General features: G+C 35.0%; 1 pseudogene; it reads right to left on the reverse strand.

Moving 5' to 3' along the window:
- Positions 1-17426: 17426 nt before the first annotated feature.
- LOC103556612 (ubiquitin-like modifier-activating enzyme 5) lies at positions 17427-50919 on the reverse strand (annotated as a pseudogene).
- Between the last annotated feature and the right edge of the window lie 21170 nt (positions 50920-72089).

Consider the following 72089-nt stretch of genomic DNA (forward strand, 5'->3'; position numbering starts at 1 on the left):
GTGGAGACAGGACAAGAGGTGTCAGTTTTGCTTCCTTGCTAGTGAGCTTGAATATACAACATCATCAAGCAGAATGTTAAAAGAGAACCAAATAGAATGCCATTTAGTTTACTGTATAATATAGTCACAGGCAAACTCAACTGAAAAATACTCTTACTCACTAGCTTCTGGGGTCAATGTCCAAGACATAATTTATAAAGCTCATGGATCAAAGATAATTCATGAAGTTCACGTATCCAAGGCAATGTCGAGGAAAGGAAAAATGGCCCCACAAAAGATAGGCAAGAACATTTATTAGGTCACAGGGATATGGACAGGAGCTTTCAGTGTGGCAAAGAGAGGATTTAGAAGCTCTGATTTCTGTGGGGATGGCATCAGTATTTGAATTAGTCACTTGGAAATTGTGATCCCTGATCCTTTGGGCTGTAATAACAAAACAGAGAGCTTCTCACTTAAGAAGGATGGCAATGGGCAGATGAGACCAACTCTGACCTGTGTCTTGGAGGGAAACCCTTATTTCTTCTACTTTTTCTTTATCCTTTTTTTTGAGAAAGATTAGCCCTGAGCTAACATCTGCTACCAATCCTCCTCTTTTTGCTGAGGAAGACTGGCCCTGAGCTAACATCCATGCCCATCTTCCTCTGCTTTATATGTGGGATGCTGCCACAGCATGGCTTACAAGCAGTGCGTAGGTCTGTACCTGGGATCCGAACCAGCGAACCTTGGGTCACCAAAGCAGAACATGCAGACTTCAAAGCTGAGCCACCGGGCTGGCCCTCTTCTACTTCTTCTTGAGTTTGACCTCCCTCAATGTCTGACACCAGGCTGACGTTACCTCAAGATATGAACCCATCAAACTTTATAATCTCTTAAGTCAGGTTCAGAGTTCCATGCTGCAGACACCAGACTAAAGCTTTCTGCCCAGAGCTGCCTAAAATCATGTGAATTGAGAAGAGCAGTTCTTACTAATGCATATGCCTTTCCGAATTCCAAATCATGAGAAAAACCAGTCACAAAATTGGGAAAACAAAAAAAAAAATGTTTTCAGGCTGAAAACAAGAGCAGGAAATGCTGGTATGTTGAGTTAAAGGTTTAGATTGTCATTTTGGGAACAGGGATGGGAGGATGTCCAAGAGAAGCTATCAGGATCTAATCAGTAATTACTTCTTATAGCTGTTTCTGTGTAATATACGTGTGTTTGTGATTGTTTGCTAGTACTGATGAGTCATTCTTGTGAATAAAATTAATATTAATATGTCAGATTAATAGGCATGCATACATTATATAAATCCTATGAATTTTGTTCCAAGAAATAGGAAAGTTTAAAAATCAAATAAGTTCAGAATTTTGACGTGTGTTTCTGTAAAGTACTATAAACCTTGCTAGGAGATCTTAATTGCTATTTGACTACCCAATAATGTTCCCTAGCATTTTCCAGTGTTTGAATTATTCACTATAGGTTACAGTTGTTTGTAAAAACTGCTAAAATTAATAATTCTTCTTTATTAAACAATTTTCAGATATATCTAATAATTAGTAAAAAGTATAAAGAATGTTGGAAATATTTTTAAGGAAGATAAAGGAAATCCATTAGTTTATTGCAAGTTGTGTTGTAAATCACTGCAATGTGAAGCATCATCGACTAGTGCACTTCATAGGCATCTTGATCATAATCATAGGACACTAAGGACAAAACTCTGATAATAACCCTTTGAGCCAATGCCTACTGCTTCTTAGAAACCATGCACAATTTTGCAGTATATCAAGGGATATTGTTTAGAAACAGGCACTAAGATACTTTCTGTAGTAGATGATTATGTATCAATACCACCTCAAAGATGAGTGAGTTCCTGAGAATTCTCAGGAATTCTGATTTCTTGTTTCTAAATCCCAAAAATTAGTATCTTTTGGAACTTTGGAAAACACTAGCTAAAATCAAGCCGGTACTGCCCAGGTTAGGAGAATGAAAATCCCTAACTTCTAAATGAACAGAATGCTGATCCAACAGACTTAGGTCCCTGATGTTATTTTTCCAATTTATTGAAATGGATATTTATTGGTTATTTTAAAAATCTCTTCATCTTTCCTAATATTTTCATTTAAGACTACATTTTCCTATAAACCGTGTATTTTATGAATCAAACATTTTAATATGTATTATTTCTGTTCTTATTCAGTTCGAAATATTTCCTAACACCTATTGTGATTTCTTCTTTAGTATATGTATTTCTTAATTACAAATAAAAAGGGGATTTTATAGTTATCTCTTTCTAACTTATTTCCTCATTTATTTTCTTACTTATTTCTGACTGTTTCTAACTTATTTCCACTGTGGTTGGAAAGCATACTTTGTACAATTTTAATCCTTTGAATTTTTTGAGTCTTGATTAATGGCCCAAGATAAGCTTATTTTTTTAAAAAATGTTCCAAGTATACTTGTAAAGAACGTGCATTCTGACTTCTGGGAAGCAGTGTTCTATATTTCTCAATTAGATCTTTTTTGTTAATCATGCTTCTCTAAACTTCTACATCCTTAGTGATTTTTGTGTAATTATTTTGTGTAATTATTCATGAGCTGTTAAATCTCCCACTATGAATTTGTGTGTTTTCCCTTTTATTTGGGTCTATTTTTGTTTAATCTATTTTAAAACTATGTTATTCATTGCATACAAGTTTATAAATATTAAAGCTTCCAGATAATTCGATCTTTGTACTACTATGAAGCATTCTTATTTATTCTCCAAATACTTTTTGCTTTAAAATCTACTTTTCTAATATAATAATAGTAGTGTTATTTTGATCAATTGTTTATATCTTTTTTCCATTTTTTTGCTTTTGATCTTTTGGTATTCTTATTATTTAAGAGTTTCCAAGTGTTAAATAGTTGATTTTTTTTGTGAGGAAGATTAGACCTGAGCTAACATCTACTGCCAATCCTCCTCTTTTTGCTGAGGGGAAGATTGGCCCTGAGCTAAAATCTGCGCCTGTCTCCCTCTACTTATATGTGGGATGCCTGCCACAGCCTGGCTTGACAAGTAGTGCATAGGTCTGCACCCGAGATCTGAACCAGTGAACCCCAGGCTGCCAAAGTGGAACATGCGAACTTAACTCCTGCGCCACAGGGCTGGTCCCAAATAGTTGATTTTTCAAAAGTTAATGCAGACATATTTCCATTGCATCTATTTATAATTAATGTAATCACAGATATTTTGGTTTCAATCTACCATCTAAGCATTTGCTTTCTGAGTCTTCCTTCTATTCTTTTTTTCCTCTCATTTCTTTCATTATTCTGAATTGATTGAGCATATTTAATTACTTCTTCTTATCCTTCTATTTCGATTGTTAATAATATACTCTTTTAATATCCTCTTTGCAGTTCTACTAAAAATAACAACCTGCCTCCTTGACTTATCAAATGTAATGTCAATTAATACTTTTCTCTCTTCCTCGATAATACAAGGAACAGTTAAACAGCTTAGCACAGTTTCACTTTATTTATGTACCTCCCAATTTCTCTCTTTTAGGGCTTGCATTTGAATTCCCCATGTGGAATTAATCTTCAAGACATGTTTACTACTGCTTGTAGGTAATTTAGACTTAGTTCCATACTTACTCTTTTCATTGTTTCCCTTTGTTCTTTTCTGCATATCCTTCCTTTTGAAATTATCATTGTTCCTGAAGAACATACAGTTTTTATCTTAAAATAATCTTATTTGCCCTCAAATTTTGCAGAATCTTTTCACTGAATTCTATGTTGCAGGTTTTCAAAGTGTTTTTCAGCATTTTAAGGTATATTCCATTGTCTTTGCATTCCTTTGTTTTCTATTATAAGCTAGATATCAATGTAAATCTTTTTTGTGTAGTTTATCATTGTTCTCTGGCAAGTTTTATAATTTTCACCTTGATTTGGACTTCTGCAATTTTACGTGATATGCCTGTTTGGTTTCTTTTGTATTTGTCTTGCTCTAGGTTTATAGGCTTAATATCTTCCTAGGGTTTTTTAAGAGTTATCAGACATTGTTGACTCATATATTGCTTCTGGGCCACTCTCTTTCCCTTCCGTCTAGGATTCTAATTATACGTGTGTTAGGCTTTCTCATGTTATGCTCTATGGCTCTATACCTCTCCTCTGTATTTTCCTTTGTTGTGTCTCTCTGAGCTTCATTCTCAGGGTTTTCTTTTGGTTTTCAAATATATAGTCCAATGCAATAATTATCTCTTCAGCTGTGTCTAATCACCTGTTAAAATTATCCATTGACTTCCATGACACCACAGTATACTGATTATTTTTTTCTTACTTTTCTAGATTGTTGTTTGCACTCTCCTTTATGGTTTATCCTCCTTATCCTCCTTCATCAAAACTTTAAGTGTTGGAGTTCCTTGATTCTTGATCTTAGCCTCTCCACTCTCTTACTATTTTTAAATTAATTATGAGAGTTATAAATTCAATATCATCTACTTTTTAACTCCCTTATTTATTCTTCCTCTCTATTGTCTCTTCTGAGCTGAATGTATATCAAAATATCTAAATTCTTCAGGAATCTTGTCCCATAAATTTTCTTCTTTCGCTTCTGTTTATTCATGAAAATTTTTGCTGAATCTTTCCCTTTGTAAGTTGAAATGCTTATATCTTAAAAAAAGCTCTTCCTCAACCTCATGTCCCATTTTCACTAGCAATCTTTTCCTCTTTCTGCTGTTTCATGCTAAGCTTATTGACAAAGTTATCCTTATTCATTGTCTCATTTTTATACTTCTTTTCTCCTCAATCTACTGCTCTCTGGCTTCTGTCCTCATCACTTTACACAAACTTGTCTGGTAACATAGACAATCCTCATTGTTATTAAATCTAATGGGAATATCTGAATTCTTATATAACTTGCTCTAGCTTCATCAGTTTACACTTTGTCAATTCTTTTAATTTAAACAGTTTGTTCATTTGGCTTTCTTGACAAGACCATCTGGTTTTTCTCCTTCCTCATGGGCCACTATTTCTTAGCCTACCTCATGAATTTCTCTTTTTTTTTTTTTTTTAAGATTTTATTTTTTCCTTTTTCTCCCCAAAGCCTCCCAGTACATAGTTGTATATTCTTCGTTGTGGGTCCCTCTAGTTGTGGCATGTGGGACGCCGCCTCAGCGTGGTTTGATGAGCAGTGCCATGTCTGTGCCCAGGATTCGAACCAACGAAACACTGGGCCGCCTGCAACGGAGCGTGCGAACTCAACCAATCGGCCACAGGGCCAGCCCATGAATTTCTCTTTTTCTGTCTCTCCTTTAATCAGATATTCCCAAGGTTCTCAATTTATTTCATTCAGAATAAATTATTTTGTGTTTGTGTGTGACTCATTAGTGCCCTTTGTGTACTCTTAAAATGGCTGTATCAAACTGTATTCAATCTACTTGTCTATTTCCTCTGCTAGAGGATAAAATTCATAAGGAAAGATATTATGATGTATGGAATGTTGATATATCCAATATTGGAAACATGGTAGAGTTTAATATATATTTGTTTAATGAATAAATGAAAGCACCAGTCCAGTTAAAGGTTTGACCCACTGACATTGTCCATGCCTGGCATAAGTAAAACTTCTGCATCTAAAATTAAATTTCACCTACTTCCATTTTCCATTCTTTTAATATCCTTTAGGTACTATGGCTCTCACCACAATCTGATCATCACATCCACTGTGCCAATTAGGTCAACAAATATTGTTTGATTGAGCACAGTATGCATGATTCTCCCGAGAAATGAATCCGTGACTATTTGGAGATAAAAGATGCAGAAATGCCAAAAATCGGGCTGTGGCATGTAAAATTTACATAATTGATTCAAAATAAGAGTGGAAGAGAGACAGGGATGCTATCAATGCTGCCCAATAGTATTGTAATGTAAACCATATATTTAATTTAAATTTTTCTAACAGCCACATTTAAAAGTAAAAAGAAATAAATAAAATTAATTTTATTAACATATTTTATTGTATATAACATATCTAAAATATCACTTTAACGACATAAAAATTATTGAGACATTTTACATATATTTTCCCTCCAACTTTAAAATTCAGTGTTCATTTTATAATTACAACATGTCTCAATTAAGACTGAATATTTATTGGAAATACATGATATAAACATAGTTTTCATAAAACCTACAGTTAAAAATGTAGATTCATACACCCAAGTTTTTCCAAATGTTTTACTTCAATGTTTTCTAAAAAAGAAGTCAAGTGCCAAAAAAATAGTGTTTTCTTTTACTATCTGCATCCTTTATACAAAACCGGTTTCAGAAGAATTGACCTGGCTTTGAAGTAGAAGAGTGTCCAGTTGAAAACTACGTATGTCCAAGTTGTACAACTTCCCTAATTCTTTTGTTAGCTTCATGTTATTTTCGTCAAATACAAAAGGTTGTTTTCTAACCTGAAGGGCAATTCTAACTTTAACAATATTGAAAAAAGTCTCTTAAAATTTTTCTTCTTGCTATTACAGGCAAAGTGTATGACTCTGTGGATTACAAGAAAAATGTTTTGCATATTGATTCATGCCAGAAAAAAATGCTTAGAATCATTATTATTGATCATATTATGTATGGTTTCAATTTCAAGTGTCTCTTATATTACATAACTCAACCTGTCTAGCTAGTCCATGACAAGATTTCCTTTTCATAAGTGCTTCAAACGTTTTTTTTATATACAGTATGATATAACTGAGAAAACATGAATCACACTGTCATTTTTTGTCTTATTAAATAATTGGCAAACATTTGTTTTGTGTCATGAAAAATCTTGAATTTGAATTAACAGCATACTAAATCTTTGTATGACTCTTCACAACTCAACCAATGAACCTTGACAACAGACGCAACATTAGTAAATACGTTGTTTGCTATTTCTTTCAATGGTTCCCCAAACTGATGATTTTCCATTGTCTTTGCATATATACACTGAAAAATGATAACAACTATAACCCTGACACTTACTATATCTTTTACTTCAGGAAATTGAGGACAAATATTTTCAATATTTATCATATAACGCAACAAAGCAACGAGGTAAATAATAGTCTCCTCTTTGAAAATTCCAATAAATCTGAAACACAATCTTAATCTAGCAGTAATTTTTCCTTGCCAGATGAAAATGCAAATTTTAGAAAAAAGAGACTCCAAATATTAATTGGTCAGTGTCTCCTGTATTGCACAATTCATCTAAACCTAAAATATGTGAATTTTAAAATTTTGAATCAATTGATCGTTTATATTATTAGAAAGATCTTGTGTTATGGGAGTAATTGGTGACAACTGAAAATCTTTCAGTTCTTGTAAAATATATTTTTCTTTCACTCATATTTTTTAACAAAATTTCCATACTTGAAATAATGATTTGTTTGCCATTTCTCCACATAATAAAAATACCTTTCCTTTTGAATGAGCTTTGAAAGTCAACTATTTAAATAAAAATTAAATAACTGTGCCTGTACACAGCAAAGCTGTTGGTGGAGATATCTGGCATACTATTACAAAAAGGTCTTATAATTTGTATTATTTACCTTGATTATTTATCTTAGCGTATGGTTTGCCTTATCTTAGTGTCTTATTACCTAAGATTATTTAACTTAGCCTATGGTCTGCCCTCAGTTTAGGAAGCTCAATAATCGTTGTCTTTCTGAAACACACTCATATTAAGTGTCCCAAAGAGATTGATGTATTATACTAGAAATTTTATGTGTTTATATTTCGTCTTAAATACATTTGTCATATGGGTGAAAAACACTGATTTCAGCCAGTGTGAAAATCTAACTGATAATCAGATTTTTCTGGTGAGGATATTATCAAAGCAAGGTAAATTAAATAAGGCAACCTTGTGTAGGATTTCACATTGGACTGATCTAATCAATCAAATTGGAAAGACTCAAAATGCCAGCATCTCCATATGTGTCTCCAGGACACACAGAGCCATACCATTATCACTGAACCTGTAGTCTCTGTCCTGTCCGTCAGTGCTAGCTCTCTCCCCAGTCAAGGCTTGGCTGAGAACTTTTGACTTTTACTTCGTTTACTTTCCATCTTCTATAGGGTGCAGGCCGATCAACTCAACCCCTCCCTAACTTTTCCCCTTCTCCTATTTTTTCATTAGTTATGTAAATTCAGCAAGGATAGCCAATTCTCATAAACCTGAAAGTTAGTTTCCTTGGGATAAACTTGCTTAGATATTAATGTATTATTTTTACAGTTTAACTTTTAGAAGATGTTCTTATATTCACATTTCCAATTTTTTGAAGGAAGCCTCCTTATAATTTTCCAAGTACTGACGACCTAAAAGAAGAGGATATACACAGGAAGTTTAACCTTTTTCTGCAAGTGCTGAGTCCACAGAATAAATGGATGAGATCTGAGAAGTATTTGAAGTTGAAGTTGACCTGACCCATTGTCTTTGCTTTCACATATATCTCCTTTACCTGTGAAATATTTTCACACTGAGAGGCCTTGTGAATAGTCATTCCCACAATTTTGGTTTCAGATACACGACTGTGGACAAATGGTCAGAAACTGTTTCCCAGGACTTCCATAAAGATTTGAGACAAAACAAAACAAAACAAAACAGAATTTGCTCTAAACTGTCTTGGCTTTCTCTTTTCTTTTACCCTTTGAATACCTAATAAGCTTTATTTATGGTAGAAACATAAGTCTGATGACAATTAGTCTTCAGGAGGAATTCAAGCATGCCAGATTTTCATTCCTTGAATTTATGACCTGTTAATAAGAACAATTTCTTAAAGCCAGGGTTGTTTTTATGCCACTTCTCTGTTCCCTTATATTTAGTACATTTAATAAGTGATTGTCATTCTTTGAAAGTAGTATCATTTTTTAAAATCCAAAAAATACACGTTGTGATCTTTTACTTAAAAAAAATTATTAGATTCACGACCGATCAGGCTATGAAGAAATAGTAATGATATTTCCATATTCTTTTATTTTTTTATGAAAGAATCTTATGGTTGCAAAGTTTAACACCTTGGCGTCTTGGCCTATCAATTTTGAGATTGTTTCCTGTACCATCGGTGCTTTGTCTCCAGGTTATTTCACTGCGGCAGGCAGGACATCTAACCGAATACATTGTTCACTGAAACCGCCTGGGCTTTAATTCTGTAACAGTCTTGTTACATTACCATATTTCAGGAGGCCTGTCACTAAGCCATGGCAGTAGGAAAGAGGAGCAGGAAAGGAACATTGATGAAGGCAGTTGCATTCTAGTGATTTCCCAAGAGAAGACAAACACCAATCTACTGAAGGACTTTGCCTGGCAGCAGGTGAAATCAGGACGCTGCCTTGATTTCCAGCACATTAGGAACGTTTCAATTCTGCCTTCCTCAGTTCGATGGAGAACATGCTGACAGACCCTCACCTTTCATCAGTGGAATCAGGGTAGCTGAAGGTTATTTTAGGACTGTCTAGCAACAAATTCATAAGCATAACAATTTCTAAGAATTAAGTGTGTGGCTTCCTCATTAAGAAAACGTGGTAATCTATTTGTTTCTGATGACAGAGAAAAATAATATATAGTTGACAGTATTTATTAATTGGGTTTTTTTTTTTCTCTTTGTCTATTAAACAGAGATGGAGATAACTACCCTTACTTTAGAAGAAATGTTTTCCTATGTTTCCGATGTTCATTGGCCCATTTTTACAGTAAGTAAGACGTATAAATATCATCTATAACCTTTAGGTGCAAACTGGCTTTCTCTGATTTGTGCTTATTAGCAACTGAGGCTTATCACTCTCCAGCTGGCTTCTTGTCCTACCAGTCAACCATGAGTGTCCCTCCCTCCATTCACACTGAAGTTGTTCCCTGCTTCCATCGTGTGCTTTTCACACTGTCATGATTTCACCTGTGCTGCTCCTCTGCCTGGAACATTCTTATCCATCTTTATTTGGTCTGCTGGACCACACTTCAATTTCTCCAGGAACCTTTCTTTAAATGCTACAATATGATAAGGTTAAGTGTCTCTCCTTTGCTCTCATAGCACCTACATTATTAGGCTATCCTAGCACCTTTTACTGTAAGTAAAAGATTAATTGTTTTATTCCACATGAAGTAAAGATGACTTAATTATCTTTCGTCTCCAGTGCATATAGCATACCTGCTGAAATGCAGTAACTTTTTGTTAATTATTTGAATGAATGCATTAATGGTGGTTTGCTATTTAATGTTTCTTAAAGAAGAGAATAATTTTTATAACTTTTTTCCCTTAAAGTGGGTGTTTCACAATTTTAATGGTGAGTCTTTTCTACACAAAAATTTCATTAGAGAAAAGAACTACATATTTTTATTTCCATATAAATAATATGCCCTCTAAGTTTTAGAGAAATTTACCTCCACCACTATTTAAATCTTCAATTGTATAAAAATATTTAGGGGCCAGCCTGGTGGAATAGTGGTTAAGTTCACATGTTCTGCTTCAGTGGCCTGGGGTTTGTGGGTTCAGATCCCAGGTGCTGACCTGTGTGCCGCTCATCAAGCCGTGCTGTGGCAGTGTCCTACATAAAATAGAGGAAGATGAGCACATATGTTAGCTCAGCAACAATTTTCCTCAAGCAAAACGGGGAGGATTGGCAACAGATGTTGGCTCAGGGCCAATCTCCCTCACCAAAAAAAGAAAAAAAAAATTTAAACAGGAGTAAAGTTGTATAGTACAGTATTTATTTATTCATGGATTCTACCACTTTTTCACCGTCTCTCACTGCCCTTATGTCCTCTGTTCCTCTATGAGATATCTTTTCAAGAACATACTTTGAAATCCCTTGTATCTTTTATCCAATTACCTCCATTGACAAAAGCCCAATCTTTGTTAAATCCAACTCTGCTAACTCAGTCCTATCCAACTGGCCAATAGATCCACCACTTGATCTATGATTTTACTCTCTCTTTCTCTTCCTCTCTCTATCTCCTGTTGTCTTTACTCCTCTCTTTTTACTCCTCCTCACTGTATGATTTCCTCTGAACATGAAAACACACTATCTCTTCTATCTCTAAAAGTATTTTTCCAGTCTATATCCTCTCCTGCTGGTAATTAGCTTCTTTTCTCTCTTTAGAGCAAGGACTTCTCAGAAGTTGTCTATGCTCATGAATCTAATCCCTTTTCTTCACACTGTCTTGAACCTTCTTTGGGCAATCTTTCCGCTGTACCAGTCAACCAAAACTGGCCTAGTCAATGTCACCAGTGATCTCCATATTGGCAATTACAGAGGATAATTCTCAGTGCTCATCTCAGTGTTCATTATAATTAATCATCAGCAGAATTTAATATAGTTGATTGTTCATTTGACTTCCATAACATCATACCTTTGATTTTCAAGAAGGAGGTGTTTGCCCAGGTGCAGTCAGAAAGGTTATGCATTGTCCATAGAGAAGTTAGAAATATTAATACAACTTACTAAAATGCTCTTTTATTGCCACAATTCATCAACAAGACCCTTTTCTGAAAAAAGGTATTTTATTATGTTGTTTAAGAATTTTAATAATTTATATTTAATCTTCAAGTTAGCACCTTTTCAGCCTTCAACTCACACAGACTCAGCTATAAGCCTTCCTTCTCAGAGTAAATGTGTAGCAATCAGAATTGTTTGAGCTCTTTTCATGCAAAAATGTGAATCTAGATACAGACCTAACGCCCTTCACAAAAATTAACTCAAAATACATCATAGACCTAAATGTAAAATGTAAAACTATGAAACTTCTAGAAGACAACATGTAAGAAAATCTACACGACCATAGGTATACCAATAACTTTTTAGATATAGCATCAAAGGCACAAATCATTTAAGAAATAATAGATAAGCCACGCTTCATTAAAAACTTCTGCTATGAGAAATATAATGTCAAGAGAAGTAGAAGACAAGCCACAAACTGGGAGAAAACATTTGCAAAAGACACTTCTGGTAAAGGACTGTTATCCAAAATGTAGAGAACTCAAAACTTAACAAGAAGAAAGCAAACAATCCAATTAAAAAATGAACCAAAGACCTTAAGAGACACCTCATCAAAGAAGATGTACAGATGGCAAATAAGCATATGAAAAGATGGTCCACATCGTATGTCATCATGGAAATGCAAATTAAAACAACACTGAGATAAGACTACACACTTATTGGAATGGCCAAAACCCAGAACACTGACAACATCAAATGTAGAGCGAAAGAAACTCTCATTTATTGCTGGTGGGAATGCGCAATTGTATAGCTACTTAGGAAGACAGTTTGGCAGTTTAGTACGGAACTGAGCATACTCTTACCATAACGATCCAGCAATCACATTTCTTGGTGTTTATCCAAAGGATTTGCAAAGTTGTGTCCACACAAAAACTTGCACATGGATGTTTATAGCACATTTATTCATAATTGGCAAACTTTGGAAGCAACCAACGTGTCCTTCAGTAGATGAGTGGATAAATAAACTGTAGTAACTACAGCCAGACAATGGGATATTATTCAGTGCTAAAAAGAAATGAGCTATCAAGCCACAAAAAGACATGGAGGAAACTTAAATAAATACTGTTAAGTGAAAGAACTCATTCTGAGAAGGCTACATATGTATGACTCCAACTATATAACATTCTACAAAAGGCAAAACTATGGAGACAGTAAAAGGGTCAATGCTTGCCAGGGGTGAGGGCATGGGGAGAGATGAATAAGCATAGTACAGAGGATTTTTAGGTCAGTGAAAATACTCTATATGATATTATAATGTTGGATGTATGTTATTGTACGTTTGTCTAAATCCATAGAATGTACAAAATTAAGAGTGACCACTTACGTAAACTATGGACTATGGGAGATGAGTCAATGCAGGTTCACCACTTGTAACAAATGTACCGTTCTGGTGAGTGATATTGATAATAGGGGAGGCTATGCATGTGTAGGGCAGGGAGTATATTGGAAATCTCTGTACCTTTCCCTCAATCTTGTGGCAAACCTAAAACTTTTCTAAAAGTAAAGTCTTAAAATTATCTGCTCCGGGTTCAACACAGGTGCGCTATTACATAGTAATCTCCCAGTTTTGCACTTACCTCACTGGTCACACTCCAATCTCATGTTTTTAAACACTTCTATGCACTGTCTTGCAAATTGATATCTCAAGCCCCAACTTCTCTGAACATCAATTTTCCTAATTCCAAATGCCTTCTACTATATCGGTTGGATGTCTTATAGATGATACAAAATTAATGCATACAAAACTGACATGTCCAAAATTGAACTCCCAATCTTCCCCTATCAAACTTGATTTTCCCTCAGTTTGATCCATTTGGTAAATGGCAACTCCATTCTTCCAGTGACATAGGCTAATTTTCAGAAGCATATTTGCTTCCACATTTGCTCCTTTTATTTTCTCTTATACACCATATATGAACTGTTAGAAAATCCTATTATGTCAACCTTTAAATACATCCAGAATTTTACTATTAAATCACAGTTAAGATCATGGTCCAAGTCACCGTCATCTGCTTGAATATTTCATTAGACTCATAACGGCCTCCTTTCTTATACTCTTGCCCTTTTGGCCTGGTCTCAAGAGAGCTGCCAGAGTAATACTGTAAAACATTAGATAGACATAAAGTTTCCTTCTCAAAACATTCGAATGGTTTCCGATTTTCCCCAGAGCAAAAGCCTTTGTCCTTAATTTACAATGGCCTACAGGGTCCTGGCATGTCTAGTCTTTATTGCTTTCCTCTCACTTCTTAACTATTCTGTCACTTACTCTGTTTTATGTTTATGTCAGTTTGCTTATCCTGAACCAGGCATGCCCTCTCAAAAATTTTACCCCTTGTATTTAATATTTTACACAAATTTTTTCTCCAGATATCTAAATAGTTTCCTTCCTCTCTCATGTTTTTAATGAGATTTACATGACCAGTCTATTTGAAGCTGTAATATTTTCTCCCAAATCTATTGTCACCATAAGTGAATGGAAACTTCAGGAACATTTTTGTTGTCTGGTATTTTTTTAATTTCTTTGTCTGCAAGGATTTATCTGGCACATTCTAAGTGCTCAATAAATACCACTGAATAAGCTGAAAAAATGTGAATTTAAAAAGAAACATCAAAATTTTGAATAGATCTCAGTTTGTCACAAAAAAAATGAAAGATTCTAGTTCAAATAACACCAGGTGCTGTAACAGATATATCTGAACTGTCAGTAACTAAACTCTGCCTAAGTAATAGTTTGTGTTCTAAGTCAGTGTATCTAAGTCAGATAAATGTGTTCCAAGTCAGTGGTTCTTCTCTAAATGGTGATCCAAGAATTCTGACTCTTTCCACTGTGTGAATCAACTATTTTCACATGCAGTTTCCAAGATCATCCTGGAATTGTGCTCATTCTGGAAACATTCTGGATATGTATTTAATGGCTAAGTCTCGAACTGATTTACATTACTTCCGTTCACATTCCATGGGCGAGCACTCAATCTGATGGCCACACCAGCTTTTTGCCCAGTTAAAAGAGGAAATGGGTAACGTTCTCTGACGGAGCAAATAATGAAAAGGACAAAATAAACACAAAACCTGCTTAAATTTGAATATCTAGTAAAGCACATTATATTTCAGTGTATTATGAAGAATAATTATATAACGGTCTTAGAAGATTGTTTTTTTCCTAATTATCAGTGTTTCAAATATATAATTTTGGCTATTTTGCTTATTCCACAGAAAATTCAAGGAGAAACATATTTAGTATAAATCTTGCCCAACTAAATATTTGAATTGTTGCATTTGATGTTGATTTATGTTTAACCGTCAGGTGGATTCTTGAAACTAATGTAGTATTATGTTCTTATAGATGTTCTTGCCAGTCAGAGCATCGGTTTTGTAAACTCTCCCTTCAACAAAAATTCCACAGGCTGAGATTCACCCTCAAGGGTACCAAGGGCACTCAAAGAACTTTTAGTAAAAATATATCTTAGGCTAAGGAACAATGTAGAATGAAAAGGGTCATTGACTCAATCTGGGGAGAATGATTTTCTCTGAGTTTTCTAAGTATTATGGTGATTATTAAATTTAGACACTCTAGGTCTGCATTCCCCAAATTGTGTTCTATGGAGAAGTAGTCATGTGACTTGGCCAATGTGGAAAAAGTTGTACTCCATTAACAAATATTTTTAGGAAATACTTTTTGCAGTAGTTCCTCTCTAAGAGCATCAAAACAAGGGTGGAAGTCACTGAGATATCCTTTAGTTCTGTTTAGCTGTGTGTAAAAGTATGTTCCTCACTCTGTTTTGACCACGAAACTATTTTAGCACATCAATACCTGCTATTCAAGTTCCCTAGGGCTACCATAACAAAGTACCATGACTGTATTTCTTAGAACAACAGAAATTTATTTGGTTTACTTAATTTAGTTCCGGAGGCCAGAAATCTGAAATCAAGGTGTTGGCAGGGACATGCTTCCTCTGAAACCTGTAGAGAAAGGATCTTTCCTTGACTCTTCCAGCTTTCAGTAGCCCCAGATGTTTCTTGGTTGTGACAGCATAACTCCAATCTCTGTTTCCGTCTTCACATGTGTCCAAATTTCCCCTTTTAGTCATATCGGATTATGGCCCAGCGTAATGCCCTCATTTTAGCTTGATTACATCTCTACAGACACTACTTCCAAACAAGGTCACATTCTGAGATACTGGGGCTAGGATTTCAGCATATATTTGCAGGAGGAGAGTGCACAATCTAACCCATAGCACCTATTTACATGTTTTTTGAGGAATACAATTTGGGATATATTATGCTACATAATTGTATCTCTTAACTATCGCAATGGGAGTGTATGTGTTGTATGTCTTTGAAAAAATTGTTCTAAAGTTACCAAAGCAGCACAAAATACAGACAAGTTAATAATTCTTCCATAGCCACAATTTATCTGATCTATCCCCATTTTTGTATACACAACTGCTAACAATATTATTAAAAATAACTGAAAATTCATAACCTGCTGACAGTTGACTAGCAATGTCTACATAAAATATTATAACCAGGGCCTGGCCCGGGGCATGGTGGTTGGGTTTGTGTGCTCCACTTCGGCTGCCTGGGTTTTGCTGGTTCAGATCCCAGGTGCAGACCTACACAGCACTCATCAAGCCATGCTGTGGCGGAATCCCACATACGAAATAGAGGAAGACTGGCATGGATTTTAGCTCAGGACCAATTTTCCTCACCAAAAAAAAAAATATATATATATATATATATATATATATATATGTATATATATATGTATATGATAGACAAAATATATCCCTTGTGCTATTACTTGCAATATAAGATTACACTCTCAATCGTAACACTCGAGAATGTACATATTACCTGCTTCATTTTAATATTCATCTTGAATCAAAGCCTCTCACACACTAGGATGCTGACATGTACATTGTGTCAGTGGTACACTGTGTCATTCTCTGCCTGGTTAGCTTTTAGTACTTTGATCTATAGTATCCTTTCCCCTATACCTTTCCCCTACAGCAAAATATGCATGTTGAAACCCCACTCACTATTCAAGCCCCACTCAAATGCTACTCCTTTGTGCAACTTTTTCTCACCTTTCCCTCAGAAAGTCGGAACTGGAGATTTCCTCTCCATTGGGCTGGTCAGACTATAACTCATAGTTCACTTGAGACAGAATGCATTTTGCATTCTAGTTATTAATACAAACATGTGTAGTTTTTAAGGCCAATGTCTATCTTCTTTACCATTGTATCTCCCTGGCCCTGCCTGGTCACCAGGTGACCAGGTGGCTGTGCAATCCTATGAACACATTGAGGATATTAAAGCCTGACAGTCTAGCCTTGAGTTCTAGGGCAAATTTAACAAATGTTACCGTGTCTCAGTAACACTCAGGTACTTTTTAAAACAAATGCTAATTATGAGGCTCATGCACTTGAGATTCTGATTGAGAAGGTCTGTAGCAGGGCCCAGGTTTCTGCATATTTAACACACAGTCACACTATTCCGGTCTGGGTGATCTTAGGATACAATTTGGGAAATGAAGGGTAAATGTAGAAAACATCCTCTGTGCTCCACCTAATCTCTTCTCCCCGCTCCCCCATACCTCCTGGCAACCACTGATCTTTTAATTGTCTATTTTTTCACCAACAGCACATTGTCTTGGTTATTGTAACTTTATAGCAAGTCTTGAAGACAGGTTGTGCTAGTCCTCCTACTATGTTCTTCTCCATCAATATTGTGTTGGTCATTCTGGGTCTCTCGCTTCTCCATATAAACTTTAGAATCAGTTTTCCCATCCATAAAATGACTTTCTGAGATTTTGATTGGGATCTCATTGAATCTATAGATCAAGTTAGAAAGTAATGGCATCTTGATGATACTGAGTCTTCCTATCCATGAACATGAAATATCTCTCCATTTATTTAGTCCTTTGATTTCATTCATCAGTTTTTTAGTTTGAGTTACAGAATCTTCCTGACACTGTATTTCCTACAGGTAAATCAGGAAGTGGACCTGAAGAATATTTTAGTTCTTTTCTGGAATCTCAGATACCAACTCAATACTCCTCTCGTTACCTTGATGTGTTATTTCTTTCAATCAACTTCCCCTTGGGCAGTGCTATTATATTTTTCTTATATTCTCCCTGCTGCCTCCCACAATTTCTGACATCACACTAAGGGTTTGGCTTCATGAACAAGGTAAAAAAAAAAATCCTGTATTGAATTGTATCCAAGGTAAAAACTTACAGTACCAAAATTTAACAGAAATATTAACACATTTTGATCCAAGATTTCAGAAACCACTTCTACAGTGGTAGGAAGACTGGCTGTATGATTTCTCTTGTTTCAGAGTCTTTTTATCAATATTTGCAACAACTGCAAATGGTGAAACAAAGGCAAAACAAAGAGATTCCCCAAGAATTACGAACTGCATGTGCTCCAAAAGCGCATTTCCGCTGAACTCAGACTTACACATCTTTGTTCACATTCATTAAAAGCCATATTTCTTGCCATCTGAAATTGAAAATTGTCCACACTGCTAAGAACTAGGTCAATAGGTTTTCCCTCTTCTAACTCAGCATTACTCATTCTACCCATGAAAAGATGAGTTTTTAATGTGATGATATTGCTGCTGTAAATCTCAAACAGAAAATCAGGATTAATGTTTCTCAATGTATGTTCTGCTGCTTTTCACTATATGGTTTAAAGATACTTACTTAATAATCTTCTTCCTTGTCCTTGGACTCCAGTTCTGACATCTGATTCCTAAAGTTTCACCTTCTCTATCTTAAGCAATTTTAATACCCTGATGAGTATCTTTACTTCCACTAGAACTAGTGTTATGTCTTTTTTGCCCCACTAGTGCTCTTTTTTCTTCCTTCATCGCGAAATGTATTTTAATTTAGGTTACCCAGAAGCAAAGCCTGAGAGAAGGATTGGTGTGAAAGAGAATAATTTGAAAGTGTTTTCAGGAAAAACTGGTAGGAGAATGGGGAAGTGGGACCGGGAAAGCAGAGTCCAAGCAAGGGCATCTCACTAAGCTGTGTTTATGAATGTTACCTGTAGCTCAATAATACAGGAGAAATTTGGAGACAACGTATACTATAGCTCAGACTTCTTACTGTCCAAGAAATCTGAACTATTTATACACCTTTATCTTTCAGTCATTGGTTAAATGCCATCTCTGGGGAGACATTAATTCCAGGGCATTTCCTGCTCTTCCTGCATGCAGGCAAAAGGGGTATGTGAAGCTGAAATTCAGCCTACCAACAAAAAGCAGCAATTATTGGCTTTTGGGAATGAAAGCACACTAGGATTCAGGCAAAGACTTCTTTCAGCTGCCTTGGTTAGGAACTGGATCTCCTAGGATCTCACATTATAACGTTCAACCTATCTGTTTGAACCCTCATATGATAACATGGTCTATCTCTCTAGCAAAAGCTACTCACATAGACCACCACCTGTGATAAGCGCTATACCTTCTAGAAGTAATACTCAGTCTTTAGATTTGAACTATCTAATGTAGTGTGCATGAAAAATCCACTGATGGCAGATCTAATTTATGCCCCATACTAAACTGCAACAATTACCTTTTCAAAATCCAATCATACAGCCAGATATTACACTCTGTGCCCAGAACAGTATGTAACATCAATATAATAATAATAATCACTTACTAATTTAATGATACCATAGTACTCAATGTTTATGGAGAGCAGTAAATACTTGGCTTTTCTAAGGGGAAAATACTCTAGAATCTAATATTATTCTGATTTTCACTTTAGACTTGTGTTTACTGAAAACCAACTTTAATCCTCAATTTTAGGAGAAATTTAAATTATATTTATTTAAGTATATTTACATATAAACATATATAACCCTAAATATATTCTTATATTAATACATATATACATATATTAACACATGCATACATATTCTTATATCAATACATATATACTTATATATTTATATGTACGTATACTAATTTAAATAGTTTTATGCATATATACATATATATCACCCTGCATGTGTTCTTCAAGTTAAGCAATTAATCAACACCAGCCTGAAAAATTGGTAATATTGTTACCACACAAAGTGCACGATCTGCTCATCGTGAGACAAGAGCCAATCGTCAAGAGGCAAGATGGTGGCACAGAAAGGGCATTTTATTATAGCTTGCTAGCAAGAGGGAAGATGGCTGACTAATGTCTGAAAGAACCATCTTAGGGGGGCACAGAATCTTGAAACAGTTATATAGGCCAGTGGGTTACAGGGGAGAGGGTTAGGAATGTTGACCCTGTGGTATTATAGACTGGGAATTGCCACACCAGATCTTTCAGTATTCATTGATGATGGCTATCAGCATAGACTCTCTGTTTAAGGGGTCATCATATTCCTAAGGAACTCAAAAGAATGAAGTTATTGTCTTATCACAGCTGGAAGGTATATACACTAGCGGGGGGTGGGGGGTCATAAAATCTACAGAATAGGTGGACCTCCTGGAGGGTGAAAATCCAGCTGGGTTAGTTAATCAGAGGTCGTTCAAAGTTACAACATGATCTCTTTTCTACAATATGGCTCCCTTTATGTCAATCTTGTGTTGAGCCAGTGTCAACATTGTGGATCTATCTTGATACTGACCACAACAAGACATATGTAAATATATTAATGTGAAATATGTATTTTTATTTTAAAGCAACTGTGTGATGTCAAAAAACCTTTCTTGCATTCAAGACTATACTGATTAATTAGAGACAAAAATAAACTAAATTTTTTAAATAGATAATTTCTTCTGCTCCTTTCTTTGAATGTGTGTAATTATTTTGTGAATAAGTATGTGAGGTACATAGTTTTTTAGAAAATCTGCTACAAGAGGCAGTTTGTTTTCCTTGAGAAACTAGATTTCTTATATAAACAATACTAAATAAAATTTTGTATAAAGGGTGTGATATTGTCATTTATTATAAGAATTTGGTCTTCCTTTGTTCCTGGCACACAGTTCTTAAAACTCTTGCAATTTCCTAAGTGATGAGAGGGATAAAGGCGTCTTTTGTTTTGTTAACGAGGTAAATTTGGAAAGCACAGAAGAATGGGGACTGGTTGCCAGAGGAGCCAACCACATGATTAGAGGGTTGGAATTTCAGTCCCACCCTGCTGACCTCCAGGGAGGGGATGGGGGTGGAGTTTGGATCAATTGTCAGCTGGCTAGGCTCTGAGAGCTTCAGCGGTTGGTGAATACACGGAGATTTGGGGAGAGTGGCACACTGGAGGGAACATGAAAGCTCCACGTACTTCTCCAGAACTTGCCCTATGCATGTCTTCCATCTGTCTGTTCCTGAGTTATATCCTCTTATAATAAACTAGTAATCTACTAAGTAAAGGTTTCTCTGAGTTCTGTGAGCTGCTCTGACAAATAAATCAAACTCAAAGAGAGAGTCATGTGAGCCTCTGATTTATAGCTGGTTGGTCAGAAGTTCAAGTAACACCTCGGACTTGCCACTGGCCTCTGAAGTAGGGGTGGGGGTCGGGGAGCAGTCTTGTAGAACGGAATCCTTAACCTGTGGAATCTGATGCTATCTCCTGCCAGGGAAAGAGTGTCAGAATTGAGTGGAATTCTAGGACACCCAGCAGGTGTCAGGGCACTGCTTGTTTTATGTGGGGCCCCCACACACTGAAATTGGGTCCAGGAACCCAAACTAAAGGGTAAAATATAACTTATACATTTGTAAGACAATTTTAAAGATAAGACTTAAGAACAAGCAGAAATGGAATGCAATTAAGGAACTGTATTATATACTGCTTGCTTTCTACCCGTCCAGAGAAAGAAAAGAACAAAATTTGCTGTTAACTCTTCAGAACTAATCATTGTTTTACATTCTAGTATACAAATAGGACATCCTAGATCATTTCCTCAAATTTTGTGAAACAAAATATTGTAAAACTCTTCAAAAATGAATGAGGTTTTTATTTCTCATGAGTAAATAGCTTGACTACTCTATACAGAATTTCTAGGTGCCAGTTGATATGTGTCACCCTATAGTTATTCTTCAATTTAATCAATAACTATCTGAAAATGAGGTAACATTGTGGATTTATTTTAGTACTAATTGCAATGATTAAGCTCAAAGTATTCTACCAACTACTCATGTCCCCCAAGGCAAACCAAGGATCCTCTCATAGTCTAATCATTTGTAATACAAAGATGGGGTTAGGTAGTTCATTATTTAGATAGCCATACATCTCGTTTTGTTCTGGATAGTTCTGGTTTTACTTGTTAATATTGCCCTTCTTTCCTTCTCAGCTGTGGCCCTTTTTGGATGATAAATGTGGGGGTCTGGAATTGGCCATTCCAAGATACATCTCTTTGGCATGAGGATTATTTTGGGCTGGTTACTTTTAAAAACTGTAGACAGGAAAGAAACTCTGAAAAGTAGAATTCACTTATCCCTTGTTAAGAGACATTTACATTTGTAAAGAAAATCTCCATCTGTAAAGGTGTCTCCCTTTCTGTACCAGGAAGCAGGGATGAACTTATCTCTAGAAACTGTTATCAATGCAGAAGCAAGGCCGTAAGTCTGCATAATAATCTTACCCTTGTTTACTGTGCTTTTCTGATAATCTCCCATAACTGACTCCTCCTACCCCCAACATCATCCTTTGTCTTTAGCTGAGGGTGGTATTTAAGATGAGAACCTCTGTCATTTTGACGAGTTGCTCAGTTTGTCTGAGCCTCTCCCATAGATACATGTTATAAAGCTTTGTTTAATTTTCTCCTGTTATTCGTCTCATGTGAATTCAATTCATTGTCCAGCCAGAAGGACCCAGAGCGGGTAGAGGAAATGTCTTCCTTGCCTACATAAATCATACGGAAATTGTGGATTTCCCAAAAGTTGGCATGTGCATTTCAGGAAATAATTTCAATTTTTAGTATAGAGGATGTCATAGCTAAAAGAAATTGGAAAGAAATGAATAGATGGGCTGAAGGAAAGATTCTTCTAGAGAAAAACATGCTGAGGATATAGAAAAAAATGATGGGCCAAAATCAACCAACAGCTAAGAAAAAATAGAATTCAGGAAAAAAATTGGAGGCGATACAATTTTTGAGAAGGGAGGAAAGAAGTAAAAATAATTATTAAATAGATAATCATGGGGTTACAATTCATTAAGTTGAGGGTTTTCCTTCATAATGATTTCATTGTTCTACATGCCATAGGAAATAGTATCAGTTGTTGAAAGTAATTGATCTAAAGTTACGGTAGAATACTTAAAAGCAAGTAAGTTTTTGTATAGCAAATTTGGGTAACAGAAAATAGAATTGACCCAAGACAAATAAAAATACAGATATTGAGGATCCACTTGAAATTGAAACCCACATATATCTGTAGTTGTGACAATATACATAGTTTTGTGGTTTCTTACACTCACACTTGCCAACTGTGTAGGTATGGGGAAGCTGAAAGTTTAGATTGATCCAAGATTAGAGCTATGAAAGGACAGAGGATGGACGAACTTGAGAAAGCTCACAAGAGAGTAATTAAGAAAATAAACCAGCACTTCATGCTTAGACAAGGAAGAATGTGAAACCAGGATGATACTTCTAAACCAGAAGAAAATAGAAGCATAATGGGCCAGCCTGGTGGTGCAGTGGTTAAGTTTTCATATTCCACTTCAGGGGCCCAGGCTTCACCAGTTTGGATCCCGGGTGTAGACCTATGCACCTCTTGTCAGACCATGCTGTGGCAGCCGCCCCTCAAAAGTAGAGGAAGATGCACAAGGATGTTAGCTCAGGGCCAGTCTTCCTCAGCAAAAAGAGGAGGATTGGTGGCAGATGTTTGCTCAGGGCTAATGTTCCTCAAAAAAAGAAAAGAAAATACAAGCACAATAAGAGGTGGTTAGGATGAGCTCAGAGAGTGGTTAAAGTTGAAACAAGGGAGACAGTAGTGGACAATAGAAAATTGTCATCACGAAAGAGGAATTAAGGTTGTGACATCAAACAATCCCTAATCAAAACAATGCCCAGTTGTGGTCATGGCACTTTTTCTAATAATTGGAAGTAGAAATGTGTAGCCTTTAATAATCCTAACAATTCTGATATTGTTTCCAATTGCATTCTCTGCAGGGGATAAAGAGGTGTTTGAGCTAAGAATTTTTGTGAGAAATGGTGTTTGTAGATCTGAGAAAACTTGTACAGTTGCCAGGCTGACATTTTCCTGGAGAATTCTTTTCCCTAGACTTGAAGAGACACCTGTGTTTATACTGTGCCCTATGACTTGAAGGTTGTCCCAGATATCACTCCAACCCAAGAGTACCTGCTCTTTCTATTGTGTCTTCTCCTGTGGTTGGAGTAATGATTCCTAATGTGTTAATTTTTTTCTGATAAGGGGCCACACATCTAAACTGAGGGCATAAAACCCCCTCCGGGTGAGGCCAAGACAACCTGACCCTCATCATCACATTTAGTCATTGTCCATCCACTCTCTCTCTCTCGTTACTTTTATATCCATACATTAATAGCTATCTAAGCTCCTATTCCATTCTAAAGATGCCCCAATTTCTCCCTCTTCCTCTAATTGCATTTTTCTTTGACTTATTTGTGTTATTTCCACCACTCACTTTGCTCCTTAACTCTGTATTTCTGTAGAGCTATTAAACTTTTTCATTTATGTGTTTCTTTTTCTCAGTGTGCGTTATTACTCCTGGAGACAAAGGACTACAGAAATAAATAGGAGGTTACTAATAAATGCTTTTAGAATTGAATTAACTTACCAAGAGGAGTCGTCAGGAAGTTGAGGGATGGGAGATGCACAGGGAAGTAAGGCTGCACCTTTAGAAACTACCTTGGTCACCACTCTTCCATCATCTCCTATGTTCGTCCAGTAGTCTTGTAGATTATTTATACGCATTGATGCCCTGCAAAGACAATAGGGAGGAATTCATTACGTTTTCAAGGCAGCACACAGTACTAAAAGTGGTTACAGGTCACCAATTTTTGCATTATTCTTGGGAGCTCCTAATTGCACACACTATTAGTATTGTTTCTTTTCAGGCAATAGAAAAATGAGTCTTCATAAATGCTAAGCATATCAGTCCATAAATGTGCAAATTGTATATGCTGCTTAATGTAGTGTTGCTGATGCAGCCCAACTGGGTTTATGTCATACATAGTCCTTACTCACTGACGAGGCTGGGAGGAATCTGTGAGTCTGTGTTTCTGAGTCCTGCTCCTGCCCTTACTGAGTGAATAGGGTCACACCCTCTATAAGATTACTTTCTTTAGAATGAAAGCCTAGTTATTCAACATATAATGGGTGAAAGGAGACATCCTTATATATTTTGACAAAAATTTTTACAGAATTTAAAATTTCTGTAGGTTTTTATTGGAAAGCTAAAAGTAATTTGGATAAAGAATTAAAAATTGTTAATATACATTCCTGAGCAGCTAGTTTATAATTGGGGATATTCCTGTTCAACTGAGTCTCTTATTGATGACTTATAGATGACAGCTTAACCGTAAAAAGCCACCCGGAATGCTGTTAACATTAAACAGCCACGATAACACTGGTCCAAGAAAGATGTTTTTATTCCCATCATAATTATCACTAATCTCACTAAATATATAACCATATGCATTTCTAATAACATTGTTATTTTCCTAAGATATTAAAGGCTAGAGAATATAAAGTCATAGTAAATATTTTTATACATAATTCCTAAAATTTAAGTTCTTTGTTATGAAACCTGTGCCTAAAATAGTTTTATCCATGCATCTGATACTGAATAAATATGTGCTGCCTTCCTCACTGACCACAAGCACTTGGGATAAATCTGAAATACGTCTTAAAGCAGCTGGTCATAAAATGCAGATGCATTATTGGAATATCTGAAGGTTAAACTCATTTTCCAATAAAATGGAAAGGGTTTGTGGGGGACTGGGATTGGCCACCCCAAGATACATCTCTTTGGCATCAGGATTATTTTGGGCTGGTTACTTTTAAAAACTGCAGACAGGGGCCAGCCCGGCAGTGCACGGGTTAAGTTCACACGTTCTGCTTCTTGGCGGCCTGGGGTTTGCTGGTAGGGATCCCAAGTGAAGACATGGCACCACTTGGCAAAAAGCCATGCTGTGGTAGGCATCCCACGTATAAAGTAGAGGAAGATGGGCATGGATGTTAGCACAGCGCCAGTCTTCCTCAGCAAAAAGAGGAGGATTGGCAGTAGTTAGCTCAGGGCTAATCTTCCTCAAAAAAAAAAAAAAAAAAACTGCAGACATGAGAGAGACTCTGGAAAGTAGAAGTTACCCTCTGTAAGAGACATTTACATTTGTAAAAGTAATCCCAATCTGTAAAGGTATCTCCCTCTCTGTAACAGGAAGAAGGGGGGATGACCTTATCTCTAGACACTCTTGTCAATGTGAAGCCAAGGACCTAAATCTGCATAATAACCTTACTCTGGTTTACTGTGCTTTTCTGGTAATCTCCCATAACTGGCTCCCCATTCCCAAAATCCTCCTTTGTCTTTAGCTGAAGATGGTATTTAAGGTAAGAGCTTCCACCATTTTAGTGAGTTACTCAGTTTTTCTGGGTCTCTCCCATGTATATATGTTATAAAGCTTTGCTTAATTTTCGCTTTTGTTTTATTATTCTCTCTCATGTGAATTTAATTTGTTGTCCAGCCAGAAGGACCCAGAACGGGTAGAGGAAATGTCTTCCTCCCCTACAAGTTCACATAAAAAGTAAGATAAGTTATGATTTGAAGTCATTTCTTTGCTTTCCAAGAACTACAGAATTTTAATGAAAAAAACTGGAGCGGCATTTCAGGTAGAAAAATGAGTGCTTCTGTGGCTTTTAAAAAAAGAATTTCTCCTTTAGAACACACTTCCTTATGTTTGGAAGAGAAGAAATTTGTCTACTTTTAGTTATAAAAGATCCCCTCTGCCATTCCTTTAAAAGGCATTGAGTGTCCCCAGCTTTCAACCTCATCCCACATGAATTGCTAGAAAGTATTATTGTGATGGAAATAATTGCTTTGTTCTCAGCAACACATTCATTGAATGCATGCTTTGTTTATAAATGAGGGGTCACAGCTTCTTACGGGTATAAATTTACTTTATGAGTAGAGAAAATAGATAATATAGTACAACATTCACTTTAGCTAGTGAAATGATTTGAATGATAAAGCTAGATGCAATTTTGTTGAAACGATTTTAATTTACAGCAAGCTTAGCCCTAAATCATAAATTGATAATAAACATGATGTGGCATTGCAAATATTTATGGATATTTCAGCATTTTTGTCTATTTTAAGCAAATATAAGTACGTAATGGAATTATTTCTACTCTGCATTGATTGCTATGGATAAAATTCAGGAGTTAGATGTTCAACAGTAAGGGGAATTTTTGAACAAAACTAAGTATCTAAGTGTAGGTTATTCCTTGGAATGTACCAATTATCATTTCAACCAAATCTTTGAGTTGATCAACTTGTTTTCACCCAAATCGCTCCAACACAACAATATCCAGAGCACTATGACTAAAGCCTTACAAATACTAATAAAGCTGCCACCTCATCCAATGCTAAGTTTGCTGGTAGAAACAGTGAGCTTCACCACCACTAAGTATCTTACGTCACGACATGAGAACAAATGAGAAACCTGTAATTCACCTCTGAAAACGTAAAAGGAAGACTACCTGATGAGGGTGTTTGAAATAGTGCAAATACAAGCAGAAACCAGGAGGCTTGTGTGCTGGAGCATGTTTTACCACTACTACTAATGTGCCCTTGGAAGAATCACTTTTCCTCTTTGGGTTTTAGTTTTCTCATCTTTTATATATGTGGGTTATTAGATGATCTCTGATCTTTCTTTTGACTTTTATATTGTATAATTAAAGAGATCAAAACATGGAATTCACTGACTACAACATTACATATTATATACAGATACTTAATTTCGTAGCTCTAGCTAGAGTCAATAATACATCATTCAGGGGGCCAGCCCCATGGCCGAGTGGTTAAGTTCGTGTGCTCTGCTTCGGCGGCCCAGGATTTCACTGGTTCAGATCCTGGGTGCAGACATGGCACCACTCATCAAGCCATGCTGAGGTGGAGTCCCACATAGCAGAACTAGAAGGACCTATAAATAAACTATACAACTATGTACTGAGGGGCTTTGGGGAGAAGAAGAAGAAAAAAAAGCCTGGCAACAGATATTAGCTCAGGTGCCAATCTTGGAAAAAACAAAATAATACATCATTCAAAATATTGGCCCTGATGCTACACTTTAAGCCGAAGAAAGAATACAGAAATTATACTACCTTGATTTCACTTTTAAGTGCTTTAAGCAGGTATGACAATTTATAGCTTCTTGACGAATCTCTCTTCTTCACTTTCTAAACTTTCAGTTGTAGACATGACAAATGTTCAAAGAGGGGTTGAAATCATTTTTTATTCAAATATTTTCAAGCAGATTTTACTGGAAAATTTTAATGTTTAATAATGTGCCACTCTTTTATTCACAGGTCACCTACCAGCACAGATCTCAGGAGCAGTCTGGCTGCTGAATGAAGCTGTGGGGATTCAATAAGGCACAGGAGCCAGAAGGGGCAACTGAGATATTTTAGGTTGGTAAGCAAGAAGGAACTAATGGGAAAAGAAGTTTTAGCTTTTATTCTCCTAGAAAGTCCTTAGCAATTCATTTTTGAGTCTCACTCCAGTTTAGTAGACAGCCATGATAAATAAAAATATTTCATTTATAATCTAATTGTCTTGATTCTTGTCCATAACATCTATAACTATTTTAAGGAAAAATAGTTTAGATAATACTATAGTATATTATTTCATAGAGAATTGACCATATGAAAACTTTATATGTAATTGAAGACATCCTGACATGTATTTAGAGGCAGTGACCTATTAAGCAGTATATTTTAGGTCCTCATATTTAACTGTTTTTCCCATTTAAAGATGCTTATCTTCTCCAGGTCAGTCACAGGAATGTGGCTGAACCATATAAACCTATCTTAATAATAACAAACATCTAAGAGCCTAATAAGTGTCAGACCCTGAAATAAGTCCATAACTAGAATAGCCAGAATGAAATGCACATATAGAAATGAAGGTTATTCTCTGACATTAGTGATCTATTGAGTACATTTTTTGTTTCTGAGATAAATATCTCTTTGTTTGCCAAATGTCATCCAACTAGAATTTTTCCCCAAAGACTCACTTTCAATACACACAAAATTATAGTGTTTTTTACCACTTAATTGATCCAAGGAGATTTTCCGATCTATAGTCATTTCTCTAGGAATTTAGAATTGCGACTGAGGAATTTCACTTTCAATATATGCTTGCCTTTTGAAAAGAGAAGATGTAAAAGACTGGACTGTCGTCAGGCAGATTTAGACACAGAAAAGCCAGTGCACAGAGTCAGAAAAGAATGAAGCAGATGCTGAGAGAGGAGAGGAAATGAAAGATGGTAAGACTTATTTCTCCTCTGGTTCCATGTCCTCTCCCTGCATTCCCATAATATGCTTGATTATCTTTTGCTTAAGCTAGTTTCAACTGGTTTCTCTGACTTGTAAACAATCTTCCTTAATGAATGAAGCTTCTGACTAAAATTAGTTATGGTGATTTGGGACTTTATTCCATTTGGAATAGAGTTACTTAGAGGACCCAAGCACTGGAGGAAACTGTATTCTAATCTACTTTACCTCATTAACATAGGTGAATCAACTAAGGCAGTCTAATTGGCGAATCCTATGGAGAACAAGAGAAATAATCACTCCACGTATGGTCGCCAAAGCAGAACACTCTCTTGGCCCAGGATCCTCCCTCAATGGATACATAGAGATGCCTCCTTTTGGACCTAGGTTTGGATAGCTAGTGTCTACAATTTTAACTTCTTTTTTCACCAGGGAAGCAAAAGGAGTTGAATTATTCTCAAACCATCATTCAAACAAGAAAGGCACACACTATGACTTCCTGAGCCAGCGACTAAAAGACCATCTTATTGTGATTTCTCCTCAATCCTTTTTCCCTGAAAATTCTCAATAGTCCATGCCACAAAAGTTATTATAACAGAAGCAATTCTAAAGCTAACTTACTAAGTAGGGACATAATTCTTTTATCTATGTTGCTTTGATCTGTTCAATGAGACAATAATTGCATGTACGAAACACTACTAGATATCACTGTCAGTGGTTAGAGCGGTGTGACACTGGTATTTTGCTTGTTTGTTTTCAAAACACTTCTAGCTCATAAATAAGCATTACTTACTTTATTTCCTTGTCTCTAAAAGCAAAGTTTTAAGAAATTCTTGATTGGCTAACCACTAACAGAAAAGAAATACAATTTATGGCTTCTGAACTTGTACAGAGAAACGAAATAGTTAAGCGAAATCTGTTAATCCAACCTGAAGCTGGAAGACAAAATAAGCAAAGGAAAAGAAAACTCACAATAAGATATACTACCAATAATTATATGTATGCATATGTGTTTATAAAATCACTAATTACAATGTAAACAGAATAAATTGATTTAGTAATAAAAAGTAACACTCACTAGGCACTTTCCACAAACTAGTCACTGTTCTAAAGGCTTTACATATATTAAATGTTTTACTTCTTCAAGTAAATCCATCATACGAGTACTATAATTATTCTTCTTTCACAAAAGAGGAAACTATGATCACCATTCTATTCTGTCTCCTTATTAAAAATTTAAACAATTACAGGCTAGATAAAAGCAACATCCATTGACAGTCACTTAGGTTGTTTCCATATCTCAGCTATGATTAATGCTTTAATAAACATGAGAGTGTGGTATATTTATATAATGGAATACTATTCAGCCATGAGAAGAAAGGAAATTCTGCCATCTGCAACAACATGGATGGACCTTTAGGACATTATGCTAAGTGAGATGTCAGACAGAGAAAGACAAATCCTGTATAATATGACTTCTATGTGGAATCTAAAAAAACCGAAATCATAAAAGCAGAGAGTAAAATGGTTGTTACGAGGGCCTGGGGGGAGTAAGGGACCGGTAAAGATGATGTCTAAGGGTACATACTTGCAACTAGTAGATATGTAAGTTCTAAAGACCTAATACACAGTACAGTGATAGTAGACAACAAACTGTATTGCAAACATTAGACTTGCTAAGAGACTAGATTTTAATTGTTTGCAACAACAGAAGAAATGATAATTATGTGGTGCCGTAGAGGTTAATGCTACTGTGGTAATCTTATTGCAATATAAATGTGTCAAATCGGTATGCTGTACACCTTAAACTCACACAATGTTGTATGTCAAATATAACCCAATTAAAAAACAACAACAAGCTACAAAGAACTATTTAAAAGATACACATAAAAAAATTACCTAGAATATATCAAAATAGGAGATGGAAGAAAATACGACTAGTAAATACTAACAGAAATCTGCTACAGCAGATTTAACAGACTCTAGTCACTTTCAGTACCAAATTGATTAAAGCTCAAATTGAATCCCCTGCATGGCTTGCCTCTTCTCTTTGTTGTTAGTGTCAAGTTGATTCGGACTCCTGGAGACATTGTGTACAGCACAGCGGAACCCGGCCTGGTCTTTTCGCACCATCCTCTCACCTTCTGGTGCTGTACCAGACAGTGCTCCCAGCTATTCGCAGGGTTTGCTTCACAGCTATTCACACGGTTTTTACGGTCAATTCTTTTTCGGAAGTGGGTAGCTAGGTCCCTTCTTCCTAGTCTGTCTTAGTTTCGAAACTGCTGAAACCTGTCACCGTGAGTGACTCTGTTGGTATTTGAAATACTGGTGGCATAGCTTTTAGCATCACAGCCACACATAGCCCCCACCGTATGACAACTGGGTGGGCCCCCGACCAGGAAACGAACCTGGCCATGGTGGCGCCGAATAATACCTATTAGATCACCAGGCCTACCAGCTGCCTGCTTGCTAACACTGTTCCATTCAACACTTTCCATTGTTTGCTCTAGTTTAGCCAAGTAGCCTTCTTTCCATTACTGGAATTTTCCTTTCAGGCTACCTTCCCCAGTCACTTCCTGGAACACTGTCTGCCCAGTAAATGACATGATTTGATCTATCAAGCACTCTCAAGGATTCTATTCCAAAGTCATCTCCTTAGAGAGGCTTGCCATCACACACTCTCTCTTTACCCAGCTTTATTTTTCCTTATATCAGATGTCATTATCCAATACTACAAGGTAATCAGTTTTAATTTTTATTGTCTGTTTACCCCAGTAAATTATAAGTTAATGTAAGTTGACCCTCGTTTTTTAAAAAGAATATTTGCATAAATATAGAAACAAAGAGAAATGCTTATAACAACAAAAAGAATAATACACCAAGATGCTGTTAAAATTACTATTAGAAATATTTTTAAATAATGCTAATAAGTAAAAGGAGAAATTACAAACTCACGATCACAGTGGGAGATTTTCCTACATCTGTCTCAGAGACTGATAGATAAAGCAATTGAAAATAAGTAGCGTAGGGGCCAGCTGGGTGGTGTAGTGGTTAAATTCGCACTCTCTGCTTTAGTGGCCTAGCACTGCTCGTCAAGATGTGCTGTGGCAGTGTCCCACATAGAAGAACCAGAAGGACCTATAACTAGGATATCTAGCTATGTACTGGGGTTTTGAGGAGAAAAGAAAAAAGGGGGAAGATTGGCAACACATGTTAGCTCAAGGCCAATCTTCCTTGCCAAACAACAAAGAAAGAAAGAAAAAATGAGTAGAGTAATAAATCAATAGATAGACAAACAGATTGATCCTATACCTGAAAAGCAGAGTATGCACACTCTCTTCATGCTTGTGTAATAGGTCGTAAAGGATTTTCAAACAAAAAATCCAAAATGAGTCAATTTTATACAAATTTCACTCTCTGATTATAATTTAATAAAATTATCAACTAAAAATAGAACAATATACAAATCTTGTCTCAATACACTTAAAAGTTAAGAACACACATTTTATTTGCCTTCTAAGTCACAAATCTATACCTCACTATTTTGGAGTAGGTGTCTTGCACTGCTGTTTAATCATTTTTCTACTTGTATTTCTGCCACACATGGGACATAGCTTTCAGTACAGTGGAGCTGTTACTTTTAACGAACATTAGTTGCTGTTCCATTTAAATGCTTTTCATGACAATTATGATATTTGTGTCCTGGAAACAGTCACAATTATAGATTTAAAGCCCAATATATGAATAAGTTACACAATAATAAGAGATCTGATTTATTTTGGAGGAAAACAAAGGGAATAAGGAGGATCAAATTGCAGCTTATCACTTTGAAGTAATACTTACAGTTCTTGTGAAATTTCTTAAGTATGTTTATTTTCACACCCCTCAGGAAACTGTGCAGAATAGAGAGACGTGTATAAGGAATAAAAATGAAACCTGTATTTAATAGGAGCTTCTCTGCTGGTACTACCCTTTTAACACAAGAAGACAGATGAGACACTGAGGTCTAACTTTATTATTTTCTAATCAATATTTTCAGTTAGTAAAATGGAATTGAGGAATAAAAAGTAACTCTTAGGTTGCAGCTATTTCTCATCTTAGATCATCTCTTGCTCTGTTAATTGGACATCAAAATAACCTACTAACTCTTTTTTTTCTTCTCTCTTTTAAGGGCTTAAAAAGTACCATGTATTATGATCTTTTGATTAATAATTAAAAAATCATCTAAGCAACATAATATTGAAATGAATATTATTCTGAAATCAATTACTGATGTAGACGAATATTATAAAGCAAGTTGTTTTCTTTATGGGTGGGGAGGCTAGCAATCATTGTTTCAGCTTTCAGTAGAGAAAAAAGTGATAAGGGATGATTTGCGATTGTTTAACCAGTTACTAACCCTTCTGTAAAAGGGGTTCCCCCTCTGTTTCTAAGTCAATGAAAGTTTAGGACTCCCATTTTGGAAACACACACACAATTTGCAGGCTTTTTCAGAGTTTATGATGCAATCAACCTCATCTATCCCTCCCAGATTAGGGCCCTTGTTATATGAGAGTCTCATGTCAATAAGATGTGCTTCTGTTGTGTTAATAATTGCCTCAAAATTAATAAACAGTGTTTTCTAGTTTTACCACTGATTCTTAATAGCTAAGCTTTCCTAAAGAGATCATTTAAAGATTGTCCAACGTAAAGAGAAAGCTACTTTGTAAACTTGGGTGGGAAATTCTCAAATTGTGTAGAGTAAATTGCATTTCACAATAAGAGGGCATATTGAAGGGCACTATAGAAATGATGATAATAAGAAAAAAATTAAGTGAATCGCTAAGCGTGAATTCAACAATTGAATCCAGTCACCCTACTGTACCCTTTCTCTGAGTGTAAAGCCTCATGTGTAAAATGAGCTTAGCAAGGTTAACTGGTAAGGTCAAAGATATCGAACAAGGATATCTCAATTTGGGGAAACAATCTTTGGTTCCTTGGTAGCTTTTTTTTCAGACATATGTGAAGAATTGGAGAATTTAACCAATTTATTACTGTGTGTGTGTAGTATTTTCTAGTGTATAGAAATATATTTTTATCCAGTTTCCTATTTTTAGGAATGCATCATATTGCCTATAAAATGATTATTTGGCACTCAAAGTAATTGTACTATATATTTACATACAATGAGTCACTATTTTAAGACATACATTTTCTGTTTTGAAATTAGTGCTGGTGGAAAATTATAGCCATGGTTGCAATTTTAAAGTTACTCTGCATTTGGTATTCCCCTATTATCTGAGTTCAATGTTTTAATTAATACAAGAAAATTGATTATTACTATAATAATTACTTCATGACCCTTAATTGAAATTTAATGATTTGCATATTTAGTCTTTGGATAATATTGAAAGTGATATTAGGACTTATTTTCTACAGAATTAACTATCATCCAATGCTTCGGCCTCTGTTTTTGATGGTTGAAATGTCAATTTCTTCTGGACATCCTGATTGTTCTCAGAATGAGTGTTTTAATTTTTAGTTTTAGGGTTTTCTTTTTTAAATCTCATTAAAATTACTTTTGATTGATAAAAATCATGATTTTGAAAAAAATAAAAAGTAAAACTCGAAATCACTTTCAATTGCTAAAGTAATTAAATGCAATAAAATGTTTATTATTCTACATAATATCTGGACAACACAAGGGGATTTAGTGAAATCTGACCTAACAGTAACAAAGTATGACTGAACAAAACAGGTCATTATTCTGAAAGTGAAAATGTTTATTCCCTTGGTAAAAAAGATGACATTTATAATTTTTCAGTCTTAAAAGATAATATCAGATTCAGCATACTAATTAAGGAAAATTTAATCCACTCCAACTTTAATGGCAGAATATAGCATGATTGTTTTCCTATCATTAGCAAATATAATAATACTATTATAGGGTAGCATATATCATGGAAAAAACAGTGGAAAGTAAAAATTCCTGGACCTTAATCAACACCACCCAGAGATGATCACTGTCAAAGATTTTTAGTGTATTCTTTCTGAAATTGTCTATTCAGACACAAAATATGTACAATTATACTTTATAACTGATTGAAATCTTCCTGCTTAATCTGGATATTATGTAAAAATGTAAAAATATTTTACATATTCTAAAATCAGATTTTTTAATTAAAAAATATCTTGGAAGATGTTGTATATCTTCACTTATATCCCACTTTACATTTATTTTTACACTGGCTAGCATTACATGTTATTATGTAATACATATTTTTTGCTTTTAGAAAAAAATCAGAGACACCATCCATATGTATTTATCTTTACACATTTGGGTTTTTTTCTTTGTTTGTTTTTGGTGAGGAAGATCAACCCTGAGCTAAGATCTGTTGCCAATCTTCTTCCTTTAGCTTGAGGAAGTTTGCCCCTGAACAAGCATCTGTGTCAATCCTCCCCTGTTTTGTATGTGGGGCACTGCCACAGCATGGCTTGATGAGCCCTGTGTAGTTCTGTGCCCAGGATCCAAACCCATGAAACTCGGGTTGCTGAAGTGGAGCATGTGAACTTAAGCACTACACCACTGTGCCAGCCCTAACACATTTGTTTTTGATTAGAAAAAGTACAAATTCCTAACAGTGGGATTTCTAAACAAGAGGATATACATGTTCAATTGTTCATTGCTCTCACCATCCTCCCCTGCAAACTGCTGTCTCCATTAATACTCCCCACAATTGTATGCGTGTGCTTTCTTTCCCACATACACTGGGCAATGAGAAGATTCTTAATAATCCAGTCTGACAGAAACAAACTGTAATAGCATTCATGCTTTTTAAATTGCTAAATTATTAATGATATTGACCATTTTTATTGGTCAATATATTTTTAAATTCATTTATGCCTAAGTCTTGATAAGCCAATTTGAAACATTTGAACCTTATAGCAGAAATATGAGAGTAGATAATTTAGGCTTTTTGAATATTTTTGATTAAAAATAATTTAGAAAATGCAAAAATCATAGCAGAGAAAAAATCAGTCTATAATCCTAGAAACCAAATATAAGCCCCATTAAAATATGGTATATTTCCCATAAGCCATTTCTTCCCTGCACACACCCTGACCCTGTCTCTTTTTGTCCACCCACACCCACACACACAAGTGATACAATAGATTTCATCATACAGAGACACACTTACATTATTAAAGACACGCTTTTTTTACCTTCTGGCATTCCAATTCTTTAAAAACTTATTTTTAATAAATTTATATTACATGCTATGGCTGCATGATAGTTTCTTTCTTTATTGTTGGATAGTTAGCTGGTTTCCAATTATTTACATAGTATAAATAACACTATGGTAAACATATTTGATCATATCTGAAAAAACACACCTGCCTCTAGTGGTTTTTTGAGTTGTTGTTATTAACATGTTAGACTTATTGTGCAATATTTTAGGTTGCCCTATAGGTATCACAGAGGAAGCTGACATCCCTTTTTAGACAGGAGTGAGCTTCTCCCGCATAAGTGGGATCTCTGATAAGGAAACCGGATAGAGGGAGGAGGGCAATCTGGTCTTAGACTGGATTAGACATTTTTTGGGAATCACTTTTTTGAATCTCTGCTTCAAAATATACAATGGTACTTGAGGGAAGGAAGGACCGTTCTTCCTGGAGGCAAGAGAAAAGCCAGAAAGTGAGACCTCCCTATAAGCTATAGATAAGAAACTATTACAGAATAAGACATAATAAAGATTTCTGCATTACTCTCCATTTATTTTGTTTTTGCTGTTCTCTAGAAAGCAAAATGGACCTAGATAGTTCTGGTGTACTCATGGGAAAAATGAATGAAGGGTCATATAGCAGGCTTTAGCCAAAGAAATAAAAGGCAAACAATAATCAGCCGAGACCAGAGTGGGACTGACTGTGGATTTTCGTAAGATGTCACAGCTTTAGCAACATATAAAAACCAGCCTACATTTACAGATGCTCTTCCCTATGTAGGTTTTTCTTCCTTCTTCGTATAGAGCTGCTTGCTCTATGTTTAAAATGGGTTCTAATAATGTCAATAATACTATGAATAATAGTTAATATTCATTGTGTGCTTAACATTTTCTGGAAATGTTCTGAGAATTTTACATATGTAAATTCACCTAATTTTCATGACAAAGCTATGAGGTAAGCATGACCTTTATTCTCATTTTACAGATACATTAAGTAAAGCAAAGAAAGTTTCAACTAGTTGCTCATGGACACTGATCAAGTGAGAGTGGGATCTGAAACCAAGTGGTCTGGTGTCAGAGACCATGCTCTTGACCACTAAGATAAACTATTGCTCAGTATATGGACAACATAATTTTCTTTTTCAGGAAACGAACCATTAGCATTCATTTCCAAATTACTTTCTGGAGAAATATTGCACCATTTTAGTTTTCTACCTATAATGCATTAGACAGTCCATATATTTATACCCTTTCAATATCGGATAGTATGCGTATGTGTTTTATCTAATCTCTGTCAAATTGAGAGTTGAAAACTTTATAAGGGTTATATTTATAGTTTTGACTTCTTAAAATCATGAACAATAATCTCATGTTTATTAATTGTTTATAGTTCTTTGATGGATTGTCTGTTCTTGTCCTCTGTTTTTTTCATTTTATATAAACTCATTTATGCAGTGGTTAAATTATAAAAGTTGATGTAAATGCAGTTTATCAAAAATTCTTACTGTTGTATTTAACTTACTTATACTTTACATGTCACTGTTTTATTTTTTTCAATATGAAATGTATAGCTTTTTAGTTTTTTGGTGATGTTTTTCTTTCTAATTATAAATATAATATGTATGTATTAATGAAATTTGAAAAAACAGAGAAATATAATTTAGTAAAGAAATTTCACCCAGCACCATCGACTCTAAAAATGTTGTGTGCTTTATTCTATGCACATCTCATATATAAATGTGTATGTATATTTATAAAATTTGTATTTCATACTATATAAAGCTTTATTTCTTGCTTTTTTATTTACAATTATATTATCACTATACACTATATCTCATTTCTTAGGTAGTTTTGAAAATGTGATTTCTAAAATTCTCTATATAGATAGATAATGCCTTGTTTAATATATTTACTATTTTGGAAATTAAACTTATCATATGAAATCATAAATAATGAAATGCTGAACACTCTTGTCTACAATTATTTAAGGGCACTTACGCTAAGGTTATTTGCACTGGATGAGTTCTTAGATGTGAGTATGAACGTTTCTAAAACTTCGCATACATATTGTCATGTGGCTCTTGAAGTGTGTTACTCAACATCTTTTCCAAGAATATATATGTGTGGGGGATGATTGTGTGAATGTGTAACATAAAAAAAAATTTTATTATCATAATTGCTTTATTGATTTCTAGAAGGCTGGATTGTTTTTTAAATACATATTCGCCATGGGTATTATTTCTTTTTAAAATGTCTGTTCCTGTAATCATACATTTAATTCATATATTATTTATATTATTGATCCATAAGAAATATTTATATATTAAATCTATATTTAGACTTATAGGGTATCAGATAATATACCATATATTATATCATACAGTAATATATACTCATATTACTTCCAAAATCCTTGGTCATAAGGATTGACATTGATTGAGTGGCTTCTTCTCTCCTGACACTAGTGATCATTTAGTCTACTTTATAAAATCAATTTCTGGTGTAAAAGATATCAATGTAGACAAGTTGAATGGGTGATCCTCAGGCAATTATGTATTTCAGAGAAGAACCTGAAATTTTTACTCACTTTGCATTGAATAGTACCATGAAGAAAGCGTAACATAAAGTTGAAATAATTCTATAAAAAGAACAATTAATAAGTATAATTCAGCTCCCTAAAAAGAAAATGTAATTTGGACCATTTTCTTATTAATCTCTAGGGTTTCATAAATAAAATTAAAAGTAACTGTGTAAACTAAAAGTAAATTGAGAAAACAAGTATTTCTGATAATAACTCTTTAATGCTTTCCAAACTCCTAAGACTGTTGATTCAAATTAGAATTCACTCTATTGACTTATTCATAGAATAGGAAAAAGTATTAGTCCACTCCACTGAATAGGAAAATATTGGAAAATAAGAGAATACTATGTTGATACCATGATTCCAATGAATGAAAGTGTCTCTATACTAAGGAAAACATGTACACTTTTTCCTGAGGCTAATAGAAAGTTAATTATTTACTAATATGAATAATATTAAAATTTCATACATTAGCTGTAGCTAGTACTAACAACAGTGATATTTGGGGTCATTTTCCATTATAGAATTCTATAAATTATTATCTGAGGTTGAAGAGGCAGTGACATAGGGAAGCAGATCACTGGAAATACAAATGGAAAGTCAAACGTGTTACTCAGGCCCTCAGCGCCGTAGCACACCTTTCAGCGTTCGGAACAGTGAGATGCTTACTCAGGAAACAGCGCCAAGCACGCTTTGTAAAACCATACATTTTACATTCTTTGACAGCTTTCTATTATTTCTCTATCAATTAATCAGCTTACTAATCACCTAATGAAGTCAGTGTCAGCTGTAATTTTCAGCCTTTATGAGGACCTCATCTACAATTAGCACTTTTATGAGCACGTTACCGGGTGAGCAGAACATATAGATCCCACTCGGTGTAAACATGTTCTCTTACTCAGCCGACAGCTATGGCACCCTAGAAAGATCACTGGACTTTACTTTTATTTGGGTTTGTGCTCTGACTTGTCCAATTACCAGAATTCCTGTATCTGTAAATTCAACCAACAGTCTGCTCATATTTTTATTGTGCAGATAAAATACGATTCTGTATGTAATCAATGAAATATGAAAATTTTACATTGTTGTTATTAAAAATAATAAATACACATAGAAAGCTACATGTAGAAATGAAGATAACTAAACCATAGAGCAAGAAATACATATTTTTCAGTGAGAATATATAATTATAACTATGCTTTGAGCTACTTGTGGGGTGCAATCAATATAAGTAGAATGTTCAAAGACAGTTTACCATAGCTTTTGGAAAATTAACAAAGCCAGGATCAGTAAATCCTATGATAAGGATGGAAAAAAAAAATGTTAGGAAGGCAGGAGATTGGAGACAGATGAAACAGCTGAAAAATGACTGCGCAGCAGTCACTGAAGATGCTGTCATTTCCTGAGTGGACAGGAGGGAAATTACCACCAATCCCCTACTATTGTCCATTGGAGGTTGTTGGGAATACTTCAAAAAGGAAATGATTATGGCAAACCACCAATGGTAATAAAAGAAAATTAAAACGAAAGAAAATGGGACCAAAAGAGTCATAAATTGAGATTTAAAATCTGTTAAATGTATAACTTCCATTAAAACTTATCTTATTAATTTAAGTAAGGGAAGCACAACAACAAAATTGAATCACTAAATCAGTAAAGCTTCTCAAAAAGTTTACAGTGTGGTATGTAAAAACCAACAGAAAAAACAATATGAAGTGAACTGTAGAAGAAAAGTCAAGTAACTCGTGTGCATTTATCAGTAGACTTTTAATTAGGGTTTTAATTTAAAAATAGATCTTATCAGAGTAAATTCATCATCTGACATAAAGGTGTATATTTCTATTTTATTTAAAGAAGGTGCAAAAGTTGTTTGATTTTTGAAAATTTTGTTAAAAGGGTAGGTATATTTTGCCACCTAGAGTCTATTGAAAATAAGAGATTCAAAAGAAAAAAAGGGAAAAGAAATATAGCTTCTAGAACTTGTCTTCGGACATCACTGATAAAATGCTTGCTGTCACCCTAGGCCATTTGGAAAGGCTGCATTCTTAAGATCAAAAGAAGGTCTGTGGAAGCAATGCCATTCTTTGTTTTCTCTGTTAAAAAAAAAAAGTGTGTCAGATTGCAGCTTTTGTATTGCCTTTTTGTGATCCTAGAGCTTTAAATAAAATACAATAAATATTTATGAAATTAGTTACTTGTTTTAAAACCAAATCATATTCACTCTGTTGAATTTGTTGATACTTTATTCGTTTGAGCCACAGATCATGTGCAAAATCATGTTCACTGGAAACTTGCTTCAAAATTTGCTCTATTTTATTCCTATTTGAAAGATGCAGTTACACTTACTGGCCCTCAAGTTTGTAACCACAAATACCAAACACAATATTCAAATGTTTAGAATTACCTTGAACTACTTAAAAATACATTTTATTATGAAAGAACAACCCAATTCCTTTTCTTATAAAGACATATATATATAGTCTTTATATATGCATAGTATATACATATAATATACACATATAGTAATGTATAAAGTTAAAGGTGATTGATGGTTATAATATCTTTTCTTCCTGTGAAATTATTAGAACAAAAACAATAGAATGCAACGTGCAGTCTAACTTAGCAAGTCTAAAATTGCTCACGAAAATAGGCACATACACAGAAACTTAAAATAAAATACACCAACCAAAACCTAAGAATTTTACAAGGAATCATGTCTGGAGACCAACAATTGGCTTTCCCTTTTTATTGATTTATTTTTGAGGAAGACTGGCCCTGAGCTAACATCCATGCCCATCTTCCTCTACTTTATATGTGGGACGCCTACCACAGCATAGCATGCCAAGCGGAGCCATGTCCGCACCCGGGATCCGAACCGGCGAACCCCGGGCCACTACCGCAGCGGAATGCGTGAACTTAACTGCTGTGACACTGGGCAGGCCCCTCCCTTTTTATTTTTAGTTTTCATGATAATTATTTGAAGTAAACTGGGTTATTATCTGTTTCTAATTTAGAGAGCTGTACTTCTAAAGGAATGGGACAAAAAGATGCTACCTTCCTAAATACAGATAATGTCCCAAAATACTTCTCATAAACCTATTTGCATGTAAATCCAAAGTAATACCATCCAAATGAATCTAGCACGTGTTCACATAACTTCTATCTCCATTTTGTGTGTGTGTGTGTGTGTGCATGTGCTGGGGGGAAGGGCAGTGGCTTGGCTTTGCCAGTAACTTTGTTCATACTACAGAAGATAAATATTGATAATTCATAATTAGATATGCTTCTCTTTCTTATGGAAAGGCTTATGTTTTTGAAAGGCATTTGCAAGATGAGTTAGAGTTGCATATATAGACACTATAATAGATTAGTATCATGTTTTATCTCACTTTACTTTTTCCATTTGGCAAGATAGAAAGCAGATCAGAGAAGATCTCTTCTATTCATTTGTTTTCGCTCAATTATTATCAAATCCTCAGAACAGATTAACTGTTTTTTGTATTTTTCTTAAAAAAAGGGGCAATGAATCTAAGAGGGTGGCTGGCGTATTTTCTAAGTTGTCACAGTGTCTGGAAACTTATATTAGTTTCTATAAGCTATATTTATATATATAAGGAGAAAATAGAATCTCTGATTTTAAAACATTCTATTTTAAAAAGAAAGATAATGTAATAATTGGTGGAATAACATTCACTGTGCCAGTTTAGGTCTTTTGCTCACCCCTCTCAGAAGGTTGTCCTGGGGGCTACTAATATCACTAACAATCTTTTAAAAATGTTCTTCTCAACAGAAGTATCGCAGTGTGGGTGAGCCTTTCAGTTTATTTCATTTTTAAGTCAAATTAATATAGTTCTTGATGATCAGTATAATGGTATCCAGTGGAAAAAAAAGGATTTCCTTTCCCTGATCAAAATCCTTCCTCAAATTGTCCAAACTTTCGATCATAAAAATCCAAGCTCCAGGGGCTGGCCCTGTTGCTGAGTGGTTAAGTTCCCGTGCTCCGCTTCGGAGGCCCAGGGTTTCTCCGGTTCGGATCCTGGGCGCGGACATGGCACCACTCATCAGGCTATGTTGAGGCAGCATCCCACATGCCACAACTAGAAGGACCCACAACTAAAAGTATACAACTATCTACTGGGGGGAATTTGGGGAGAAAAAGCAAAAAGAAAAAGAGAGATTGGCAAGTTGTTAGCTCAGGTGCTGATCTTTAAAAAAAAAAAAATCCAAGCTCCAGATAATTTGGCAGATATTCATTTACTTTTCAGTTTATTCAAAACCTTTTTTTGAGTGGCTTCTCTGGGCTAAGCACTGGGTTAGTAACAGGGAACTGAGAGAGGAACATTACAGACTCCGGCTCAGAGCTTGTCTAGTGAACTAGATTGTCATGCAAATAAAGTTAGAGTACAATGTTTTGTGATCATAATAAAGGTTTATGCAAGTTGCTATGGAGCATATATGGAAAGAAGCACTATTTCTGTGAGAGGACTAGGAGGTGATAGTCGAAGGATTTATAGATGCAGCTTCAAATCCTTCCTAATAGGCAGTTGTCACCTGAATAGGCAGTTGTCACCTGTCAATCTGTTAGCCTTACAGTTGAACCATATTTACTATCCCTGCTCTGATGATAAAAATTATAGACAGGCCAGAAGCAGAAACTGAGAATTAAGGTGAGAGTACAGTGTGAAAACTGGAAAACTGCCAATAAATTTAACAATGAGGAAGTGGCCATCAAAGTGAAAAACTGCAGCGATGTTAGATCAATACTTTAAAAGGGATGTCGGACATAGCTGAAGCAACAGGTAGACTTACAAGTACACAGTCTGTAGAATGGAGGCGAAATGCAGAATACAAAGGTTCAGAAGTCCAGCTTGTGAGAGTTCAGTTCCAGGCCCATTGCCTTTCTTACCTCTACTTGGAATCTGTTAGTAATTTATTTTGAGATGAAAATATTTGTAAGTATTGTTAGTAGAAATATATTGCAGCTGTACCATTGAAATTGAATTTAAGCAATGAAAACTATATTATTTTGAAAGAAAATAATATTTTATGAGAGATTATCATGTAATGGAACTAAAAACACTTGAAGATAACCAGAGGTTAAATATTTTGCATAACACATATATCTATTCCATATTTAAACTGCTATTGTTGTTGTGTTGAGAAAACGTTCTATTTGAACTGTGTTCAAGCATAAGAAACATTACCTGGAAGGAGATTACCTGATGATTAAGGATTTATTCAGGAAGTTTTATAGATTCAGATATCAGAATGATATTTTAATGGATATATTCTGTGTGTGTGTGTACAGTGGAGAATGAAGATCAAGGATAGTCTCCTAATATGACTGAAATTAGGAAATATGAAGGATAAAGGACTTTTAACAATTAAGATGGATAGATTAGATAATGATAGAAATACAAAATATGTTGTCAGCTCCAATTATTTGTAACACGCGAGTATTTATAGAAAATGTTTTTTCTCTGTGTAGTTAGGCAACTCTCAGTGCTCTTTCCAAAGGTCAGCAACTCCTAGGAAGATGGATAATATATAGGTAGAACAATCTGGCATCCTTTATGTTTAAATTCCTGCTAACACTAATAAGATTATCTCTGCCCTTTTCCTACATTTCCACATAGTTTTAGAGACCTCATTTTTAGGAAAGTATTCAGTATAACTTATATATAAAGAACATTCCCCTTTTCTATTATTTGGTAATAAGATATTTTATAAGAAGTATTAGAGAGAACAAAGCCCTTTTGGAAATGAAGAATGCATTGGCCTATACAGGGCATTCTCAATTTGTAACTGGGCTCCGTTATATTCTAGTTGGGAAAGCACGGGTACAATAGCTAGATTAAGCTTTTATTATATTTAGACTGGTATAAATTACTACAAAGTTATCAGTCCCTGTACACACAAAACAAGGCACTTTTTCAGTCATGTCTAATTTCGCTAGGTGCTCAGCTACTAGGTGGGTCCTGCCATGGACTAATGGCCATGCTGTTATCCTTTCTGATTTTTTAAGGTCCTCTGCTTATGCAATACATAAGAGTACATCACTTGCAAAAAATGGCCTGCTTATTGAATGAAAGCTGAAGTGATAATTGTTTTCTCTTCATGCAAAGGCTTGCATTAAATAAAATCATCATGAAAAATTTAGTTAGTGGACAAACAAAATCCAGTACAATCTCATTTCATTTGTATATGCAGACTTAGAGTGGACAGAGCATTTGTTGTAGGGATACACACTGATATTTGAAAGAATGCCAAGGGAAAGATATCTTTTTCAGAGCACATGATGAATGATGATGCTGTGCATAAAATGAAATGAGAAAGGGCATAGATTGCACTTAATTTACTCCAAGTAGTCCTTTTAAAGAATCTTAAAATATCAAATACTAATTTTTCCATTAAGAATACTGTATCTCTTAATAGCAGTTGGTTTGTTAAAAACAAACAAAAACATAACTGTATTATTTATTAATCATTTAAGATGATAGTGAAACTGATAATGAAGATATTAACTTAGATAAAAATTATTCTGAATTCTAATTTCATAATTATATATTTTAAAAATAGTTTGAAACAAATTCTGACCACATCCCTTTGTCTTTCTCTTATATTTTCATAGAAAAATCATATTTTCAAACTCTAATTTTTAATCATACTTTTGAAAGAATTAAAAATTAACAATGGCTTGATTTTCATGCCTCTGATTTCTCCATATGAGTAAGTAGTACAGTATAAATTTATTATGACGTTATAATTTTTGTTTTGTGGATTATTTTTGTGAGGAAGATTGACCCTGAGCCAATCCTCCTCCTTTTGCTTGAGAAAGATTGTCCCTGAGCTAACATCTGTGCCAATCTTCCTCTATTTTATATGTGGGACGCCACCACAGCATCACTTGATGAGTGGTGTGTAGGACTGGGCCTGGGATCCCAACCCACGAACCCTGGGTGGCCAAAGTGGAAAGCATGAACTTAACCGCTAGGCTACCAGGCTGGCCCCCATGGTGTTATAATTTTAAATAGACACACTTTAATCACGAAAGTAATACATGCTTAAGAGCCAAAAAATAATAAAATAAAAGCACTCAAAATCCCACTACCCAGAGACTGGGATTGTTAACACCACAGGCTATATAACCTAATCAAGCATTTTTATACACGTAAAATGAAACTTGAATCGTTCAGCAGATTTCTGTAATATCCTCAATCTTCCTGTGTTTTTATAGCATTTTGATGTGTTCTATGTGCCACGATGTATTTAATCAATATTTTTAATGTTGGAAGGTTGGTAACTTTTAAATCTGGATTTTTATAAACAACTTTGTGAGATGCACTCTTGTAGCTATGTCTTTCCTTTCACTCTTTGGAAAGCCTTTGGAAGAATGCCCAAATGGCCTTCAGAAAATTTGTGCCAAGCAGTTCATACGAATGGATTTTTTAAGCCATTCATGGAAATGGCTACTTCCTCACATGCATTAATTATCCCATTGAATCTGATTTGGCTTTAATTTGCTTTTCTTACTTTAAAAAGTGCATAATTTAAACATGCTTATTGGATTTCTAAAAAAAAATTTCTTGATTTGTCTGTGTTTCTATTGGCATTGATGTATTTATTGCCACATTTTTTGCATTTTTGTGCTTTTTGTTGGGAATTTTGCTGTTTAAAATGCCTCCTAAGTATAGTACTGAAGTGGTGTCTAGTGTTCCTAAGTGCGGGAAGACTGGGATGTGCCTTAAGGAGAATACATGTGTGTTAGATAAACTTCATTCAGGCTTCAGTGCTGTTAGCTGTGAGTTCACTGTTAATGAATCAACAATGCTGTACATCCAGGAAAGGAAGACCGACAAAAAGAAGCAGAATGCATAACACTGTTGGGAGGCTGAAAGCCAAAGAAATTTACAGTCATGTTACCCAGGATCAGGTCAATGTTAAACTCTTCCTGTCTAGTACTGGCTGGATCCCATGTTTCCACAGGAGCTATGGCATGGGAACTGCTGAATTTGCAGGCAAGGCAGATTCTGCAGATCAGGACACTGTGGAAGAATTTTTAAAATACCTGCTAAGTGTTATATAGGAAAAGACTTATGTTGAAGAGCAGATTTTCAATGGTGAGGAGACTAGCTTGTTTTATAAGAACGTTGCCAAAGGATTCTATATACTACAAATGGCATTTCAGTTGACAAAAATGTGAACCAGCTGTTTCAAGCACCTGATCCTGTATTTCCCCAGGAGCAATAGCTCAGGACTCGCTAATTCCGTGTTTGCCACAACTTTACAGAACATAAATACTGTGAACGATGAGAAGTGACTGTGTATTTTTAAGATTTTCTTTCCAGGTATGCCCCTGGCTTACATCTAAAACTTATAGAGAGAAGTCTTCCAAATAAATGCTGAAGTACTTTTCCTTGAAGCCACAACATCACTGCTCTGGGGTCCTACTGACAAAAAAAGTGGCATCAAGTGTGGTCGGCAGATTGTCCGCATTCCAAAATGACCTCTTTATAGTGAAGACTGAGGAGCCAAGGAGCCACTTTGAGATCTCAAAGGAGAGTTGAGAGAGAAAACCCTTGGCATAAAAATCACGATTCTTAAAGTAATGTGGGTGGAAAGAAGACCCCCTCTACCCCGCTAAAGTAGATTCTTGGACAGGAAACTGCCAGAGTGAGAGAACATGACAAGAGGGGTCTTGAGCATGAGGAAGATACTACCTGAGACTCACCAGACAAACTTGGAGAATTTAGAAAAAGCTGAGTTTACTCTATGCAAGTATCCAGTAAAGTTTCAATTATTGTTATCCATATGATACAATCAATCATTCTGGTGGGTACTACAGTTTATCAAGGTTTGTAAAATCTAGGATTATAGCAATAGAAAACATATGAGATTTTATGTGGTGGATACATGGTTTTATATATTTATATATATAATTTAGTATTGCACGTGTATATTTTAAGAATGAGCAGTTATTTGAAAAAGAAGCTCTCTTGTTTAAGAGAAAGGGGTATAGATTGTAGGGATAGATATGGTTATAGATACAGCTATAAAGAATTATAGATACTTATATACATATATGTAATATATATTTATATCATATATTATCTAACTATGTATTTATCCATGTAAATCCATCGTCTGTAGATTTGGTAGTTAGCTACAAATAGGGGCTTTTGAGCCCAAGGGTGCAGATGAGACCCTCCAAGGCCAAATGTGTAAAGAATGGTGTCAGCAGCAGTAACCTGGAGAATGTCCACTTGCAGGGAGTTTGTAGAAGAAAATAAATTAACAAAATAGAAGATTGGTCAAAATGCTGTGAAGAACAATGATGCCACCCCTGGGTCTGGATGTCGTTATTGATGTGATTTTCACATCAACGGAAATAACAGGCTGAAACAAGTTGTGTTATATTTAAGCAATCGGTGTGCATCACAAAAATAAAGTTGGAGGAACATCATTTGGAACATTTGTGATAGGAAAGTGGGTGGAGGGATGATAGGAAACAAGCGATCTAAACAAAACTAACCTTCCCCCAGGTTCTACAGCCTACACACTTAAACTTGTTGAAAGAATTCCACAGTGCTTAGTAACTGGTGAACACTCAACAGATTTCATTTATATGAAATATTTTATTTAGATTCTCTAAAAGAACAAAAACTATGTGACCTAGATAATATCAATACTCCTATTTACACAGGAAAAAAACCTGAGACAGTGATATTAAGTAAACTAAACCAGCATACACAGTAGAGAGTCAGGGTGTGAATGCAGGCCAGTTCACTTTCTCAGCATGAGCTCTTACTCCCTCTGCTATAATGCCCATTCTTCTAAGTCGGGAGCTGGTGTGTAAACCTCTCTCTCCAAAGAATTATTTATTTATTTAGATGGATTTTATTTCCTAGAGTAGTTTTATGTTCACAGCAAAATTGAGGGGGAAGTAGGAAATTTCCCATACACCTCCTGTCCCCACACACGGACAGCCTCCCCAGTTATCAAAATCTCCTATGAGAGAGGTACATTTGTGACAAATGATGAACCAACATCAACACATCATTATCATAGTTCATATTAGGTTTCACTTGGTGTTGTATATTCCATATGTTTGGACAAAGGTATAGTGTCATGCATGCACAATTATAGTATCATTTAGAGTAGTTTCGCTGCCCTAAAAATTCCCTGTGCTGTGCCTATTCTTCCTTCCCTAGCCTATAACCCTTAGCAGCCACTGATCTATTTACTGTCTCAATAGTTTTGCCTTTTCCAGAGTGTCATATAGGTGATGTGATACAGTATGCAGACTTTTCAGATTGGCTTATTTCACTTAGTAATATCCACTTAAGATTCCTCTATATATTTTCATGGCTTGATAGCCCTGAATTTTTCATTATTTGGATGTACCACAGTTTATTTATCCTTTCACCTACTCAGAGACATATAATGTGGAGCATCTTTTTATATGTTTATTTGCCATCTGTACATCCTCTTTGGCCAGGTGTCTGTTAAGGTCTTTGGCCCATTTTTTGATCAGGTTTTTTGTGTTCTTATTTCTGAGTTTTAAGAGTTCTTTGTATATTTTGGATAACAACTGTTTATCAGGTATATCTTTTGCAAATATTTTACTCCCAATCTGTGGCTTGTCTATTCATTATCTACATAGTGTCTTTGGTAGAGCAGATGTTTTTAATTTTAATCAAGTCCAGTTTATCAATTCTTTCTTCCATGGATTATGCCTTTTGTGTTTTATCTAAAGTGATCAATGAACTCAAGTTCATCTAGATTTTCTCTTATGTTATCTGCTAGGAGTTTTAGAGTTTTAACTGCTGAGCCACCAGGCTGGCCCTAAAGTGGCTTTCTTGAAGACAACATATAGTTGGTTCTTGTTTCTTCCATTCTGATCCATTCTGAGAATCTCTTTCTTTTCATCAGTACATTTAGACCATTGATGCTCAAAGAGATTATTGATATAGACAGGTTAATATCTACCATATTTGTTAGTTTTCTATTTGTTTTCCTTGTTGTTGTTGTTTCTATTTTGTCTTCCACTCTTTTTCTGCCTTTTGTGGTTTTAATTGGGTATTTTACATGATTTCAGTTTCTCTCTTTTCTTAGCATACTAGTTACACTTCTTTTTTTCTCATTTCAGTAGTGAATAATTTATTTTTATTTTTTATAACTGGGTGTTATTTGTTTGTGAACATACAATTTTAAGACTTGCATATGTAAAAGAAATACATTTCCACAAAAGCAATGCCCTTTAGTTATGCTTTTCATTGTAAAATTCATATTGACATGGTTACTTTTTCAAAGAAATATATGTTTCTAAAGGATTCCTTTTCTGTTACGTCATAAATGTAAACAGTTATTTTAACAGTATTTTTATTTCAATTAAAAAATACTGAATGCCCACTATTATATGCCTGACATCTTACCATCCTCATCTTAAGTATTCATTCATCTGTTTTAAATCTACATGAACATCAAAGTATACGTTCTCTTGATATTTGTAAATAAACATCTCCAGGAAAAGAAACTTTGTCCTTTTCACATTTTATGAGACCACATTGTACTAAATAAAAGTAAACTTGTTAGAAGTCAGAAAAGTTAAGAATATTTTGTGTATCTCTATGGGCACCTAACACATTTCTACTACAATGGTAAACATTGTTCAAACATGATTGAGCTCTTTTCAATTTGTGAATGTCTTCTTTACTCATTCAGGTGTCCCATCTCTGATATCTAACATCCCTTGAATATTCAGGCAGTGGGGTGGATTTTCATGGTATTAATTAGCTAAACTGGAATTACCTTTCCCAGAATTCCTTTTCTTTGTTTGTAATTATGATAAGCCACAAGAGACTTTTTTTTTTTAATTGTATGAGAGATAGAAGGCAGAAAAGAAACAGGTAGGAATGCTTTTTTACACAGAGCTCATTGGTACATCGCCCACAGCTAATACTGCTCGCAGACTTTCTCGCTTACCTGCTGGCTCATTTTGTTGGTTCAAGGCAACAGCCAGGACTGCAATTCTTCCCAGCTCTGACCAGTCCTCCTTCTTCAGCCTCAGTGACATCTTAGACAGGTGCCTATTTAACTGAGAATCCAATGGCACCAACTTTTCATACAGATCACCTTCATTATCAGTGTTTGGAGTCTGGAGGTGGTGAGACACTGACATCACGGTCCATTGCAGTAGATGTCAACTCACCCTTGCAGGTTCTAATTTTCCCTTGCTTCCCCTACCTCGCATCCATTTTTCCTTCCAGACCACCTTATCTTGTGGTTTTATATCATCTCCTAGTGGTTAAGCTTCTCTGCTCAAACCTGGCTGAAACAGGAAGGTCCAAAATTGGGCCATATTTTCTGCTTCAGTGGTACCCTGGCCATACCTCTATCTCAATATTTATCAAATTGTCTTGCGCTTTCTCATTCACCTCTCCCACTGCATTGAGGGTAGTGAGGCAGGGATTTTATTTTATTTATGCATATTTTTACTGTAATAGATCAGTTCTGTGCATTATGCATTAAAAATACTTAATATATGCGTGCTGAATTGAATGAGACCCTTTACAAATTTATGTTTACTTAAACATTTTCAAGAATTTATATTTTAAAGTAAAGTACTTCAAGGAAGTCTAATGTTGTTATGGTTTTAATCTCAAGAGCTCATGTATGTAATAGTAGTAAGGTGAGCAGGTGTTTAATTATAAGGAAGCCCTTAGGTCAATTGCTGATGTATTTAATAAAAACTATTTTCACCCCAAACCATCTGTGAATCCTAGCTTTCATCATTCAAGGACTGTAGCTTTGTTCTTGATTACATTTGGGGATTAATGGTATAATAGGCTATATCATTCTATAAACCTTAATGTATTATAATCTTTGCTTTTATGTTTATGACCAAAGACTCTGTTTACAAGGCCTGTTCTCTCTTGAATTCACTGCTACTCTTTTATTTTGGGCAAGACACACCATTCCAAGTATATCAGGGATAACATCTATGTTATAGATAGGGTTAACATGAGGGATAAAAAGAATATATGTAAATAAAGACCACACACAGTCCTTAGTACACAATATTTGTACAGTATTAGCTATTATTATCAGATTTATATTAAGAAAATGGAGAGTGATAACTCAGCAATTTATACATGTCTATGCAACATCATAGTTTAATTCAATGCAGATATATACACTTGGGTATAATAAACAAAAGTTCACTGCTCAGTTGAAGTTATGAATTTTTCATATCTATTATCAGATCCTACTAAATTCAGAAATCATTTCTGACTACAGTCAAGCAATTTTTAACATTGTTATTCTTTCATTGCTGACAGTGTACCAGCAATACATAAAAATTCTAAGATTATAAGTCTCAACATTTGTAGCTATAACTCATGAAATACTATTTACAATGAGAACTTGACTCATTGTTTCTCAATCCACCGTTCCTTAAAAAACAGTTCTCTGAAAGATAGATTGTGGAATTTCTTTTAAATTTACTATTTCTTTTGTATATCTGTCATTCCTAATAAGGTGTAAGTTAATGAGAAAAATTCCCAAGGAGAAAAAATATCCAGTTTTTAAATACTGGGTCATACAAAGTGATACTATATTGCCATTTATTTTGGTATTCATTGAAATCTGAAGTCTAAATAAACATTGATGATTGTATCCTGTTTCCAAGAATACAGTTTCACTTTTAGTAAACTGCACAATATCTTCCGAGAGAATTCTGCACCGTGGTTAGGACACTGATATCATAGCTAAGACTAACAGTAAATTCTTCTAGGGACTTCAGCAAATCCTAGTCTCAGGGATTGCCTTTCATTATGGGTATCCATAAACAATAAACTGTCGAATGTGGAAGAAAAATTACTGTGGTAAAAGCATTGTGTGATTTTTAAGAACCAATATAATCCTTTTTAAAGTATATTATCAGGTATATACCTTATAAATCCATATACATATGTTGACTATTATTAATAAAATTAATAATAATTTTTAAATAGCCTGTATTGTGACAGTTTATGGCACACTTAGGGCAATGTGATTAAAATTGACCAACAAATTTACATCATATTATACCCTCCTGTAGGGTAGATTTCCTGGGAGGAGGGATTTTAAAGCAAAAAAAAAAAACCTTTAAGTAGGAAATTGTTATGGTCAGAATACTTGTGTAAAAAAATCTGTAATAATTTCTCTATCTGCTTAAAAGGGGAGGTTTCCAAATTCAGTTCAACCTTATCATTGTTAAACATTGCCCTGAGAATCCACGGTGCCAATTCCCTCTCATCTGTGAGCTCAACATCTATGTGCATCATGATTATCATTCTAACTAATTAGTTTATTTTAATTATAATCAATACACTAAGGAGAAGATTGAGACAGCTGATATGATTTATTACCAATTCTAAGAGCATTTGTCTTGCTTTTGGCAGTCGTGCTATCTCTGGAATGCCCCTGTCTGCTTGGCAGCAACCTGTCAGGGTGGTTGTGACGGCTGTATGCAGGGACATTAGCTGACAGTTCCTCCTCCACTCCTGATAAATGTCCGCCTGCGGTGTAATCGCACCCACATGCTCTTGCTTTAGCGTTCACCTATAGCTGCATCAAATGTGAGAATATGTGGTATAAATATACTATAGCCACACATACATGAATCAAACACAATATCACATGCAGATGACGAGAAATCTGTGCGATAGTCTCTTTTGCAATGCCATGCTACATGAGGCTGTACAAGTAACTCTGTGGGGAGAAAACACTTCTTTTATTATGCTAAGGATACTTGTGTGGTTCTTAAAAACCAATATAGTGGAAAATGATTTCAGAGGCATGAGAGGATTTTCCCCAAGAGTAATATTTGAAAATCAGTGATTCTGAAATATCAGAGGCTTTATGGTAAGGTGGGAATTTCCCATATTAAGTTATTAACAAAGACCTGCACTGAAATTGAGCATTCAAATATATAACTCTCCTCTGATGCTGTTCTAGCATATACTTATATTTTAAAGCTCCACATTGGGAACTTGACCCTGTTTTTATTGATAAATCTTTTATTCCTCTCTCATGAATTATTCAAGTACTGTGCTAGGCTAGCTTATTCCCAGTGAGTGAAAAGGAGATCCTTAAATCATATGGCATCATTTCTTTCAATAAAAACCAAACTCTTTTTTCTTTCTAAATTTTATATTGATAAAATTGCATGCGTTTTGGTGATTTAACATTTTTTATTGTTGAAATATACACCATGATTTGAAAAGTACTTGATTCATTGAATCGATCTTAAATGAATTAACTTTCTCATGCTATTGGTCAACATCAAAAGAATATGGCAACTTGTCACACTGATACGCTAGAGCCAGTACAGCTCTGAGAAGAAGAGAGAGAATCGAAACCACTAACGACTATGTAATTGCATGGTAAGGAAGAGACAGAAAGATACTCACAGGTGATAAGGGCTGCCAAATGGCCAGGAATAAGGCACTGATCTCTGGCTGACTAACTGAGTGTGCATTAAAATGAGAGATAGAAGTTGTCAGATAGGATATATTTTAAAAAGGAAAAAGAACGCTAAATTAGCTTTAGAGAGATTAAAGGCAACCTTATTAAGCAATTGACTTTGACTAAAGAAAGTATCTGATGCTAAGTTAAATAAGTGCGAATATTTTACCACGAGCTGGAGGAAGGAAAACAGGCAGAAAGATTCTGCTTTTTTTTAAAAGAGGAAAGACTGTATCTTAATCTCTTCATCTATATATTTGGTTTCTATTTTTAACTATCAGAAATGGAGGGAGACTTTAAAACACTCCTCATTTCACAGGAGAGGAAACTGAAGAATCTACGGGACAATGTCCAAAACATTTGTTATAAGGAGGGTCTATGTTAGAAGGAAGTTTCCCTAGACTCAGTCCATGTTAAACGTTAGGCACTATGTTTTCTTTTTATAAATGTGACTTTTTCTTTAAATATGTACTATCTATGCATTGTTTTAATATTCAATATATATGCATCTGGGACCTCCATATATATAAAATCTGTTTATTTACGTTAAAGCCACTACATATTACAATTTTTAAAATGAAATAATTTGGCATGCATGAAGGATTAGCAATATGGTTAATTTTCCAGTAAAGTATAAGGATAATTTTCCTAGGAAATATCTACAGTAATGTATATTCACAGTGCAAATACACCTTAACATTAGGGATGTTTGCATTCTAACCACTTATCTATATAGCAAAATTTAATATATCAAAACCAATTTTCCTATTATCTCTCTTTAAATTGACACATTTACTCTATATGTTCACCAGAATAGACATAGTGTCAGGCTTTATTTTTTGTAACTCATCTTACAAGATTGATTATTTCATACATTGCATTAAATGATTTCTAAAAGTACATACTGAACCCTCCTCCATACAGTTTTTCTATGAGAGAAACTATACCCTTCTTAGAGACACAGACCTGCCCTCCCTCCCCAGCTCCTCTAACCACTGAGAGTCACTCTTCAGGGAAGGAAAAGAAAAAGATGAGGAGGAAGTGGCGGAGGAGGAGATAAGGGATGGATTGTTGATAGTTGCTTGGGACTACAATGTGGATGGTTTTATGGAATTGGCTTTGAAAAAAAATGTGTTCTTGTGCTAAAGACATTATCCACCTTTTTCATATTAGCAGAATTTCCATTTTAAGAGGTTGAGTCTATCCCACTCCCATGTGATTTGGGATTATATTCTAATTAGCCTAAATTAGTTATGGTAATCTCATTCGGGCCCCCATTTTGACTTCCATGAGCCCTAGCACTTTGCCTTTGTGGGCCTTCTGGGAAACGTCTCCTCCCCCACTAAAGAAAGATCATAAGAGGAAATAATCCATTTTTTCCCCACTAGGAATATTAGCACCTGCTCCTGGATTGTGGAGCACATGCATGACAATGAAGGAACTAGCCATGAAAAAAGTCAACACACTTTGAAGGACTCTGGGGAGATGGATGAAACTCATATCCTTGATAACACTGTTGAGTTCCTGGAATCAGCCAGCTCTGGGACAAACGTCACATGACTTTTGGTTATGTGAAATAATAAATACCTCATATTTTAAGACAGAAAAATCAGATTTTTTTTTTGTGCTATGCTGAAAATGTCTTAATTGATTCAAAACCTACAGCATTTGAACTTGATTCTGCAGGCACAAGAGAGCAATCAAGTTTTGAAAATGGGGAAACAATCTAACAAAGGTAACATTTCAGAAAGATACATCTGGCAGAGTTTATGTGAAGGACTGAAACAGACACAGATAGAACAGGAGGTCTGGCATTTGGGTAAGAGAATATTATCTGAAGCCAATACTTTTTTATTAACAAAAACGTTTGTCATTTAATAAAAATTTCCAGGCATGTGAGAATACTAGATCATATGCACAATACGTAAAAAGAAAAAATAGACTAGAAGCATGCACAAACGTGAGCCGGCTATTTAAGGTGGGTAAGAGGACTCTGAAAGGATTAGTATGTTTACAAAATCGAAAAATATATAGACAAGTGGACGAAAGTAACAAAGACTTTGAATTCACAAAAATAAGCAAATAATGTAGAACTGAAAAAAATATGAATTTAAGAACAGTTTGAATGAGTTTAATACAGATTAGATAAAGCTGAAGACAGGATTAGTGAACTAAAAGATATTTTAATAGAACATGCAGTAATTGAAACATGGAGAAAAAATAGATGGAAAAGAACATAAGAAGAATGTGGGACAAAATTTAAGAAGCTAATACATAATTGGAGGCCCATATGAAGCAAGGAAACACAATGGAGCATAAGCAATATGAAAAAGATATTGTTAAGTATTTTCTAAAACTGAAGAAACATGTCAACTCAAGATTCAAGACCAGGTCAGTGAATCCTGAGAGGCATATTTAGACAACCACATCTAAGCCTATCATTATAAAACTGCCAAACATCAAAGACGAAAATGAAATCTTAAAGTAACCAAAGGGAAAAACAAAAGTTACACTATCTGCAAAGGTACAAAAATAAGACTTACAGGTGACTTTACAACAGAAAATGGAAGCCTGAACACAATTGAATAACTTTAACACGCTGAAAGAAAATCACTGCTTGCTTACAGTACATAGCAAACATATCCTTCAAAAATAAAGTTGTAATAAAGATGGTTTCAGACAAATACAAACTAACAGAAATTATTTCAAGCCTACTAAATGTTACTACTCCACTTTCCCCAGTCCTCTGATGCAGATGTTGTCCACAGAGATGAAGTCACCCAGGCATTAGAACCCTAAACCAGGCCTCTGGTAAATCTACAAATTATCTACCATAAGCAGGGCAAAGAGATACTTAAGGTTCAAGTTTTCTACTACACTTAAGATTCAGAGGCTCTTAGCATTCAGACTCAGGGTTCGAAAGCTCAGGACCCTGCGATGAACTAACTTAGTTCATGAAATAACTACCTTTTGTGAAAGAGAGATGATACACTCTGAGAATTGTCTCATTAGTCTTTGAATTTCTTGAGGATTGGGAGCATATCTCATCTACTATTGTGTCCTTCGAACCAATCAAGTACTGGGCATTTAGGGCTATCTGTAAACGTCTGTGAGATGACTTAGTAAATGAAGAAGAAGACAAGATATCCTTGACTAACCATAGAGACTGAGCCTGTAAAGGAACACCCACTATTTCTAAGTTAACTAGGAATATTTAAATCTCCAATACGATGCATAAATAGAAAATTCTTGCAAGGAAAGAATGATGGCTGCAGTTTCTTGCAAACAAATCCACAAGTCATAAGTATAAGAGGCCTTTAAGCATATATCATCCATTAACAAACAATCTACGCATTTAATTTGTTTACAAAGACATTCATGCCTTCTGCAGAAAATTCAGGTAATACAAAAAGGGATTATGAAAAAAGAAAAATCTGCTAAAAGTCTATCACTCAGAAAAAAACAACCCCACCAACATTTGTTTAACCATCCACCTAGATAAGTCTTTTTAGGTACATAGGTATTTATTTTGATATTTGTTTTGCTGTATGGTTTGTATTTTTTTTTTTTTTAAAGATTGGCACCTGAGCTAACAACTGTTGCCAATCTTTTTTTTTTTATGCTTTTTCTCCCCAAATCCCCCAAGTACATAGTTGCATATTTTAGATGTGGGTCCTTTGGTTGTGGCATGTGGGACACTGCCTCAACAAGGCCTGATGAGCAGTGCCATGTCCACATCCAGGATCCGAACCTGCAAAACCTCGGGCCACTGAAGTGGAGCTCACAAACTTAACCCACTCGGCCATGGGGCTGGCTCCTATGGTTTGTATTTATTTCCCTCTTACAATATGAAGGAGATTTGTCTCTTTTTTATCGTGTTATGGGTCAGTTTTATAACTGCAAATAGCTTTTCTATTACTCTGTGTACAATTGCTATGATTACTTTATTGTTAATGCATTACTATGATATGAGGTCATAGGCTTAGAATTTAGCAATGTAATTGCTTTGTGTGTGTATATGTGATGAAAAATAACTAGTATCATTGGCAGGGTTGTGGTGGTGTTAGGGTGTGGAACACTTCTATTTTTTTTTAGAAGAATGATTCCTTAAGCATTCTTATCATACTGCCTGTGTACTGAGAAATTTGGCCTCACCCAAAGAGAGGCCTCTCCTTTGTCCCTGGCTCCTAGAAGATAATCCCTAAATCTTTGAAATTTCCCCCATGATAGGAGTGTCTTTGATATTCATGTGGGCCCCTATGATCATACCTGATATTTTATGCTAACAAGATGACTCAGGATGTGGCCAGGCACACCCCATAATCTTTGGATGGCAGTGTGAAAAAAGGAACAAGAATTGGATTTAGGTAGGGACTTTGGGTCACATCATATGAGTCCACCTAAAGACTGAGTTCAACCACCTGGGCCACAAATCTATCAATCATATCTAATTTGTAATGAAGCCTTAATAAAAAACGCTGGACTCAAAACTCTGACGCGTTTCCCAAGTGGCAATATTATGTGCATAATATAGTCATACTTCAATTTCAAGAGGGTAGGTAAAGCATCCTGAGGACAATGGAAGATTCACGTTTGGTACCTTCTCAGACTCTGCCCTATGCATCTCCTCCTCTGCTGATTTTCTGCATCCTTTCTCTATAATCAGTATCATTAGAACAGCTTTCAGTTAGTTTGGTGAGTATTTCTAGTGAATTATCAAACCTGAGGGTGGTTTTGAGAGATTCTGAAACTTGTAGTTGGTGTTTGAAGTGAGGGTGGTCTTGTGTGGACCCTTCCCTCTAACTTTGTATTTAGACCTAACTCCTTACAATTGGGGTCCTGGCAGACTTGACCGTTTGGAGGACTGTGCCCTTAAACACAGTTTGCGTAACTTGGGGCACTGCCTCACCTGTTATTTCTACTCAGGAAGCTATATAGGTTTAAATGGTTATTGAGGAATTTAGAATCTACAGCTCTACCTTTCCACTCTTAGCAATCATAAAATACTTATTTTAAGCTCTTCACACTTTGTTTTACTATTACAGTTCACATATGTGGAAACTGCTCAGTAATCCTCATGTCTAAATCCTCAGATTCAATAGAAGCCACATCAGCCTTGTTCTCCTATCAAGCTTTTATGAATACTAAAGCTGGTACTTCAACTTCCATTTTTCTGAATACTTTTTTTTCCTAGTTGTCACTTTGTACCATACTCCTGCTCAGGAAAGAGATGTGTGGTGGACTGGAATTGGCCACCCCCAGATACGCCTCTTTGGCATGAGGATTATTTTGGGCTGGTTACTTTTAAAAACTACAGACATGAAGGAAACTCTGAAAAGTAGAATTTAACCCTTTGTAAAGAGACATTTACATTTGTACAGGAAATACCCGCTAGTAAATGTGTCTCCCTCTCTGTACCAGGAAGAAGGGAGGATTGACCTTGTCTCTAGAAACTCGTATCAATGCGAAGGCAAGGACTTAAATCTGCATAATAACCTCACTCTTGTTTCCTGTGCTTTTCTGGTAATCTCCCACAACTGACTCCTCCCACCCCAAAAGTCCACCTTGTCTTTAGCTGAGGATGGTATTGAAGGTAAGAGCTTCCACCATTTTGGGAGTTACTCAGTTTGCCTGAGTCTCTCTCATGTATACGTGTTATAAAGCTTTGTCTAATTTTCTCCTGTTATTCTGTCTCATGTGAATTTAATTCATTGTCCAGCCATAAGAACCTAGAGCAGGTAGAGGAAATGTCTTCCTCCCCTACAGATGTTTAGATAGGCTCCTCAACTACAACATATGTCAATTATATGTGGATAAGATGCTTCCTTTAGACTAGAGTATATTTATCATCTACCTATCTAGCCAGTTATTTGTGTTTAAGAGGCTTTCTTAAGATAAGAGTTTAGAATAAAATCTAATGATTTTAGGAGAGCCCTAAAACAATAATTTTGTGTTTAAATGTGCTTTTTAAAAGTTAGACCAAAATGTATGATTTATTTTTTGTAATCTAGCCTTTAATTTTGAGCAAATGTAAGAACACCTATTACAGGTAATTTCCCTGTGAAGTTGGATCAGGAATATCAAGGATGAGGATATTTAATGTAGATAATAAAATACATTTCAATTTATAATTTTCCCTTTTTTTTTTCCATATTTGTGTCCTCTCCTAAAATGCAGTAAAGTTCTTTCTTCTCCAAAATGCAGTAAAGTTTCATATATATTATGGATACTATATATATAAAGTTCCTTGAATCACTTGAAATATATGCTAATTACATGGGACTGTCCACCATTAAAAGCTTACCACATATTTTTATTTCCTCTATACTTACTTACAACCTCCACTGAATTCCATGCTCCATAAGCCAACATAGTCTCTTAGTTCATCTTCATCTCATAACAATCTATCTCCTGCGAGTAGCCATTTTTTAAAAATTTGTGACATGGATGAATGATTAAACATATGAAAGAAATGTCTTGCAGTATGTGTGCTTCCATTCTTTTCACATCTTAAAGTTGTCAGTCACCTACATTACCCATCCTACTGAGTGTTACTCTTTCACCAAAATTTTATTCTTATGTTTTAAATTAAACTGGAGGAGCCAGGATCCTTTCTTAATTGAAGTTTTTCCCAGAAGTAGGTGGGCATAATCTTCTTTTACAGAACAGAAAGAACCAAGGAGTTGTCAGTAATAGATATCTTAGAAAATCTGGTGTGTGGGGGGGAACATGGGAAACTAAATATGTTATAAATTTCAAAAATCTATCTAGGAAGAAATGTATTTCAGTGGAGGTGATCAGGTAGTTGAGAAAGGGAAATAGTAAGAGCGTAACTAATTTTGCAGTTCATGTTTATTATACACTTCTGTGATGCCTGCTGAGAAATACATAATCATGACAACAATCACTGAAGAGACTTGCAATGAGATTATCAGACTATCTTCATAGATTTATATATTACTGGTCCATAGATTCTGGGTGGCTTTCATGGCTCCTTTGGAAGATAAGTGGTAAAAATAAGATGGACACAGAAGACGGAGGTGACAGAGAGCAAAAGTAACTTGTCAGTTTCTTTGTTGGTCTTTACATGAATCAAATATACGTAACAAGTTTCAATAAACTACTGCTGTGAGACAGTTTTCACAAGATTTTATTATTATTTAGGCACAGTCACATTCATACTTTCAAGTCTTATTTTTATTATACCACTTACATGTATTGACTTTTTCTCTTTTGTTTACTGTATTGATTGTTTAAGAAAGAAACAAAAAATATCAAAAAATACCAAATCAGTGAGATTTTAATAACATCATAAAATTCTAGAAAAAGGAATGCAAAATATCAATGTCCAAAATGTTTCTAGGAGGTTTTTATAAAATAACAAAACCTTCACTAATTAGCTGTTTTTCCTGTTGGATATATTGGATTTGACTGCATGGTTTTTCTTTGTTCTTAGTCATTTGCAGTATCTAAGGCGAGGAATAGAATGATATTTGCATCAACTGCAGTTAACTTAGTAAACAAGACAATTTACATGTTATTATCTACCATGTAATCACTGTTTTTCCTATGCAATATTCCTATGGGAGGATGTTGCTTTAGCACATTGTTTTTTAAATATTAATCAATGTCTCACATTAAAATTGTCCTATATCTCTCATTCTACCAAGTTATTTTCTGAAAACAGTCTTTGTAATATGATGAGAAGATTAAAATATATGATAGAATACTTAGCTCTGAGTAATTAGTTTTATCTCCCTGAAATACCTTTTTAACATCCTCAAAATATTCATTCAAATACTTACCTGACACACAAATTTACCATGAAATCAAAGGACAATAAAATGTGAAAGCTCTTTTTAAATTGCTGTAAGAATCTTAAAATAACACAGATGTTTTTATCAAGTTACACCTGTATAAAAAATGGAAACATAAAAACATTCCCCCTGATCTTATATGTAGTATCTCAACTCCTAATACTAACATTTAAGATATTATAAAATCATAGTCTATCTTTACTCGATACGCAGAAGGAAATTTCTGATATTTACTAATTTTTTAAAATATTCATTCATCATTCATTCATCCACCCAACATCTATGCATTAATAAAACAAATAATTTTTAAGATCCATTTATTATTTCAGGGTCTATGATAGATCCTGGGGCTATAACTATAAACAATATACTGTCTCTGTTTCAAAGATATATTGGTCTTGAGTGAATGTATCAATTATCTAAAGCAACAGCAATGCTGCATAACAACCAACCTCCAAACCCTTGTTGGCAGACCACACTGAACATTTATCTTTGTTCATTACTCTATAGATCAGCAGGGTGGCTTTGCCAATCTGAGCCAAGACCAGCTCATCTGAGTTGGTATCTCCAATGTGTTTGTAGTTACCAGACAAGCAACCTAACAAATAGCTGCTCTGAAATCACCTCAGGTAGGACAACTTGTTTCTGCATTATATCATGTCTCATCCTCCAGCAGACTAGCCTGGGCTGGTTTAAATAGTCTAAGCAGACACTCAAGAAAAGGCTACCCTCGGTATGTCCTCATGGTAAAGGCAAAGGAGAGAGACAGGAAGAGGACGTGTGCAAGGCTTTTTGAGAACAAGGCTTGGAACTGTCACACTTTCACAACAGCCTCATTCTATTAACTAAACAAGCCATAAGGCCAGTATTCAAAGGATGGGTAAGTAGACTCCACTTCTCGATGAAAAGTGCTGTAAAATCATATTTACATGATGTGGGTACAGGATGAGGTGGGGAATTGCAGCCATTTTTGCAATGTCTTCCACAGTAGGAAACACAAATAAATGGACACGTGGTATAGTATAAATGCTTTGTTTTCTCTCCAGCTTCTGTCTCCAACTTTCTCTATATTATTTCTTCGCCCCAATTTTTCTCACTCTCACTGGTATTACCTTTAATTACTCTCTCCTTTTTTTCTTCCCTCCCTCTCTGTTAATGGCTCATTGGAAAACTGTAAGTCTCTCCTCTCCCTACACAAGCTATAAGCAACTTCTCTTCCCCCTCAAGCTCTCATTTTATACCTTTCCCTCTACAATCAAATTCTGACAATTGTTCTTGGGTACCTGTTATATTTCTGATATTCTAAGGGCAGTTTTTTAGATTTGCTTTTTCTGCTTCCAAACCACTTATTTCTCCCATAGCATGTGCAGTTTGACTTCAGTCTCTACTACTCCACTGACAGTGTCTGCTTTGATCTCCACACCACTGTCCAGGGCTTATGGCCTTATTGGCTGGCACCTCCACTTTCTTAAAATTGTGTCTTTTGGTTTTCAGTAGAAAGCCTCTTCTTATTTTCTAAAAGCATTAATTCTCAATCTATCACTTGGAAATCTCTTATTCTCCAATTGAAAAGGATTAATGAAGTGCTGGAAGAAATAAGCACATAAAATACAAGTGATAACCAAATTAGCTTGCAATTTACTGATTTTGAAACATACATATTGACTTTGTTTTTCCAAGTCTTTGATGACCTAGTATGCATCGAATATCCTAAGGATAGTTTGATAAAAATTAAAATCCATCTTTTTAAGTTATGTGGTAAAGACTACTAAACTAAAAATATTTGAAAGAATATCTTCCCAAGAAGAACAAAATCAATTTTCTAATCTATAGATTCATTTTTACCTTGGAGTATATATTTTCTTTACTTGGCTTAGGAGTTAATTATCCTGGCATGATATAGCTGACTATTTCATTATACTCGATATATCTTACTTTTATCCTCCTCATACTTACTATATCCAACAGGAATTAGCAAATGAAAAGAAAAAAAAGAAGGAATTTAAAACTTTGAGGCTAATCTTATGGCATTACTGTATGACTTCCTTATTGTACACAAATTAGATTCTAATTACTTATTTAGTTTCGTATGTATATACTGTAAAGTGTTATCTTATTTTCCCATTTTAAAAGCAGTAAAATCTCCTACTGGGAGAATAGTTGGTAAATTGTGGTGGTAATTCCCCAAACAGTATGTTTTGGTAACAGATACTTTCTCCAAAGATTTTCTATAACACATTTATTGTTTAAACCTAAGGTGCCTAAATATTCTTCTCCTGAGATTAGCACACAGATGTATCTTCTCATCTTAACCATTTCTTACATCGATGATTTGTTGTAGTTGCTTTACCTTAGTCTTTTTAGAGGTTTTTGAATTGCTGAAAACGATAGGTGAAGATGATAGTAAATGTAAAATTTTATAAAGAAACATATATTAACCAATAATTTTGAGCCTAAGCTTTCCATATTCAGAACTAGGTATTATGGCATTTGATGATGTCATTAGAAAAACATTTTCATATGGTGATGAAAAACAGTTTAGAAAGAAGGCCATAACTTTGCATTTTAGGACAATTTGCACAATGGGAAAAAAACCTAGTAACTTTGTTTACTCTGAGTGATCAAGATAGGTCTTGCTCACAAGCGGGTTTATTATTCACAAGGCTTTCAATAAGTACAAGTGGTCTTGATGATTGCAGATGATGATTTTTTAATTCTAGGATTTCCTAAGGGTTGAGCTTGAAAAAGAACAAAAGACAGTTTTCTTGATATTACAATATGTTCTGAAGCACATTTAAAGATAGAAAACATATAATCATTAATTTTGAATAAGGAATGAGAGAGTTACACTTTCACTGTTGATTTGAATTGTAGAACATTTTATAAAGAAACAAATTTTTAAATTGTGTGCCAGGTGCTAAACTATATATAAATGAAACAAAGAAAATAAGCAAATCCCCTAATTCTTGACAAAAAGATGCTCACAGACTAGCTAAAAATTTCAGATTATGAAAAACATTTAGTATTAAGTGGTGGTTTTCACTAAATGTTCAATGGATGAATAAATCAACACAGCCAGCGAAGAAGTTTAGAATATTTGAAGATAGATTCTGACTTTGGGGAGATAAAGCTCTTCATTATCGTGCATGGTTCTTTAAGACTGAAAAAAACCACTGATTTTGGAGATGAATCCATTTAGACCCGAAAGTCTCCAGATTAAAACAAACTAATAATAATGTTAATAATAAAAATCATGAATTAATAATAACATTGTTTCATTCTGTTGATTCTCTGGGGAAACTATATTCCCTAGGGCCAAGTGCTCACCTTCTGTCTGCCTCATACAATAGGTTTTCTTATTTCCTGGTTTTTCCGAGTCCCCACATTGTTACTAGTTTTCTGGAGGTGTAGTTGTTCTGCCTTAATCCAACTCACTTAGAGCCTTAGTCCTCCTGCTTCCATGATATTCTTGACCTCACCTTGCTCAGCACGCCTTAATCTAGATAACACACTGTCTCCTCCTTGCTTAATCTTGGGCTTGCTTGACCCTCCTCTCCAGTTAAACTACAATTTCTGTCTGAGACTGAGATGCTCCTTACTACTCTAAGTGCAGTCACAGATTAGCAGAACTAATATTATCTAGAACCTGGTCAGAATGAAAAATTTCAGGCCCCATCCAAGACCTATTAAATCAGAATCTACATAATAAAGGACCTCAATGTAATTTATTTGGATATTAAAGTCAAAAGCCTTTAACTATGAGTTTGTTGGTTTAAAAAAATAAAATTCTACTAGTTTGTCTTTTAGGTAAACAAAATCATCTTGTGTTTTCCTGTTGATTTTTAAACATTTAATTAAACTGCAATGTATTTTCAATATATAAACCAACTCCTGACTAGCAGAGGTCTTACTAAGAATAGAGAGTCTTAAACGAGTTTCGAATTTCAAAGAATGGAAACAGAGAGTATATGAAGTTTCTGTTCTCAGTGAACAGCTGCTTTGGATGTTTTATTGGGAACTTGATGTCATAGATGCATTTTTCACTTATTCATTCATTTGCTCAGCATTTCTACAACTATATACTGAGAATCCACTGTGCAGGAGCTCTGGGTCCTTGACGGTTAAAGCTAATGGACTTGTAAAAATAGCGATTTGCATAAATTTTCTTCTGAGCTATTGTCAAAGAGAGCTAAATTCTCGAGTCACAGTATAAAAACTGATAACATAAAGTTGTATAGCCAGCAGGAAATATATAATACTAAAACAATAACAACAACAAAAGAAACAAAACCCTTATTTCACTGTCAGTCCTTCCTAGACCTGACTTTCCTCATGGTTTACCTAAGAGTTAACTAAAGGTAGGTGCTTGTAGTTCATAGATTAATATTCCTCAGTGATCTTCCACCCTGACAGTGTGTGTAACAATAGTAAATGTAACAGATAAGAAACAAAATCAAAATCCCTGAAAATTTGATGTCTTCTCAACAAGCATCTGAAAGCAACTAATTACTCACTTTATTTTATTTTGTACACTCAGTTTACAATAGGCTTTCTATAAATTCTAATAATTGAATAAGTAGGACCTTATTTTCAGGTAAAGAAGATATATTTTTTGTCCCAATATAGTTTATTCTATTAATTTGCTTTACATTGCATATGTGTGTGTAAGTGTGTGAGCAAGAGTGAGACTGTGAGTGAGATTTTGTACAAGAAAGTGAGAGAGTCTTAAGAAGCAGAAAAATATATAGTAAAATAATTTTAAAATTAAAAAAAAATCACCCCCCTATTTCAGATGAGGAAATTGAGGCTCACAAAGGTAAAATAATTCAGTAAGGGTCATACAAATAGTAACCGTTAATCAGGATTCAAATTCTAAATTTATCAGATTCCAAAGCTTCCTCCCCAAGGGAAGGATGGGCTGTGTTACTCCTTCTCATATGAGGTACAAACTCCTCATTTTTCAGACTGAAGGACACTGAGATGCACACAGATGGCTCCATGATTAGCTGTAAATTGGCTCTTAATTGGAAAGTAAAAAAATGATCTCTGAAATCCCTTGTAGAAAAATCACTTAATATCAGTCACATTGCTTCCCGGCAAGAGTTAATGAATTAATTATATTTACATAAGCAAAACAATGAAGCAGAAAGTAGCTCTTCAAACTTAAAAAAAAGAAGAAGACGGCTTTTTAAATATATTACCCAAGCAGAATTCCCAATGAGAAGATGATCTTGAATTACCCCTAACTCAGCAAATTAAAGGCTTTGCTTTAACGTGTGGCTGTCACACATAACTTTTGTACCCAGTCCCTTCACTTATGTAAAGTTGAGGAATAAATTTCAAATAAAAAGAAACAAAATGCTGACGACATTACCTGAGCATTAAAACATTTATCTAGACAAACATATTCACCGAGAGTAGGAAAACGGACATGGTTTGTATTTAGAAAGTTATATGTAAGATCCCTGTTGGTAGTAGCAAAAAAAGATTTGAGAACAAGCGTTGTACAGAAAGGGTGGATAAATAATTGGTATAGCTTAACTTAGTAACCATTTAGAGGCTTCCCTGGAATAAGAGAACAAATGTGACTGGTATACGGCATACCAAAGTCTAATATTCATTTGGTGTAGTCATTTGTTTTGCCTTCAGAGGGATTGTTGCGTGTTGAGGAGCACGGTGAATTGGACTGAGAGGAATTTAACCAAACACAAAGGTACAGTAGAACTGCATCTTTGTGCGTTCCCCTTCTGCACTGGGCCTACAGAGTGTATTTACCACAGCTGAGAGAGCTCACTTGAGAGCCGTTTATGATGTGTAACGCTCTGTGTCCTTTGTTGGAGCGTTGGATGACAGGTTAATTGAATAGTGGCAGGGCAAGTGATGAGGGTCACGCAAGATGACCAGTGTATATGATGGCTAAAGACAGTACTTCAGTGCTAAAAAGCTTTCACATACAAGTACAATTTCAAACAGTCCTCTTAGAAAAGCATTCATTTATCTCTTCTGAGGCATCCAGAGATTTATTAGGTAAAAATTTCAATAGAAAATTTTTAAATAGTGCATCAGTATTGTAGGTCAGACAATTAATGAACAACCCTGAAAAGTGATAAACCTGATTGTTCAATAGCACTATCTCAAAACCATTATGGCCCTCTGTGCTGTTCTGATTTGCTTTCTGTGATCAGTTGTATTAAAACTGAAAGATTAACCCAGGCATGTGTTCCTTTTCTATGAAAAAATAAACCAATTCATCTTCATTTACGTGTTTGGCTCAGTATAGACATAGCCACGTAGGGTTAAAATATACCCATGAGGGGATATACTTTAGAGTCCGAGAAAAATAATTAAAAGAGAAAAACGATGTGCACCATTACTAGAACGCACCAACTGCCCATCCCCGCCTGCGCAATGCAGTTTGAAAATTCTTTTATTTGCCCCTTCAAACCACTAATTAATCTCCAAAAACCTACGTCATGACTTATTTTTTATTTATATTTATCATCTACCAATGTACATTTAATTTTTTTCTTTCAAAAATTTTGATGTCAGTTTTACACTTCAGATATATTTTTCTTCTTTTCTGATAAAAACCATTTTACTTTTTGGAATGGCACAGTGAGGACATCCAAAGATCCACTTTCCCATAAAAGGAATGAAAACACTGTCAAAAGTTGTGAATATCAACTTATTTTGAACCCTGGTAATTCACCAAAGGATTGCGATAAGCTGAGGAGTATTTTCTCAAGGAAAGTAACTGAATCTTGGGAAGGACAGCGAGTTTTGCAGCATTTTAACTTGTCCTTTTCCCATCCTCTTCCCCTCAGCTCCAGGGTAGACTTGAAAACCATCAATCATGCAACCAAGCAAGCTTTGAAAATCAGCAGTCTACAAGTCACTGGAGGACGCAGAATGAGTTTGAAGTTCCTCAAAAAGCTCCAACGCCAGAGAATTGTTACGATTTGACCTGTATATTAGCTCTCTGGAGGAGGTCCACTCCGGAGCTTATCTTTATTTGATCTGACTCAGAGCCCACTCAGTGAGAAAAGCCTTATGCCTAGAGGTTTGCTAAAAAAAAAAAAAAAAAAAATCAGCAGCAATGGTGTAACACTGTAGCTGCCTATGGAGGCGATATCAGTTATACAAACAAGAAATCTGGAAAAAAACGTAAAAGCAAAATTGGTGAAATGACATATCCATAGTGGGCTCTGAAAAGCTATGACATATTTCTGGGGATCTAGAAGGACATTCTCAGGTGCAGGAGTGTGTGTACACAAAGGATAGGATTGAGAAGGCCCCATCTCCTATGACTGGTTAATTTTGAGGTCCTGGACAATCAGGAAGTGAGAGGTAAGGCAAAGGTGCAAATTGCTAGAGTGTCGAAGTTGTTCCATAACACACACACAAAGCCCTTAGCAAAGCGTGGAAGTCTCATTGCATCAGTGCAAAAGGCCATGTATTGTATAATTCCATTGATATGAAATGTGCAAAAAAGGCAAATCTATAGAGACAGAAAGTAGAGTTAGTTGTTCCCAGGCCTGGGGAGAGGGGGCAATGGAGAGTGACTGTTAACGGTAGGAGATTTCTCTTTGGAGAAATAAGATTTCCTCCATTTTATACATGGGAAAACTAAAGCACAGAAGTTTTTCACTAATAATTCGCTGGACTAGGATTTGAAGCTGGTACAATACAATTCCAAACCCCGTTGTCTTCTTCTATGTGCTAGCCTGTATCTAAAGCACAGCTCAGGGCATGCGTGGGGAAAAATATTCGAAGAATTTGCCTGGGTTATAAATTGTGTGAAAGGAAGCTCAGAGATTTAAGATTGGAGAGAGCGATTGGCACCACATTTTGAGGGTTGGAATAACAATCAGACAAATACTTCCACAGGCAAAGGAAAGGGAATCATTCAAAAGTGTTAATTCAATCTAAACAAGAATTTTAGGAGCAGGGCTGTATATTGATTATTGTGCTTGGGATGTTAATTTTACTTTCTTTTTGGACCTATGTTATGACATATAAGATGAAAAACTCTAAGCATAGTCTCATTTATTAAGTACTGTAGCAAATGGCCTGTTCAAAAAATAAACTTAGAAAAATATAAGAATTTACTCTTTGTTATTTCCGCTTAGAACATTAGAGAGAATTTATTCTTAACCATGTGGAATTAGTGTGGGGAGGTGAGCAGAAACTTACGCAATAAGAATGGAAACTAGATTCACTTATATTGATTTATACTATTGGTCTACCTCAAATTCATTGGCAATAATGGGAGTACATATGTATTTGACAGAAATAAAGATAATATTTAAATGCTATTAGTTCAAAATTCTCTTTATACAGAAAATAACACTAGATCTTATGAAGGTTTAAATATTCTGTAAATAAACTGAATTGAAATAATTCAGTGAATAATGGTCTAGGTCCAGAAATTTACCAGAAACTAGATAAACAAACATGAAAGAAATAGTCCTGCCTTCAACAACTCACAGATAAAGAAGGGGAAAAAATCATTTAAGTAAATCATTAGAATTCTATTTGCTAAATATTGTGATAAATATTTTTAAAAATCATGGTAATGAAATGGAATGTGCACAGTGAAGGGGCACTTACCTTAGTCAGGAAGGAAGACTTCAATTTTTTCCTCCAAAAGAATGGAATAGTCTGAGTTCAAATTAGTGACATGGTCCATGTGGAATCTCAATGTAGCATTTTGATGTTTATATGACCTTTCTGGCTCTTTCCTCTCAATTACTTACTCTCTCATCTATAAAATATCTACTTAATTGAATAAGATTCCATCAAGAAGAGGAGTTTCAAACTTGATTTCATGACTTTCCAGAAAGGTTTCTATTATAGCAATTGATGTAACACTTTTTTTATAAGAATTTTTGATATTTAATGAACTTTATTTACCTTCATAAATAGTATACATAAACTCTCACCTTACTGATCTGGAAGATATTTATATGGAAGTCTGCTTTATCTGGAATAACATCCAAATAAAGCACACTCAACAGGTACTAGAACCCGTTTTACAATGCACTAGCATGAAAATTGTTGCATCTTGATTCTAGAATAAGATAATTTTAGAACTTTTATGGTCCTTAGACATACAGTTATAGTTAGAAAAACACAAGGTTTTGAGTCAAGTAGCCAAGGTTCTGAATCCTGCTTTTGCTGCTTACTATCAAGTAGAAAGTATTTAATAGACAGGGACATTGACAATATCAAGAAGAGGCTTAAAACAAATACGTCAAATGTGTAGGAATACATAGCCATTAACTGTAGGAACAAAGGCTGACACATATTTTCAAAGGTTTCTGGGATATTACCATACTATATTATTATGCAACTGCTTATTTTAATAGCAATCTTCTGGAAAAAACCAACTAGATTACATTTAATAATCTGTTTATGAGGAAAAGATGATAAAGCATTTATTTCACAAATATTTGCATTAAAATGGTTAAATAATTCAAACCATTGGACTCGAGTACAACTATCTAGAAAACACACTTGTGTGTTTTCTCCCTGAAGTCAGAAAAATTTAAAATTGCTATACAGGTGTCATCTAAAATTTAATAGTATTCAAATTGTCATGTCAGAGGCAGCACGATGGGTGGGGGATAAGTTGGAAAATGAATTAAGTATAATTAAGATAATCTAAAACTACTGACTGAAAAAGTATACTTTTTATTCTTCTTCCTTTTGAATCAGGTTTGGAAATTGTAGTGACAGTATGGTCCCAGGAAAGAGGGAAGGATGAATTCCACTTGAGCAGGAAGAATAAGACAAGACACAATTTCTTGTCCAACATCAAGGGTGAAAGGCAAAGCTGTTGGCTGAGAAACTGAAGGAAAGGGAAGATAGGCATGTGTTCTGGAACATGGGCACTCTATTTTATTTTCTAGAGACAATATTCTAATGGGAAAGGAATGCTAGATTGGGTCATGGAAATCAAAAGTGAGGGTGTGGTGTCCCAGTCCCCACAGGGATCTCTGTGGAGGTGAATGAAGAGCGCTAC

This window comes from Equus przewalskii, unplaced genomic scaffold (genome assembly GCF_037783145.1).
Source record: "Equus przewalskii isolate Varuska unplaced genomic scaffold, EquPr2 ChrUn-13, whole genome shotgun sequence".
Taxonomy (NCBI): Eukaryota; Metazoa; Chordata; class Mammalia; order Perissodactyla; family Equidae; genus Equus; species Equus przewalskii.